Source organism: Arachis stenosperma, chromosome 3 (assembly GCF_014773155.1).
Source record: "Arachis stenosperma cultivar V10309 chromosome 3, arast.V10309.gnm1.PFL2, whole genome shotgun sequence".
Taxonomy (NCBI): Eukaryota; Viridiplantae; Streptophyta; class Magnoliopsida; order Fabales; family Fabaceae; genus Arachis; species Arachis stenosperma.
In genome coordinates, this window is record NC_080379.1 from 47,164,773 (window position 1) to 47,224,100 (window position 59,328).

A 59,328-nucleotide genomic window follows, 5' to 3' on the forward strand; every position below is an offset into this window, starting at 1 on the left:
TATGCATTTTTATTAGTGTCAGTAGTATTCAAACTGCTAAGTTTGGTGTCTTGCATGCATTGTTATTTGATTCTTGTTGCATTTTGATTATTAAAAATCCAAAAATATTTTTAATTTGTGTCTTTTCAAGTCAATAATACAGAGAATTGAAGATTCAGAACATACTGCAGAGGAATTATACAGAAAAAGCTGGGCATTCGAAAATGCCCAGTGAAGAAGGCAGACTGGCGTTTAAACGCCAGCCAGGGTACCTGGTTGGGCGTTTAACGCCCAAAAAGGGTGCATTTTGGGCGTTAAACGCCAGAATGGATACCATTCTGGGCGTTTAACGCCAGGATGGTGCTAGGGGGAAGATTTTGTTTTCAAATCAATTTTTTCAAGTTTTTCAAAATCAAATCTTTTTCAAATCAAATCTTTTCAATCAAATCTTTTTCAAAATTAATTTCTTTCCTTTTTCAAAGATACTTACTAACAATTAATGATTTGATTGAACATTTTTTGCCTTTTCTGTTGAGGAAGGTTTTATGTTTGAATCATATCTTTTCTTGTTAGGCAAGTCATTAATTTTTAAAATCATATCTTTTCAAATTGTTTTCAAATCATATCTTTTTAAAATTGTTTTCAAATCATATCTTTTTAATCACATCTTTTTCAAAATATTTTTCAATCAAATCTTTTTAACTTCTAATTTCAAAATCTTTTTCAAAAATCACTTGATTTCTTTCCCACTCTTATTTTCGAAAATCAATTAGTGTTTTTCAAAAATGTTTTCAAAATCTTCTACTTAATTTTCGAAAATCACTTCCCTTCTTCTCACATCCTTCTATTTATGGACTAACACTATCCCTTAATGCAAAATTCGAACTCCATCTTTTTCTGATAAGTTCAAATTTTCTACTTCTGTCTTCTACTCTTCTTTTCCTCTGACACTTAAAGGAATCTCTATACTGTGACATAGAGGATTCCATATTTTCTTGTTCTCTTCTCTTTCATATGAGCAGGAACAAAGACAAAGGCATTCTTGTTGAAGCTGACCCTGAACCTGAAAGGACCTTGAAGCGAAAGCTAAGAGAAGCTAAGGCACAACTCTCTGTTGAGGACCTGACCGAATTCTTCAAGGAAGAAGAACCCATGGCAGCCGAAAACAACAACAATGCCAACAATGCAAGGAAGGTGCTGGGTGACTTTACTGCACCTACTCCCGACTTCTATGGGAGAAGCATCTCTATCCCTGCCATTGGAGCAAACAACTTTGAGCTTAAGCCTCAATTAGTTTCTCTAATGCAACAGAATTGAAAGTTCCATGGACTTCCAATGGAAGATCCTCATCAGTTTTTAGCTGAGTTCTTGCAAATCTGTGACACGGTCAAGACTAATGGGGTTGACCCTGAGGTCTACAGACTGATGCTATTCCCTTTTGCAGTAAGAGACAGAGCTAGAATATGGTTGGACTCACAACCTAAGGATAGCCTGGACTCTTGGGAAAAGCTAGTCAATGCCTTCTTGGCAAAGTTCTTTCCACCACAAAGATGGAGTAAGCTTAGAGTGGAAGTCCAAACCTTCAGACAGAAGGATGGAGAATCCCTCTATGAAGCTTGGGAAAGATACAAACAATTAATCAGAAGATGTCCTTCAGACATGCTTTCTGAATGGAGCATCATAGGTATTTTCTATGATGGTCTCTCTGAACTATCCAAGATGTCTTTGGATAACTCTGCTGGAGGATCTCTTCATCTGAAGAAGACGCCTGCAGAAGCTCAAGAATTGATTGAAATGGTTGCAAATAACCAATTCATGTACACTTCTGAAAGGAATCCTGTGAACAATGGGACTAGTCAGAAGAAAGGAGTTCTTGAGATTGACACTCTGAATGCCATATTGGCTCAGAACAAGATATTGACTCAACAAGTCAATTTGATTTCTCAAAGTCTGTCTGGAATGCAAAATGCACCAAACAGTACTAAGGATGCTTCATCTGAGGAAGAAGCTTATGATCCTGAGAACCCTTCAATAGAAGAGGTGAATTACCTAGGAGAACCCTATGGAAACACCTATAATTCTTCATGGAGAAATCACCCAAATTTCTCATGGAAGAATCAAGAGAGACCTCAACAAGGTTTCAATAACAATAATGGTGGAAGAAACAGGTTTAACAATAGCAAACCCTTTCCATCATCTTCTCAGCAACAGACAGAGAATGCTAAGCAGAACCCCTCTGACTTAGCAACCATGGTCTCTGATCTAATCAAAACCACTCAAAGTTTCATGAATGAAACAAGGTCCTCCATCAGAAATTGGACAGCTGAGCAAGAAAATTACTGAACTCCCTCCTAGTACTCTCCCAAGTAATACAGAAGAAAATCCAAAAGGAGAGTGCAAAGCCATAAACATGGCCGAATATGGAGAGGAAAGAGAGGAGGTGGACGCCACTGAGGAAGACCTCAATGGGCGTGCACCAACCTCCTCTGAGTTCCCCAATGAGGAACCATGGGAATCTGAGGCTCAAAATGAGACCATAGAGATTCCATTGGACTTACTTCTGCCTTTCATGAGCTCTGATGAGTATTCTCCCTCTGAAGAGGATGAGTATGTCACTGAAGAGCAAGTTGCTAAATACCTTGGAGCAATCATGAAGCTAAATGACAAGTTATTTGTAAATGAGACTTGGGAAGATGAACCTCCCTTGCTCACCAAAGAACTGGATGACTTGTCTAGGCAGAAATTACCTCAAAAGAGACAAGATCCTGGGAAGTGCATGGATAAATCCATCATCCTTGGCAGAACCTTCCTAGCCACAGCAAAGGCTGTGATTGATGTTGATGGAGGTGAACTGATCATTCAAGTGAATGAAGAATCCTATGTGTTTAAGGCTCAAGGATATCCCTCTGTCACCATGGAGAGGAAGCTTGAAGAGCTTCCCTCAAATCAGAGACAAATAGAGCCCCCACAGTCAAACTCTAAGTTTGGTGTTGGAAGGCCACAACCAAACTCTAAGTTTGGTGTTGAACCCCCACATTCAAACTCTAAGTTTGGTGTTGGGAGGTTCCAACATTGCTCTGATCATTTATGAGGCTCCATGAGAGTCCTCTGTCAAGCTACTGACATTAAAGAAGCGCTTGTTGGGAGGCAACCCAATGTTTTATAATTAACTATTTCCTTTTGTTATTTTATCTTTTTTGTAGGTTGATGATCATAAGAAGTCACAAAATCAATGAAAAAAGCAAAAACAGAATGAAAAACAGGAGGAAAAACAGCACACCCTGGAGGAAGAACTCACTGGCGTTTAAACGCCAGTGAGGCTAGCAGTTGGGCGTTTAACGCCCAGTCTGGCACCATTCTGGGCGTTTAACGCCAGAAAGGGGCACCAGACTGGCGTTAAACGCCAGAGAAGGGCAAGAACCTGGCGTTAAACGCCAGGAATGGGCACCAGCCCGGCGTTTAACGCCAGAATTGGCTCAAAACGTGATTTTTGATGCCATTTGGTGCAGGGATGACTTTTCCTTGACACCTAAGGATCTGTGGACCCCACAGGATCCCCACAAACCCCTCACCTATCAAATCCCATCTCTCTCTTCACCACTCACCTCCATAAAACTCCACTTACCCCACCATCCAAATTCAAACCACTACTTCTTCCCCTTTTGGCCTAACCACAAAGCCATCTCCCTCTCCTCCATTTCTTCTTCTTCTACTCTCTTCTTTCTTCTTTTGCTCGAGGACGAGCAAACCTTTTAAGTTTGGTGTGGTAAAAGCATTGCTTTTTGTTTTTCCATAACCATTTATGGCATCCAAAGCCGGTTCAACTGAGAAGGCATGACCTCAAGCCCATCACCAAGAGAAAGATGGAGCAAACAAGAGACCCCTCTCATCAAGAAATCCCTAAGATACCTCAAGGGATGCACTTTCCTCCACAAGACTACTGGGAGCAAATTAACACCTCCCTAGGAAAATTAAGTTCCAACATGGGACAACTAAGGGTGGAGCACCAAGAACATGCCATCCTCCTCCATGAAATTGGAGAAGATCAAAGGATCATGAGAGAGGAGCAACAAAGACAAGGAAGAGACATTGAGGAGCTCAAGCACTCCATAGGATCTTCAAGAGAAAGAAAGAGCCGCCATCACTAAGGTGGACCCGTTCTTTAATCTCCTTGTTCTTTATTCTTCTGTTTTTCGAAAATTATGCTTATGTTTGTCCATGTTTGTGTCTTATGATCATTAGTGTCTTAGTGTCTATGCCTTAAAGCTATGAATATGAATCCATCACCTTTCTTAAATGAAAACTGTTTTTATCACAAAAGAACAAGAAGTACAGGATTTCAAATTCATCTTTAAAACTAGCTTAATTAGTTTGATGTGGTGACAATACTTTTTGTTTTCTGAATGTATGCTTAAACAGTGCATATGTCTTTTGAATTTGTGGTTCATGAATGTTAAAATTGTTGGCTCTTGAAAGAATGATGAAAAAGGAGACATGTTACTGAGGATCTGAAAAATCATAAAAATGATTCTTGAAGCAAGAAAAAGTAGTGAATACAAAAAAAAAAAAAGAAGAGAAAAAGAAGGAGAAAAACGAAAAAAAAAAGAAGGGGAGAAAGAGAAAAAGAAAGAAAAAGAAAGAAATAAAGTTGTGATCCAAGGCAATAAGAGTGTGCTTAAGAACCCTGGACACCTCTAATTGGGGACTTTAGCAAAGCTGAGTCACAATCTGAAAAGGTTCACCCAATTATGTGTCTGTGGCATGTATGTATCCGGTGGTAATACTGGAAGACAGAGTGCTTTGGGCCACGGCCAAGACTCAATAAGTAGCTGTGTTCAAGAATCATCATACTTAACTAGGAGAATCAATAACACTATCTGGATTCGGAGTTCCTAAAGAAGCCAATCATTCTGAATTTCAAAGGATAAAGTGAGATGCTAAAACTGTTCGGAGGCAAAAAGCTACTAGTCCCGCTCATCTAATTTGGAGCTAAGTTTCATTGATAATTTGGAGTCTATAGTATATTCTCTTCTTTTTATCTTATTTGATTTTCAGTTGCTTGGGGACAAGCAACAATTTAAGTTTGGTGTTGTGATGAGCGGATAATTTGTACGCTTTTTGGCATTGTTTTTAGTATGTTTTTGGTAGTTTTAGTTGAGTTCTTAGTATATTTTTATTAGTTTTTAGTTAAAATTCACTTTTCTGGACTTTACTATGAGTTTGTGTGTTTTTCTGTGATTTCAGGTATTTTCTGGCTGAAATTGAGGGATCTGAGCAAAAATCTGATCCAGAGACTCAAAAGGACTGCAGATGCTGTTGGATTCTGACCTCCCTGCACTCGAAGTGGATTTTCTGGAGCTACAGAAGCCCAATTGGCGCTCTCTCAACGGCGTTGGAAAGTAGACATCCTGGGCTTTCCAGCAATATATAATAGTCCATACTTTGCCTAAGATTTGATGGCCCAAATCGGCGTTCAAAGTCACCTACAGAAATTCCAGCGTTAAACGCCGGAACTGGCACCTAATTGGGAGTTAAACGCCCAAACTGGCATAAAAGCTGGCGTTTAACTCTAAGAAGAGTCTCTACACGAAAATGCTTCATTGCTCAGCCCAAGCACACACCAAGTGGGCCCGGAAGTGGATTTTTATGTCATTTACTCATCTATGTACTAGTTTTCTATAAGTAGGACCTTTTACTATTGTATTAAGAGAGACTTTTGGTAGCTATCTTTGGACATCTAGTTCTTAGATCATTGGGAGGCTGGCCTCACGGCCATGCCTAGACCTTGTTCTTATGTATTTTCAACGGTGGAGTTTCTACACACCATAGATTAAGGTGTGGAGCTCTGCTGTACCTCGAGTATTAATGCAATTACTATTGTTCTTCCATTCAATTCCGCTTGTTCTTGTTCTAAGATATCACTTGTTCTTCAACTTGATGAATGTGATGATCCGTGACACTCATCATCATTCTCACCTATGAACAAGGTGACTGACAACCATTCTTGTTCTACAAGCAACCAAGGCTTAGTGAATATCTCTTGGATTCTTTAATCGGAATCTTCGTGGTATAGGCAGGACCTGATGGCGGCATTCAAGAGAATCCGGAAGGTCTAAACCTTGTCTGTGGTATTCTGAGTAGGATTCAATGATTGAATGACTGTGACGTGCTTCAAACCTGTAACCTACTGGGCGTTAGTGACAGACGCAAAGAGGGATTCTATTCCGGTAGGGGAGGGAACCAAACCGGTGATTGGCAGTACTGTGACAGAGTGCGTGCATTAGCTTTCACTGCAAGGATGGGAGGTAGCCATTGACAACGGTGAAACCCTACACGAGCTTGCCATGGAAAGGAGTAAGAAGGATTGGATGAAGGCAATAGGAAAGCAGAGAGACGGAAGGGAAGGCATCTTCATACGCTTATCTGAAGTTCCTACCAATGAATTACATAAGTATCTCTATCTTTACCTTTATGTTTATTTCGTTCATCATCTATACCCATTGAGTCTGCCTGACTGAGATTTACAAGGTGACCATAGCTTGCTTCATACCAACAATCTCCGTGGGATCGACCCTTACTCGCGTAAGGTATTACTTGGACGACCCAGTGCACTTGCTGGTTAGTTGTGCGAAGTTGTAGTGATCACAATTTCGTGCACCAGGCAGCAAACTGGAAAGGACCCTACCGAGTCATTGAAGTATTGGGGAAGGGCTACTACAGACTGTCCGAGCTTGATGGACGAGAGCTTCCTCGATCATGGCACGCCTGCAACCTAAGAAGGTACTACAGTTAGAAAAGGTAAAGGATCTCACTAAATGGATGCGCTCTTTTTCCTGAAAAGGTTTTTTAATGAGGCACCATGTCGAGACCTAGATCATTCCCGACTTAAAAGAACAAGGAAATTCCCACATGTATATTGGTGCGCGAAATTGTGAACTATACTTTTTCACAACTCTCATAATCCCTGGTAATGGCTCCAAAGACTTGGTGCGCTCAATACCATGGCATTACACAACTTCGCACAACTAACCAGCAAGTGCACTGGGTCGTCCAAGTAATAAACCTTACGTGAGTAAGGGTCGATCCCACGGAGATTGTTAGTATTGAAGCAAGCTATGGTCATCTTGTAAATCTTAGTCAGGCAAACTCAGATATATATGGTGATGAACGAAAATAACATAAAAGATAAAGATAGTGATACTTATGTAATTCATTGGTAGGAACTTCAGATAAGCGCATGAAGATGCCTTCCCTTCCGTCTCTCTGCTTTCCTACTGTCTTCATCCAACCCTTCTTACTCCTTTCCATGGCAAGCTCGTATAGGGTCTCACTGTTGTCAGCAGCTACCTCCCATCCTCGCAGTGAAAGCTAATGCACACACTCTGTCACAGTGCTGCCAATCACCGGTGTGGTTCCCTCCCCTACCGGAATAGAATAACTCTTTTGCGTCTGTCACTAACGCCCAGTAGGTTACAGGTTTGAAGCACGTCACAGTCATTCAATCATTGAATCCTACTCAGAATACCACAGACAAGGTTAGACCTTCCGGATTCTCTTGAATGCTGCCATCAGTTCTTGCCTATACCACGAAGACTCTGATCTCACGGAATGGTTGGCTCGTTTGTCAGGCGAGCACTCGGTTGTCAGGCGATCAACCATGCATCGTGCAATCAGGAATCCAAGAGATATTCACCAAGCCTCAAATGCTTGTAGAACAAGAGTGGTTGTCAGTCACTTGTTCATGAGTGAGAATGGTGATGGGCGTCAATCATCACCTTCATCATGTTGAAGAACAAGTGATATCTTGGATAAAGAACAAGCGGAATTTGAATGAAGAACAATAGTAATTGCATTAATACTCGAGGTACAGCAGAGCTCCACACCTCAATCTATGGTGTGTAGAAACTCCACCGTTGAAAATACATAAGCATAAGGTCTAGGCATGGCCGAATGGCCAGCCTCCCAATGATCTAAGAACTAAAATGTCCAAAGATGATCTAGAGATCTAAAAGTGATCAAAATTTCTATACAATAGTAAAAGGTCCTACTTATAAGAAACTAGTAGCCTAGGGTGTACAGAAATGAGTAAATGACATAAAAATCCTCTTCCGGGCCCACTTGGTGTGTGCTTGGGCTGAGCAATGAAGCAATTTCGTGTAGAGACTCTTCTTGGAGTTAAACGCCAGCTTTGGTGCCAGTTTGGGCGTTTAACTCCCATTTGGGTGCCAGTTCCAGCGTTTAACGCTGGGATTCCTTGAGGTGACTTTGAACGCCGGTTTAGGCCATCAAATCTTGGGCAAAGTATGGACTATTATATATTGCTGGAAAGCCCAGGATGTCTACTTTCCAACGCCGTTAAGAGCGCGCCAATTGGGCTTCTGTAGCTCCAGAAAGTCCACTTCGAGTGCAGGGAGGTCAGAATCCAACAGCATCTGCAGTCCTTTTGAGTCTCTGGATCAGATTTTTGCTCAGATCCCTCAATTTCAGCCAGAAAATACCTGAAATCACAGAAAAACACACAAACTCATAGTAAAGTCCAGAAAAGTGAATTTTAACTAAAAACTAATAAAAATATACTAAGAACTCAACTAAAACTACCAAAAACATACTAAAAACAATGCCAAAAAGTATACAAATTATCCGCTCATCACAACACCAAACTTAAATTGTTGCTTGTCCTCAAGCAACTGAAAATCAAATAAGATAAAAAGAAGAGAATATGCAATGAATTCCAAAAATATCTGTGAAGATCAGTATTAATCAGATGAGCGGGGCTTTTAACTTTTTGCCTCCGAACAGTTTTGGCATCTCACTCTATCCTTTGAAATCCAGAATGGTTGGCTTCTTTAGGAACTTAGAATCCAGATAGTGTTAATGATTCTCTTAGTAAAGTATGATGATTCTTGAACATAGCTATTTATTGAGTCTTGGCTGTGGCCCATAGCACTCTGTCTTCCAGTATTACCACCGGATACATACATGCCACAGACACATAATTGGGTGAACCTTTTCAGATTGTGACTCAGCTTTGCTAAAGTCCCCAATTAGAGGTGTCCAGGGTTCTTAAGCACACTCTTATTGCCTTGGATCACAACTCTTATTCCTTTCTCTTTTTTTTTCGTTTTTTTTTTTCGTTTTTTTTTTTGAAATGCTTTTTCTTGCTTCAAGAATCATTTTATTGATTTTTCAGATCCTCAGTAACATGTCTCCTTTTTCATCATTCTTTCAAGAGCCAACATTCATGAACCACAAATTCAAAAGACATATGCACTGTTTAAGCATACATTCAGAGAACAAAAATATTGCCACCACATCAAAATAATTAAACTATTATAAAATTCAAAATTCATGCAATTCTTTCTTTTATCAATTAGGCACGTTTTTATTGAAGAAAGGTGATGGATTCATGGGACATTCATAACTTTAAGGCATAGACACTAAGACACTAATGATCATAAGACACAAACATGGATAAACATAAGCATTAAAATTCGAAAAACAGAAGAACAATAACAAGGAAATCAAAGAACGGGTCCACCTTAGTGATGGCGGCTCTTTCTTGCTCTTGAAGATCCTATGGAGTGCTTGAGCTCCTCAATGTCTCTTCCTTGTCTTTGTTGCTCCTCCCTCATGATTCTTTGATCTTCTCTAATTTCATGAAGGATGATGGAGTGTTCTTGATGCTCCACCCTTAGTTGTCCCATGTTGGAACTCAATTCTCCTAGGGAGGTGTTCAGTTGCTCCCAATAGTTTTGTGGAGGAAAGTGCATCCCTTGAGGTATCTCAGAGATTTCATGATGAGAGGGGTCTCTTGTGTGCTCCATCCTTTTCTTGGTGATGGGCTTGTCCTCTTGAATCTTGCTTCCATTGTGCGCCCTCTTCACATATGGTTGTGAGGGCTTGGTCCAACCTTTGATCAAAGTTGACCCTTCTAGTGTAAGGATGCTCATCTCCTTGCATCATAGGCAAGTTGAACGCCACCCTCACACTCTCCGGACTAAAATCCAAGTATTTCCCCCGAACCATAGTGAGATAATTCTTTGGATTCGGGTTCACACTTTGGTCATGGTTCTTTGTGATCCATGCGTTGGCATAGAACTCTTGAACCATCAAGATTCCGACTTGTTGAATGGGGTTGGTAAGAACTTCCCAACCTCTTCTTCGGATCTCATGGCGGATCTCCGGATATTCACCCTTTTTGAGTGAAAAAGGGACCTCGGAGATCACCTTCTTCAAGGCCACAACTTCATAGAAGTGGTCTTGATGCACCCTTGAGAGGAATCTATCCATCTCCCATGACTCGGAGGTGGAAGCTTTTGCCTTCCCTTTCCTCTTTTTAGAGGTTTCTCCGGCCTTGGATGCCATAAATGGTTATGGAAAAACGAAAAAGCAACGCTTTTACCACACCAAACTTAAAATGTTTGCTCGTCCTCGAGCAAAAGAAGAAAGAAGAGAGTAGAAGAAGAAGAAATGAAGAAGAGGGAGATGGTGGTGTATTCGGCCAAGAAGGGGGAAGAAAGGGTGTTTAGGTTGTGTGAAAATGAAGAGTTGAAGAAGGGTATTTATAGGAGAGAGAGGGGGTAAAGGTTCGGCCATTATGGGTGGGTTTGGGAGGGAAAGTGGTTTGAATTTGAAGGGTGAGGTTGGTGGGGTTTTATGAAGGATGGATGTGAGTGGTGAAGAGAAAGATGGGATTTGATAGGTGAGGGGTTTTTGGGGAAGAGGTGTTGAGGTGATTGGTGAATGGGGGAAGAAGAGAGAGAGTGATGGTAGGGTCCTGTGGGGTCCACAGATCCTGTAGTGTCAAGGAAAAGTCATCCCTGCACCAAATGTTGCTCAAAATCACGTTTTGAGCCATTTCTGGCGTTAAACGCCGGGCTGGTGCCCATTCCTGGCGTTTAACGCCAGGTTCTTACCCTTTACTGGCGTTTAACGCCAGTCTGGTGCCCCTTTCTGGCGTTAAACGCCCAGAACGGTGCCAGACTGGGCGTTAAACGCCCAACAGCTAGCATTACTGGCGTTTGAACGCCAGTTTCTTCTCCTCCAGGGTGTGCTGTTTTTCTTCCTGTTTTTCATTCTGTTTTTGCTTTTTTCATTGTTTTTGTGACTTCTTATGATCATCAACCTACAAAAAAAGATAAAATAACAAAAGAAAATAATTAATTATAAAACATTGGGTTGCCTCCCAACAAGCGCTTCTTTAATGCCATTAGCTTGACAGAGGGCTCTCATGGAGCCTCAGAAATGCTCAGAACCGTGTTGAAACCTCCCAACACCAAACTTAGAGTTTGAATGTGGGGTTTCAACACCAAACTTAGAGTTTGGTTGTAGCCTCCCAACACCAAACTTAGAGTTTGACTGTGGGGGCTCTGTTTGGCTCTGTTTTGAGAGGAGCTCTTCATGCTTCCTCTCCATGATGACAGAGGGATATCCTTGGGCCTTAAACACCAAGGATTTTTCATTCACTTGAATGATTAACTCTCCTCTGTCAACATCAATCACAGCCTTTGCTGTGGCTAGGAAGGGTCTGCCAAGGATGATGGATTCATCCATGCACTTCCCAGTCTCTAGGACTATGAAATCAGTAGGAATGTACTGGTCTTCAACTTTAACCAGAACATCCTCTACAAGTCCATGGGCTTGTTTTCTTGAGTTGTCTGCCATCTCTAATGAGATTCTTGCAGCTTGCACCTCTAAGATCCCTAATTTCTCCATTACAGAGAGGGGCATGAGGTTCACACTTGACCCTAAGTCACACAAGGCCTTCTTGAAGGTCATGGTGCCTATGGTACAAGGTATAGAAAACTTCCCAGGATCCTGCCTCTTTTGAGGTAGTTTCTGCCTAGACAAGTCATCCAGTTCTTTGGTGAGCAAGGGAGGTTCATCCTCCCAAGTCTCATTTCCAAATAACTTGTCATTTAGTTTCATGATTGCTCCAAGGTATTTAGCAACTTGCTCTTCAGTAACATACTCATCCTCTTCAGAGGAAGAATACTCATCAGAGCTCATGAATGGCAGAAGTAAGTCCAATGGAATCTCTATGGTCTCATTTTGAGCCTCAGATTCCCAAGGTTCCTCATTGAGGAACTCAGAGGAGAGTGGTGCACGCCCACTGGGGTCTTTCTCAGTGGCGTCTTCTTCCTCTCTTTCCTCTCCATATTCGGCCATGTTGATGGCCTTGCACTCTCCTTTTGGATTTTCTTCTGTATTACTTGGGAGAGTATTAGGAGGGAGTTCAGTAACTTTCTTGCTCAGCTGACCCACTTGTCCTTCCAAATTTCTGATGGAGGACCTTGTTTCATTCATGAAACTTTGAGTGGTCTTTATTAGATCAGAGACCATTGTTGCTAAGTCAGAAGTATTCTGCTTAGAACTCTCTGTCTGTTGCTGAGAAGATGATGGAAAAGGCTTGCCATTGCTAAACCTGTTTCTTCCACCATTATTGTTATTGAAACCTTGTTGAGGTCTCTCTTGATTCTTCCATGAGAGATTTGGGTGATTTCTCCATGAAGAATTGTAGGTATTTCCATAGGGTTCTCCTAGGTAATTCACCTCTTCCATGGAAGGGTTCTCAGGATCATAAGCTTCTTCCTCAGATGAAGCATCCTTAGTACTGTTTGGTGCATTTTGCATTCCAGACAGACTTTGAGAAATCAAATTGACTTGTTGAGTCAATATTTTATTTTGAGCCAATATGGCATTCAGAGTGTCAATCTCAAGAACTCCTCTCTTCTGACTAGTCCCATTGTTCACAGGATTCCTTTCAGAAGTGTACATGAATTGGTTATTTACAACCATTTCAATCAATTCTTGAGCTTCTGCAGGCGTCTTCTTCAGATGAAGAGATCCTCCAGCAGAGCTATCCAAGGACATCTTAGATAGTTCAGAGAGACCATCATAGAAAATACCTATGATGCTCCATTCAGAAAGCATGTCTGAAGGACATCTTCTGATTAATTGTTTGTATCTTTCCCAAGCTTCATAGAGGGATTCTCCATCCTTCTGTCTGAAGGTTTGGACTTCCACTCTAAGCTTACTCCATCTTTGTGGTGGAAAGAACTTTGCCAAGAAGGCATTGACTAGCTTTTCCCAAGAGTCCAGGCTTTCTTTAGGTTGAGAATCCAACCATATTCTAGCTCTGTCTCTTACAGCAAAAGGGAATAGCATCAGTCTATAGACCTCAGGGTCTACCCCATTAGTCTTGACTGTGTCACAGATTTGCAAGAATTCAGCTAAGAACTGATGAGGATCTTCCATTGGAAGTCCATGGAACTTGCAATTCTGTTGCATTAGAGAAACTAATTGAGGCTTTAGCTCAAAGTTGTTTGCTCCAATGGCAGGGATAGAGATGCTTCTCCCATAGAAATCAGGAGTAGGTGCAGTGAAGTCACCCAGCACCTTCCTTGCATTGTTGGCATTGTTGTTGTTTTCGGCTGCCATGTGTTCTTCTTCCTTGAAGAATTCGGTCAGGTCCTCTAAAGAGAGTTGTGCTTTGGCTTCTCTTAGCTTTCTCTTCAAGGTCCTTTCGGGTTCAGGATCAGCTTCAACAAGAATGCCTTTGTCTCTGCTCCTGCTCATATGAAAGAGAAGAGAAAAGAAAATGTGGAATCCTCTATGTCACAGTATAGAGATTCCTTGAAATGTCAGAGGAAAAGAGAAATAGAAAGAAGAAGGAGAAGAAGAATTCGAACTTTAATTAGATAAGGTTCGAATTGTGCATTTAGAAGGAGTGGTACTCCATAAATAGAAGGATGTGAGAAGGAGGGAAGAGGATTTTCGAAAATTCAATTAAAAGATTTTGAAAACATTTTGAAAATTTGATTGATAATTTTCGAAAATTGAAAGTGGAAGAGAAATCAAGTGATTTTTGAAAAAGATTTTGAAATTAGAAACTAAAAAGATTTGATTGAAAACTAATTTGAAAAAGATATGATAAAAAAATATGATTGAAAGGTTATTGTCTTAAAAAGATGTGATTGAGAAGATATGATTTGAAAACCATTTTAAAAGATATGTTTTGAAAATTATTTTAAAAGATTTGATTTGGAAAATTAGTGACTTGCCTAACAAGAAAAGATATGATTCAAACATAAAACCTTCCTTAACAGAAAAGGCAAAAAATGTTCAATCAAATCATTAATTGTTAGTAAGTATCTTTGAAAGGAAAGAAATTAATTTTGAAAACATTTGAGTGAAAAGATTTGATTTGAAAAAGATTTGATTTTGAAAGACTTGAAAAAAATTGATTTGAAAACAAAATCTTCCCCCTAGCACCATCCTGGCGTTAAACGCCCAGAATGGTATACATTCTGGCGTTTAACACCCAAAATGCTACCTTTTTGGGCGTTAAACGCCCAACCAGGTGCCCTGGCTGGCGTTTAAACGCCAGTCTGCCTTCTTCACTGGGCATTTTTGAATGCTCAGCTTTTTTTGTATAATTCCTCTGCAGTGTGTTCTGAATCTTCAATCCCTTGTATCATTGACTTGAAAAGACACAAATTAAAAATATTTTTGGATTTTTAATAATTAAAATGCAACAAGAATCAAATAACAATGCATGCAAGACACCAAACTTAGCAGTTTGTATACTACTGACACTAATGAACTGAAAATGCATATGAGACACACAAATACTCAAGTCAATAGAATTCAAAGATCAGAGCAAGTGAATCATCAAGAACATCTTGAAGATCACTAAGACATATGAATGCATGCAGTTGACACCAAACTTAGGATGAGACACTAGACTCAAACAAGAAATATTTTTGAATTTTATGATTTTTTAATTTTTTAATTTTTTTGTGTTTTTCGAAAATTAAGTGGAAAAAGAAGGTATCAAAATTCTTAATGAGAATTCCAGGAATCAGTGCAATGCTAGTCTAAGACTCCGGTCCAGGAATTAGACATGGCTTCACAGCCAGCCAAGCTTCCAAAGAAAGCTTCGGTCCAAAACACTAGACATGACCAAAGGTCAGCCAAGCCTTAGCAATCACTGCTCCAAAAGCAAGATTGATACGAAATCAACAAGCTCTTGTGGTGATAAGTTGAAACCTCGGTCCAATCAGATTAGACATGGCTTCTCAGCCAGCCAGATTTCAACAAATCATCATGAAACTCTAGAATTCATCTTCAAGAATTTCGAAAAAAAATACCTAATCTAAGCAACAAGATGAACCGTCAGTTGTCCAGCCTGAACAATCCCGGGCAATAACACCAAAAATTTGATGTTGTTGCCGGATCTTGGCACTGATGTTACCAAAGGCTTGCTCAAAACTAGAACAATCCCCGGCAACGGCGCCAAAAACTTGGTGCGCGAAATTGTGAACTATACTTTTTCACAACTCTCATAATCCCTGGTAATGGCTCCAAAGACTTGGTGCGCTCAATACCATGGCATTACACAACTTCGCACAACTAACCAGCAAGTGCACTGGGTCGTCCAAGTAATAAACCTTACGTGAGTAAAGGTCGATCCCACGGAGATTGTTAGTATTGAAGCAAGCTATGGTCATCTTGTAAATCTTAGTCAGGCAAACTCAGATATATATGGTGATGAACGAAAATAACATAAAAGATAAAGATAGTGATACTTATGTAATTCATTGGTAGGAACTTCAGATAAGCGCATGAAGATGCCTTCCCTTCCGTCTCTCTGCTTTCCTACTGTCTTCATCCAACCCTTCTTACTCCTTTCCATGGCAAGCTCGTATAGGGTCTCACTGTTGTCAGCAGCTACCTCCCATCCTCGCAGTGAAAGCTAATGCACACACTCTGTCACAGTGCTGCCAATCACCGGTGTGGTTCCCTCCCCTACCGGAATAGAATAACTCTTTTGCGTCTGTCACTAACGCCCAGTAGGTTACAGGTTTGAAGCACGTCACAGTCATTCAATCATTGAATCCTACTCAGAATACCACAGACAAGGTTAGACCTTCCGGATTCTCTTGAATGCTGCCATCAGTTCTTGCCTATACCACGAAGACTCTGATCTCACGGAATGGTTGGCTCGTTTGTCAGGCGAGCACTCGGTTGTCAGGCGATCAACCATGCATCGTGCAATCAGGAATCCAAGAGATATTCACCAAGCCTCAAATGCTTGTAGAACAAGAGTGGTTGTCAGTCACTTTGTTCATGAGTGAGAATGGTGATGGGCGTCAATCATCACCTTCATCATGTTGAAGAACAAGTGATATCTTGGATAAAGAACAAGCGGAATTTGAATGAAAGAACAATAGTAATTGCATTAATACTCGAGGTACAGCAGAGCTCCACACCTCAATCTATGGTGTGTAGAAACTCCACCGTTGAAAATACATAAGCATAAGGTCTAGGCATGGCCGAATGGCCAGCCTCCCAATGATCTAAGAACTAAAATGTCCAAAGATGATCTAGAGATCTAAAAGTGATCAAAAGATTTCTATACAATAGTAAAGGTCCTACTTATAAGAAACTAGTAGCCTAGGGTGTACAGAAATGAGTAAATGACATAAAAATCCTCTTCCGGGCCCACTTGGTGTGTGCTTGGGCTGAGCAATGAAGCAATTTCGTGTAGAGACTCTTCTTGGAGTTAAACGCCAGCTTTGGTGCCAGTTTGGGCGTTTAACTCCCATTTGGGTGCCAGTTCCAGCGTTTAACGCTGGGATTCCTTGAGGTGACTTTGAACGCCGGTTTGGGCCATCAAATCTTGGGCAAAGTATGGACTATTATATATTGCTGGAAAGCCCAGGATGTCTACTTTCCAAAGCCGTTGAGAGCGCGCCAATTGGGCTTCTGTAGCTCCAGAAAATCCGCTTCGAATGCAGGGAGGTCAGAATCCGACAGCATCTGCAGTCCTTTTTGGTCTCAGGATCAGATTTTTGCTCAGGTCCCTCAATTTCAGCCAGAAAATACCTGAAATCACAGAAAAACACACAAACTCATAGTAAAGTCCAGAAAAGTGAATTTTAATTAAAAACTAATAAAAATATACTAAAAACTAACTATATCATATCAAAAACATACTAAAAACAATGCCAAAAAGTATACAAATTATCCGCTCATCATATATATTTGCATTTTTTCTTTGAATAAAGTTTATTTAGATATTCTACAAGATTCCAAGACGCATTAATCTGAAGTATTCATCGTTCGATTACAAAGCAACAAGTCGGCAGAAAGTGAAAAACAAATTCACTGCGCGACCACGATAAAGACAATCGTCCGATAAAGGTGAAAACGCGATTCACCCAAAAGACGATCTAAAGACACCAACCATTTTCTACAAATCGGCAAAGATGAACACAGAATAATGTAAGAAGTTATCGAAAGCAATCCAAAAAAAAAGAACCTGACGAGGTCTTACGGATAGCTAATATAATAACTTAAAAAGACTGGCCGACGTTCAGAAGTCGGACCAAGTCAACCCAAGTTATAAGTAAACCCTGGAAAGAGGTATGGCCAACCCTATTAAAGAGGATTACTTTAACTTAGAAGGGCCTGACATAACAAAAGTCAGTCCCAAACTAAAAAGTTATATAAGTAGTCCCCGAAAGAGATCTGATAAAGATCCAAGAAAGAGGATTACACTATAACTTAAAGGAGACCGACATAACGAAGTCGGACTCCTGCTACTGACAAGATATGCAAGTAACCCCTGAAAGAGATCTGATAAAGATCCAAGAAAGAGGATTACGCTATAACTTAAAGGAGACCGACATAACGAAGTCGGACTCCTGCTACTAAAAAGTTATATAAGTAGTCCCTGAAAGAAATCTGATAAAGATCCAAGAAAGAGGATTACGCTATAACTTAAAGGAGACCGACATAACGAAGTCGGACTCCTGCTACAAAAAAGTTATATAAGTAGTCCCTGAAAGAGATCTGATCAAGATCCAAGAAAGAGGATTACGCTATAACTTAAAGGAGACCGACATAACGAAGTCGGACTCCTGCTACTGAAAAGATATGCAAGTAACCCCTGAAAGAGATCTGATAAAGATCCAAGAAAGAGGATTACGCTATAACTTAAAGGAGACCGACATAACGAAGTCGGACTCCTACTACTAAAAAGATATGCAAGTAACCCCTGAAAGAGATCTGATAAAGATCCAAGAAAGAGGATTACAGATATAACTCAGAAGAGACCGACCTAAATGAAGTCGGACTCCTACGAACAAAGTAATCCCTGAAAGAGACCTAACGAAGGTTCAGGAAAGAAGATTATAGAAATAAAAGGAATCAACACAAAGAAATCAGTTGGAGAAACACCAAAAATACCTACAAAAACGAGAAAACAAGTCGAATCCACACAAATACAGAAGGATCCAAGCTACAAACGATAAGCATGAGGCAATCCAAAAAGGTCAAAATTGCAAGGACCAACATTCTCAGAAAACAGAAGAAAATATCAAAAACCTTGATATAATCTACAAAGTTTTAAAAGCCTCGAAGGCCATCAAAAAAGGATAACGAGCTACTTTTGTTTTTCAAAAAGTTACCAGACAAAACAACCAGAAAACGTCAGCAAATAAACAAAAAGTTTTAAGAGCCCACAAGCCGGGCCAACTAACATGAGAATCCAGAAAAAGATCAGCAAACATCAGGAGCATCTTTGGCAGTATCAGGACAAGGAGAAGGAGGACGAGTCTGAATAGGCACGGCATCTACAGTTCCATCCTCCCGGTTCAGAACTTGGCAATCCGAATCAGGTGCAACCGGGGGAGCAGAGGTAGTTAACACTTTGGCAGAGGACACAGGAGGAGGATCAGCGTCATCATCACCCTCGTCATCAGGGACAATCTTGCCATCTCTGACAACATTATCTAAACTGAAAAGGGTAAGATCGGCCTCGGGAGCAATGACCCGAACTTGCTCCTTCAAGTTCTCGTAAGCAGCAGTCACGCTGCCGACAAGATGACCTTGGAGCTCAGAATAATCCTCCCGAGCAGTGTCCAACTCCCCCCTCAGATGCATCACCTCCTGATAAGTTGTAACATAATTATCTTTATGCATCAGAGCTGTGTCCTCGGCCAACCTCAAAGAAGCCGCCAATGAAAGGGAACTCGCCTTCTCATTCTCTAGATCCTTCTCTAACTTGGTCACCTTTAATTCGAGCTCCTCCTTCAGCCCCTTCATCCGGTCAAACTCTTGCTTTGCCTCCTCCATAAATGCCTTGGTGGCATGAAGAGGGAGACTTTGAGCAGTCCGGTGTATAGCGGCCGCCATAAACACCATCTGCACGTGATTCCGGGCCATAAATTCCAAATGATGGAGGATGGACACATCATCCATCGAAAGGGTACCATAGGGCCCAATTTGTTGATCTATGAACTCGATGGCATTGAAGTCAGGGGCATTAAGGTCGAAGGGCTCAACCGTCTTTTGCTTCTTACTTGGAGGGGCAGCAGATGGAACGGCAGAAGCAGGATGAGGATCCACCAAGCGGACCCGAGGTGTCGGAATCGCTTTCTTCACTATAGGGGAACTCGGCACTGATGGCTTCTCGCGCACTTGGGAGGACCCCTCCCCAGCCGCCTTGGCGGCAATATTCCTGGCAGCAGTCGCCTTCTGCGCCCTCTTAAAAGCCTTCATGGATTCGTTATTCTTCATTGCCTCTGCAAATAAAACAGAAGTCAAGCTACAAATCGAACAAAGTCGGAAATACAGCTACAAGTAAAACATAAACAGATAGCAAAGAAAACACAAGATACCCAGTTCAATTCGAAGAAGAGAATGATTGGTTAGAAATTTCTTTGTATCAAGATGGGGAGGCTGACCCCAGCGCTCTTCCAAAACAGTCACAAAGGCCCACTCAGCCTCATCCAACATGTCCCAAGAATACCTGGAGACCCTCACATCTTTTTGCCATTCCAGGGGAAAGGCAGGCTCATCATTTTCGTCCAGAAAAAAGGGCCGAGCTCCTTCAACAGCTCGGACCTTGAAAAAGTAGTTTTTAAAATCACGGAATGACTCGTCAAACATGGAAAAGACCTTCTTTCCTTGGGTAGAGCAAAAGGAGACCCAAGCTGCCTTCTTTTTTACCACTCCGGGCTTAGTCAAGACAAACAGATAGAAAAAGAGAGATTGGGAAGCAGGGATACCAAAACCATTGCACAACAATTGAAAAATCTTTATAAAACCCCAGGAATTAGGGTGAAGTTGAGAGGGGGCAATATTACAAGACCATAACAGGTCAGTTTCAAATGGAGTAAAAGGAAGAGTAATACCCAGCGGACCAAAGAAAAAGTCATAAACATAAAAGAAAGGGCGACCATCAACAACCCGAGTTGAAAAACAGACTCTCTCGTCAGAAGAAGGAGGTACAAGTTCATAGTTCTTCTCATCACCAGAATTGCTACAGACACTATGAAACTGCCTAAGCTGAGCACAAAACTCAGAATCAGCCAGCGAGACACACAGGAGAACCATAGAGTCCACCCAATCGGCCATACCCGCAGGAACCTGGGAAGGCATCTCTACAACGTTATTTCAGGAAGACATGAGGCCAACTAAATCCTACAAAAAGAAAAGAAAAGTAGATTACTTAAAAACATCTCGGACATGGGTCAAAACATCTCAAACGGACGGATTAACCAAAAAGGGAAAAACCCCAAAACTCAAGAGAAGAAGTCTTGGAGCATCCCTTGGAGGCAGTAAACAAGAAGGGTCCTCAAAATCATTTCTACAATCTACATCTCAGCACTCATCAGAATAAAGTCCAGAAAAGAAAGCGAAGGAAAAACAGCAAAAGCACAAGCTTTTCAAAATCAAGCAAAAATCATCATCCAAGACACAAACAGAAACAGCGGCAACATGCAAAAGAGAAAGATTCAAGCAAATCAAAAAGATTCGCACCGAAAAAGAGAAAAAACCATAGCATGCAACAAGTCAAGCACAATAAAAACAGAAAGATCCAAACTTTTTCCAAAAGGAAGATCAAAAGGAAAACTCCATCGCAAAATCAGAAAGTAAACAAGGAAACACGAAATGGGACTAACCTGGAGAATAGAAGAAAACCTCGAAGAAAGCTGAAGAGCAGAAGCAACAAAGCCACCCCCTCGAAAGTGGAAGAATGCAAAGATAGAAGGAGAAAATATGGAATCAGCCCTCTTCCGAAAAATGCAGTAGCAGAACAGACGAAGAAACTACAAACCCTGGGCAAGAAACAGAAAATGAGAAAGCAAAGGGAGGAGTTACGAAGAAGAAGTGAAGAAGAGAAACCGTTTTTTGATTGAGAGATTCAAAATAAAAGCCAGGAGAAAACGGGGCAATTAATACCAATTAATGAAGGTACTAAACCCTTTCACGTTCCCAAAGCAAAGCACTGATATAAAAACGCGCGCCTTTAGAGGAAAACGTTCTACATTCAAAAGATTCTACAAAAAGAAGAAATCGACAAAATGCTTGAGTTCGGCTTCATCATGAAAGGACCGAAGTCAAAAATTCGACCTCAACAGAAAGACCGAGCTCAAGCAGGGGCACTGTTCATACCCTGGGTCGAGCTGTCCGACCCGGGATGTTCGACAGACAAAGCAACCGACCTCTTCAGGACAGGACAACCCGACTTCTCCTCAAAGAGCTCGGCCAAGTCACAGGAAAGCCCAAACGAAGGGCCCAAATAGAGGAACGCGCCCCAAATCTAAGGGCAGCCCAAGCCCATAGAGGAGGTCACATCTCACCATTATAAAAACACTGGAGCACCCAGGTATAACTCATACTCTGATTCTACTCAATATCTGCTTAATACCCTTGCTAACTTAAGCATCGGAGTCTCTTGCAGGTACCCCCCACCCTCCGGGGACGAAGGATCAGCACCATCACCAAGTCCAACAAGTCGGACACACCAGCTCCGGCCGATACCCACCTGCCGGACACGTTGGTTTCGACCAACACAGACGATCTCACCCAAGATTGACCTACAGTTTCAGGTAACTCTCGGAACAGAGGTCAACCAAGATCTGGGGCCTTCCCGGCAACATCAGTACGGGGAGAAGGAGGGCAAGTCTGAATAGGCACAACATCTACAGTTCCATCATCCCGGTTTAGAATTTGGCAATCCGGATCAGACGTAACGGGTGGAACCAAGGAGGTCGACACCTTGATAGAAGGCACTGGGGGAGGTTCAACATCATCATTGGGATCATCTGGGACAATCTTGCCATCCTTTACTGTGTTATCAAGACTAACGAGAGTCAAGTCGGCATCAGGAGCAACAATCCGAAACTGGTCCATCAGGTCCTCAGAGGCAGTAGTTACGCTGCCCACAAGGTGACCCTGAAGCTCGGCATAATTAACCCGAGCAGTTTCCAAATCATCCCAGAGATGCATCAACTCCCTATAAGCTGAGACATAGCTATCCTTGTGCTTCAGTGCCATGTCCTCAGCCAACTTCAAAGAAGCAGCCAAGGCAATAGAGCTGGCCTTCTCACCCTCCAGTTCCTTCTCTACCTTCGCCAACTTTACCTCCAACTCCTCCTTCAGACCATTGATCCGATCAAATTCTGATTTGGCCTCTTCCATGAAGGATTTTGTGGCATGAATCGGGATCCCCTGAACTGTTTAGAAAATAGCCGCACCTATATGAGCCATTTTTACACTACTTTTGGTGATAAAATCCAGATGCTGAAGAAAAGACACGTCGTCCATAGAAAGCCCACCATAGGGGGAAATTTGCTGGTCAACAAACTCGATAGCATCAAAATCCGGGGCATCCAGGTTAAAGGGCTCGGATGTTTTTTTCTTTTTTAAAGGAGGAGCACCAGAAGCAACGGCAGAAGTCTGTGGAGGATCGACCTGACGAAACCGAGGAGTAGGAATTGCTTTCCTCGGCCCGGGAGAACTCGGCACAGGAGGCTTCACTGGAACCTGAGAAGATCCCTCTCCGGCCACTTTAGCCGAGATGTTCGGAGCAGCAGTTGCCTTCTTTGCCCTTTTAAAGGCCTTCATGGAGTCATTGTTCTTTGACATCTCTGCAAATACAGAATCAGCCACAGCAAAGAGTTACAGTCACAATAAGAGGAAGAAAAAATTAAGAAACAAGTGTAAAAACAAGTCAGACAAGTACCCAAAATGGCCCGAACCAAGGACGGTTCATTCAAAAACCTTTTTGTATCAAGATGGGGTGGTTCCCCCCATATATCCTCAAGAACAACAACAAAGGCACGCTCAACATCATCAAGCATCTCCCAGGTATAGCGAGACACTCTCACATTCCTCTGCCACTCTAGAAGGAAAGAAGGCTCATCATTTTCATCAAGAAAAAAGGGGCGGACCCCCTCGATAGCACGAACCTTAAAGAAGTAATTCTTGAAGTCCTTAAAGGACTCATCATACATAGCAAAAACTTTATGGCCCTGGGCGGACCTGAAAGAAACCCAGGAAGCTTTCTGTTCCGAGGGTTACCTGAAACTGTAGGTCGATCTCAGACGAGATCTTCTGTGCTGGTCGGAGCCGACGTGTCCGGCAGGTGTGTAGCGGCCGGAGCTGGTGTGTCTGACTTGTTGGACCTGGAGATGGTGCTGATCCTTCGTCCCCGGAGGGTGGGGGGTACCTGCAAGGGACTCCGATGCTTAAGTTAGCAAGGGTATTAAGCAGGTATTGAGTAGAATCAGAGTATGAGTTATACCTGGGTGCTCCAATGTATTTATAATGGTGAGATGTGGCCTTCTGTGGATAAGATAAGTTAGTTATCTTATCTTATCTTTATCTTATCTTTAAGTGAGGTCATCTTTAAGGGAACCGCCTTTATCTCTATGGGCTTTGGGCTGCCCTTGGATTTGGGACGTGTTCCTCTATTTGGGCCCTTTGTTTGGGCTTTCCTGTGACTTGGCTGAGCTCTTTGAAAAGAGGTCGGGTTGTCCTAACCTGAAGAGGTCGGTCACTTTGTCTGTAGAACATCCCGGGTCAGACAGTTCGACCCAGGGTATGAACACTTTCCTTTTTGAAGAACCGCCAGGCTTGGCGGAAACAAACAAATAAAGGAAAAGAGTCTGAGAGGGTGTTACATCTAATTCTCGGCAGAGAAGCTGAAAAATTTTAATGAAATCCCAAGAATTTGGGTGAAGCTGGGATGGGGCAATATTACACGACCACAACAGGTCGATCTCAAAAGCAGTAAAAGGAAAAGTAACGTTCAACTTACTGAAGAAGTATTCATAGGCATAAAAGAAGGGACGCTCCCTCTCAATGGAAGTCGGAAAACAAACTCTCTCATCAGAATCAGGAGCAACAAGCTCGTAATCCTCCTCACGGGCACTGTTACCACAAATCCTATGGCGCCTCCTCAGCTCTGTACAAAATTCAGCATCCACGACAGAGACACACAACAAAACAAGGGAGTCCAGCCAATCGGACATCCCCTCGGGAACTCTGGAAGACATCTCTACAATGTTATTGCGAGAAGACATGAGGCCAACTAATCCTACAAGTAAGAAAAGAAGATGGGGTTACTAAAAACATCTCGGACAAGGGAGAAAACAACTCAACACGACACAGGCAAACACACAGAAAAGGAAAATCCCAAGACTCAAACCAAAGTCCTGGGGCATCCTTTGGAGGCAATAATAAAGCAAGGTTTCTAGGAAAAATCTCCTTCTCGCATTCCAGCACCTCTCAAAACAAGAAAAGAAGGCTTCAAACAGCAAGCATTTTTATCAAAGTAAAAAAGTCATCAAAAACATTGCCTTACAGTCTAAACCAGCAAAAACCATCCCCAAACATCAAAGCACGCCAAGCAGAGACCATTAAAAATGCAACCTTTTTCAAGAGCAGACAAAAGCAACCTTCGGATAAAATGAGGAACAGATGCGGACAACAGTATCAGAACAGAAACAACAAAGAACATGCAAAGCCCTAAAAGCATCAAGCAAAAGCAAAAAGGATCATGCAGAAGATGGAGAAACTCCCATAAAGCACATTTCAACAAATCAGGGCACAATGGAAACAGAAAGATCCAAACTTTCTCAAAAAGGGAGGATCAAAATCAAAACCTCATCACAAAGCTAAAAACAAAGAAAAAGCACGAAATGGGACTAACCTGGAGACGAAAGAAGCTTCGAGAAAAGAAAACTGGAGGTGCAAGAATGAAAGTTGCCCCAAAAATCGCCAAGCGACGCCACAACGCAAGGAAGCAGAAGCACAAGCGAAAGACAGAGAGCGAAGAGAGCAGAGAAAGAAGTTGCGAAGAGGTTACAAGGAAAGCAAAAGAAGAGAAACCATTTCTAAGTTTTCAAAATTAAAAACAAAAAGAAACGGGTAATTAATGCTAGGAGTTAAACCCTCGCACGTTCCCCAAAAAAGCGCTGATATAAAAGCGCGCACTTGCAGAGGAAACGTTCTACAGTCAAAAGCTGCTACAAAGGAATCGACAAAATGCTTGAGTTTGGCTTCACCAAAGAAGGACCGAAGTCCAGGACTCGACCTCAACAAAAAGACCGAGCTCAAGCAAGGGCACTGTTCATACCCTGGGTCGAGTTGTCCGACCCAGGATATTCGACAGACAAAGCAACCGACCTGTTCAGGTCAGGACAATCCGACCTCTCCTTAAAGAGCTCGGCCAAGTCACAGGAAAGCCTAAAGAAGGACCCAAATAGAGGAGCACGCCCCAAATCCAAAGGCAGCCCAAGCCTACGGAGAGAATGGTGGTTCCCTTGAAGATAAGCTAACCCCACCCAAAAGACAAGATAAGATAATATAAAGATAACTAACTTATCTTATCTAAAGAAGGTCACTCAATGCCATTATAAATACACTGGAGCACCCAGGTATAACTCATACTCTGATTCTACTCAATACCTACTTAATACCCTTGCTAACTTAAGCATCGGAGTCCCTTGCAGGTACCCCCCATCCTCCGAGGACGAAGGATCAGCACCACCACCAAGTCCAACCAGTCGGACGCAACAGCTCTGACCAGTACAGAAGATCTCGTCCGAGATCGACCTATAGTTTCAGGTAACCCTCGGAACAGCAACTCAAGTTGCTAACTTCAATATGAAATTCAAGCTCCAGGATGACAACAAGCACGTTGGCAACTCAAGTTGCCAACTCTAATGTGAAATTCAAGCTCCAGGAGAATGAAGAGCACGTTGCTAACTTGAAAACCAAGTTGGCGACACCCTTAAAAGAAGCTTCAGCCCTGGAAGACAACATGGACGTTGCCAACTTGAAGATCATGAAGGCATGTCCACCGAAAACACCTGCGATTCTGGCAGGCTGACCTTGTCTCTTTTAATGGAGCATAACCTGAGCTACAGAGATCCAATTGAAGTGCTTTTAGTTGCGTTAGAAAGCTGACATTTAGAGCTTTCTAACGATGTATAATAGTCTATAGTGAAGCATGAAATTGAAGCTCAAACTATAGTCATTTTTAAGCCCCACAAACAAGAACAAAAGATCTTGAATCCAAGGAGTAGAAGAGCACGTTGCCAACCTGAGTTAGCAATGCCCTAACGAAGTCTCAGCCCAGGAAATTAAGACACACGTTGCTAACTTGTAAATACAAAGGCGTGTGTGCCAAAAACGTGCTCAATGGGCCAAAATTGTTGGAGCATGCTTACAAGCTCTCTGTTTTCCTGAGAGGGCTGCATTGGGAGTTGCTGAATCCAATTAAAAATGGAGCCCATTACCTCATCCGAGGATGCATAGTTGAAAGCCTTTCAAGGAGCCTAAGGACTAGTATAAATAGAAAAGAGTTTTGTACTTAGAGGGACTTTTTTTTACTACACTTTCACTTTACTTTTTTACTGCAATTTGGGAAGCATACCTGTCACCTATTTTGTTTTCTTCTAGCTTTGAATTTCAGTTTTGGAGAATTCTTCTTCTTCATTCTTCTTTACACTTAGTTTAATTTCCATTTTGCAATTGTAGTTGTAATTGGAGCCATGGTTCACTAAACCCCAACTTCACTAGGGGGAGGAGCTCTGTTTGTTCAAATGAATTGATAGCTTTTTTTTTCTTCTCAATTCAAGTGGTTTCTCCAAGAGAAAACTCTTTCTCTTCACAGATCCAATCACTACCGAGAGGGAGATTGGATCCATTTGAATTTTGTGATGAACTTGAGAAATGAGTCATAGAATTTAGTTTAGAGTTCATCCTTTCATAATTCTCTTGATTGATATACTTTGGGTTGGTATGTGAGATGTAACCACCTTGGTTGAGATCCTGAGAGTTGTGTGGCAAAAAGGATTAGCTATTGAGCTTCATCTCTTCTCATGAACAATTAGATCACGAAAGTGGCAATTGATTATGTTTAGAGAAATTGAGTCACCAAGAGATTGGGACTCAATTATTCACAATCCGCCATGGATCTATCCCCATGATTAAGAAGGAATTGATCATCATCAATTCATGAGAATTTACACCTCTGATCCCTAGTGATCTCTTCCATCAATTCTCATTTCTATTGCTCTTTAGTTATTTTGAGTACCCACTATCCAATTCCCTTTTATCTTCTAGCAATTTAACATTCTTGCCATTTACATTCTGCTCTCAATTACTTGCAATTAACTTTTCTACACTTTACAATTCTGCACTTTATTTTTGCAATTTATTTTCGATGTCATTTAAGTTTCTTGCCATTTAAGTTTCAAGTAATTTACATTTAGTTCTTTAAGTTTCTTGCAATTTACATTCAGTAAATCAATTTTTACTCAAATCATCACTTGTTAGCTTAACTAGACTTAATCCTCCAATTCCTGTGGGATTGACCTCATTCCAGTGAGTTTTACTACTTGATGCGACCCAGTATACTTGCCGGTTAGTTTGTTTGGAATCGATTTTCACTCATCAAAATCCTCAAGGTAAAATCTTTATTACTCGCCATGTTTTGTTTAATGAAACTATTTTTTTTCTTACAGTTCAATGTTTGCAACGCACACTCCTTCAGCTACCAAGACCTTATCACTCTCTCAACTTTGTCCACACTAGTTATTTCTTCCATAGCACCTTTATTGTCTCATTCTCTTATGAATTAAATAATTCATCATTCCTCAATGCCTCAAATTACACCCTTAACTTAAAAAACTCAAAATTCTAAAAATACCTAAACCCAAATTACAACCTCCACTTCAGAGCCCCCTTCTATTAGGACTACACCTATTATATTTCAAGGGATTGAGATAGTTCTTCTCCCATTATCTTCCAATCCCGCTACCAACCTTCCTCCAATGGTTACAAGATCTAAAATAGGAGCTTTAAAGCATAAGGCACTGACTACTAGTGTCAAACCCCCTCCTGATTTGATAAATAAAATTTCAACCAGTGTTAAATTGGCCCTTACAACATCACATTGGACCAAGGCCATGGAAGAAGAAATCGCATTGAATCATACTTGGACAATTGTTGATCCCCCAGAAAATAGCATTGTCATAGGGTGTCGTTGGGTGTTTACCATCAAGAGACATCTAAATGGCACTATTCTTAAGTATAAAGCAAGATTGGTTGCTAAAAGATTTTATTAAAGAGAAGGCATCAATTATGATAAAGTCTTTAGCCCTATGGATAAACTAGCAACTGTCAGCATTATACTCACCATTGCTATCTCAAAATCATGGCCAATTCGACAATATGACTTTAATAACGCATTCTTCAACAGTGAGCTTCAAGAAAACGTATTTATGCAACAACCGCCTTCCTTTCCTCAAGAACAAGCAACTCAAGTTTGAAAGCTTCACAAATCCATTTATGGATTGAAACAAGCTCTAAGAGCTTGGTTACCAAGCTTTCTACAACTCTTTCTCATTTTGATTTCAAAAATACAAGGTCAGACCCTTCTCTCTTTATTTGAATAACATCCAAAATAACAATGTACATTCTCGTATATGTAAATGATATCTTAGTAACTTGCAATTATGAAAATGAAATTGTTGTGCTCATGAATCAGTTACACTTTTTTGTTTCTTTAAAAGACCTAAGTGAATTTAACTATTTCTTAGGCATTGAAGCTTTCAAAATTGAAACTGGATCATATATTTTATCCCAGACAAAGTATATAAAAGACCTATTAATTAGAGCACATGCACATATACATGACTTTCAACGAATGCTTACTCCTATCATTACTAACACTAAACTCTCAGCTTATGCAGGGGAAGTCTTTGATAAACCCACTTTTATAGATCTGTCATACGTGCTTTACAATATGCCACCCTTACTCATTTGGATATAGTATATGTAGTAAATAAAGTTTCACAATATATGCACAATCCCCTCTTAACACACTGGAAGTGTGTTAAATGAATTCTAAGATACTTAGTTAGTAGCAAAGATCAAGGGATCTTTGCATGATCTAGAATTTTACAAATAAGTTCTCCTTGCAAGTATAGTTTTAAACCAACAAAAATCCTTTCATACAAACACTTGGTTGTCACAAGTAACAAACCCCTAATAAAATTGATAACCGAAGTATGTAAACCTCAGGTCGTCTCTCAAGGAATTGCAGGGAGGTGTTCTTATTATTGGTTATGAGTTGTGTAAATTGGTGTTTTGGATTGAGAAATAAGAAGAGAAAATTCCAAAGAAAATAAATTAAAAACAATAAAAAGCCTTGACTAGGAGAAGATTAATCGGATGTTCTATCCTTGTTGAACGTTCCCAAGATCAGTTGATAATTGATTGTTGTCCCTACTTAGTTATCCCTTACCGAATAAAGGAAAGTCAAGTAGTGAGCCAACTTCTATTCACAAGTCCTAATTCTCTCCCTTTGAAAGAGCGTTAGTGACTAGAGTGCTAGCCAACAACTTCCAATTACTAATTAATTCTTGAGTATTCCAACTCAAGGGTCTCCTCTTAATCAACTCCCAAGTCATGTTAGGAGTTACTCTATCAACATGAATACCATCTTCCTTATTATGAAAAAGGAGTAGAAAAGAGACATGATAATTGGAATAAAATTGGAAGCAATTAAATAAATAATAAAATTAAATTCATAAAAGCAATCCAATTATAACTCTGAACAAGGATTAAGAATATGGAAGAGTAAGTGACAAGTAAGGAAACAAACTAGAATGATGAAGTCCTCAGTGGAGGTAGTGACTCTGTAAATATCCAATCCAATAGCATAAAACTAGGAATCCTAAATCCTAGAGAGAGGAGAGAGCCTCTCTCTTTAGAAACTACATCTAAAACCTAAAATTATGTGAATGTGATGTATGAATGTCCCTCCTCATTCTGCCTCACTCCCAGCCTCTAATCTGTGTTTTCTGAGCTTGGAACTGGGCCAAAAAGAGTCTAGAAATTGTCCCCAGCGATTTCTGATACGTCCAGCACATGCGCATGTCACGCGTACACGTCGTCCACGCGTACGCGTCGTCCACGCGTACGCATGGATTGAACTTTCGCCAGGTCATGCGTATGCATAATCTATGCGTGCACGTTGCTCAACAGATAGGCAACTATAAAAAATTATATATCGTTGCGAAGTTCCAGACGTTAGCTTTCCAACGCAACCAAAACTGCCTCATTTGGACCTCTTTAGCTCAAGTTATGATTAATTGAGTGAAAAGAGGTCAGGGTTGACAGCATTAGCAATTCCTTCAATTTCTTGTATTCTTTCTACTTTTGCATGCTTCCTTTCCATCCTCTAAGCCATTCCTGCCCTGTAATCTCTGAAAACACTTAACACACATATCAAGGCATTGAATGGTAATAAGAGATGATTTAAAATTAGCTAAATTAAGACCAAAGAAACATGTTTCCAATCATAGCACAAAATCAGGAAGGAAAATGTAAAACATGCGATTTCTATGAATAAGTGTGAGATTAGTGGATAAAATCTACTCAATTAAGCACAAGATGTACCACAAAATAGTGGTGCATCAATCTTCTTTCAACCCTGTACTGAATTTAGAGTATTTTCTTATGAAAATTCGGATTAGGGCTCGGACATAGAAGATAGAAGATCAACCATAAGTTTTTGTGTCAATTTAGGACCCAATCTGGTCTCATGGGGAGGTAAGAAGTAATATTCAGTCAGCAAATCCAATGCAGACGCTGAATTCAGGAGCACTGCAGCTGTAGAAACAAATGTTCATTGGATTCTTAACCTATTTACAAAACTTCAGATCAAATACACTTATGTTCCAGTAATTTACAATAACAACATTAGTACTGTAATGCTCGTTGCCAATCTTGTTCTACACAATAAAACTAAGCACTTTGATTTGGATCTTCATTCTACTAGAGAAACGTCAATCAAAAACAACTTATTGTAGTGCATATTCTAGTAATTGACCAAGTAGCAGACTTCTTTACTAAACCTCTATCCCTTTATAGCTTTGAGAAATTCAAAATCAAACTCAGGGTCCTATCCAAAAAGACCATGAGTTTGACGGGGGTGTCAAGTATGAAAGAGTATAGTTAAGGGGACAAGAATCGGGCTGGTGCCCAGCACCAGCAGACCGATGCCCAGTGCTTGCATACCAGCACCTAGCGTCCAACACCATCCGCCGCCTAGCGCCCAGCGTCTGCAGTGACATAGTCAACAAGAACGTTTCTTTCAATAATAAGTAAGTATTATTATGAAACTTTAGACAAATGTTTTAGAGACATCTTGAGGTACTCAGATCAAATAAAGCTCAATGTGATTTAGAGGAAAAGTTGTCCTAGGAAGAAAGTTTAGGCAAAATTTTACCTGTGATTCCAAAAGGTTCAAGGCATGATATAGTTTAGTCTTTTATTAATTCTTCATATTTATGACATAACTGTAAGTTCTAAAACTTACAAAAATATAAGACTGTCACTAGCTGAAAGCAGTAGCATACAAGAACACAAATGTTTTGTAGGGTGATGATGCGTGAGCATCCTTTCTATTTTTTTCTAGTGAATTTGCATTCAAATTGTTGAGTTTAATCAAGATTTATTTATGTTAAGCCAATATGAATGCTACTTTGAGTTGTTTGCAATTTTTTTTAATTTTAGGTAGCATTCGGATGGATTTGACGGAGTTTTGTAGCAGAAAAGGAAGAAAGCAAATGATGCTATCAACCCTAACCTTCTTTCACTCAAACAGAAATAACTTAAGCTACAAAGGTCCAATTGACGTTATTCTAGCGGCATTGAAAAGCTAACTTCTAGAGCTTTCCAATGATATATAATAGTATGATCTTTTCTTCCATTTCGTATGACCTTCTCCATACTGAACTTGAGCTTTCTCAAGTTCGGTGTCAACTCAACGCACCAAAGGAAGTTACGCGCACTACTCCACGCTGAACTTGGGTTAATCCAAGTTTAGCGTGGACTCAAGAAAAGCAAAAGAGTAGCCACTGCCTCCTCCACGCTGAACTTGGGAATTTCCAAGTTCAGCGTGGACCTGAATGAATCACGTGGTCCCCACGCTCCACTTGAAGGCCTGCAAAGATCATTATTTGTTCTGATTAAGCTTTAAAATTATTTTTAAAATAGGAAAAGATATTATTTAGTTTAAAAAATTATAATTTACATTAATTAGGATTAGATATAAAAGGGAAAGAGAATCAGCCATTCGGGCTCCTCTCTTCTCTTCTATCTCATTTCGTAATTTACAGCTTTTCAGAATCCTAGTTTTTTCTCTGAACCATGAGCAACTAAACATCCACTGTTAAGGTTAGGAGCTCTGTCTATTTTATAGATTAATACTATTATTTTTGTATTTTAATTCATGTACTGATTTATATTCAAGAATTGTTTTCGTTCTTTATCCTATGAATTTGGGTGGAACAGAAGTATGACCCTTGTTCTAATTGAGTTCTTGTATAATTTGGAAAAGCTCTTTACTTGAACAATAGCTTAAAAATAATTTCTCTTAAATTTCTAATTATCTGGACTTAATGGGATATGTGACATATAATCCTCTTATATTTGGGTAGGTGACTATTAAAAATTGGTAGATGGTTTAGTTGGTGATACAACGGATGATGAATCCATTGTTCAAATACCATCTCATATTTTGGTAAGGAATTTTGAGACAACTTTGGATGACATCATTGATTTTGTAAATATGTTATTCAATTTATCTATTGAAAATTATTTCAAGAATAGAGCGATTCTTATGCCAAATCTGGAATGTGTCACTAATGTCAACAATAATATCATTGCAAGGTTATCTTGAGAAGAAAGAGTTTATTTAAGTTTTGACTTTGTGTATGCTGAGGACGGGAATATGGAATTCAAGTTAGATGCTTTCTCACCAGAAATTTTAAATAGAATTAATTGTTCAGGCACCAAAAATCAATTCTAAAGGAAGGTGCTCCTGTTGTGTTGCTACAGAATATAGACCAAACTACTAGTTTATGCAATGGAACAAGATTACAAGTTAGGAGAATGAAAAATCATGTGATAGAATGCAAAACTTTAACATGTAATTAAGTTGGATGTATTGTTCTTATCGCAATACTGAATCTAATTCCAAATAACAAAATATTACTGGTCAGGTTCCAAAGAAGGCAATTTTCAATTATTATGTCATTTGTAATGACAATAAATAAGTCTCAAGGACAAACTCTATCAAAAGTTGGAATATATTGCGATTAGTTTTTACCCGTTCGACTACATGTTGCCTTATCAAGAGTAAAAAATAAAGATGGTTTGTGACTACTATTGTAAAATCATGAACATTTGAATAATAACTGTACGATGAATGTGGTGTATAAAGAGATTTTTGAGAATTTATGATGAAAAGAGATTTTTTTTAATCTTAGTTAATTTTTTTAATTTTTAAAATTTATAAATGCTATGTATTAATTGTTAATTTATTCTTGATAAACTATTCTCAATTTACATCAGTCATAAAATTTTATATACTAATATTAAGGCATTATTGTTTAAGGTGCATATTTTGAAGTAACTAGGCTAGATGTATACTAAAATCAATCACTAATATAGAATACATATTAAAATATAAAATATACATTAAAAATTAATTAAACTATACATGTATCTATATAAAAAATATATAATAACTAATTTTGGTGTACAAATAACATTTTTGGTTTTGAATACATCAAATGACGATGGTGATGAGCTATTTTTTAGTAATTTTAAATTATTTATTATTTATTTTACAAAAATTATACAACAAAATTTTTAATAATTTTATATTATTGCATATCATTATAGTAGTATTTAATTACAAAAACTAAACTATTATTTTGACAACACATTACAGACATGTTATTTACAATTGTTTGTTTAGAGTTGACATTGATATATTTCTTTTTAAAAGTAAAATAACATGTAAACATTTGATTATCAATTTAAGTGTTATTCAAGGATTTAATTTGACAATGGGTATATATGTTTAACTTATTGAATAAAGTAGATTAATAACTATACTCGAATTAGTATGTTTAATACTAGATTAAAAAGATACATCATGTAATCTTATTATTAATCAAATATTTGTATATTATAAATTTTTTTATATTTAAAAAGTTACAATTATTGTAATTAATATTAATTTTAACAAATAACTTAAAATTAAAATTTCAAACTTATTCCGTGTATGGTACGATGTGAACATATTTTGATTGTATTTAATATTGTATTTAAAATTAATTCATAAAATTTAACTAAATTAAAATTGATAAGTCCCAATTAAATTATATAAACCAATTTCCAATACCGTTTAGAAGTATCTATGACAACTAGCTGTTGCAATGTGATGATAACATTTAACTATTCACTTAAGTAGTAATATTTTAACACACATGGAAAATTGTAGTGGAAAATTGTCGGCCATTTTCTGAACCGCTGCTAATTGGCAGGATACCAGCAATTTTGTTAGCAGTTCTGAGCTCTGTTACAAATCGATCAAAATAACGGTAGTTTGATATCCCAACCGCCGTAAATAGAATTTTATTGATCTGAATAAAAGACCATCGCCTTCAACATTCGGGAGCTAGTTTTCTCATTTTCATGTGAACCCAAAGAGAGCAAAGGCGCGAATCACACACCTGAATTCTTACCGTCGTGTAGCTCCCCTCCATCAGTTCCAGCTGCTACGTCCTTCCCTGTCACTAATCTGTTCTTTCCGTTGTGTAACTTATGCGTGCGAAAGGGAACTGGAAGGGCATGAAACCATTGCTCTTCCCTCTACTGTACACATCCGTGTCGTTGTGGAGTCGTGTGGCTGCACATCCGTCTTGGTGTCATTGTCGTTATCGTCGTCGGCCTTCCCCCTTGTCCTGTTGCGTGCTACTCGATCGCACCCTCTCCCCTCTCACTGGTTCGTTCTTTCTCTTACCCTGTTGTTTTTTATTTCATCCCTTTATCTTTTGCCTTTTCTTCGAATTCATCCTGATCATTTAGTATTTTGTTTCAATCCTTATTCTTGGTCTAGAAACATCGATTATATTCCAACCTAGTCCTCTGTTCGTGCAATATCTCAGTGTCAGTTTCTGTTATTGTGATTTCTTTTGTCCATTTTTTGTTAGCAGTTATTGATCTTTGTCTTGTGATTCGGGTTTGTTTGCATTAGGTTGAGAACCTAGAAGAAAATCCAGGTCCTATTGTGTATAGTACATACCAATATCCAAATTTTGATGTTATCCAGGTCTCTATTTGCCTTTCTTTTGGTATACTGGTGGATAAGCCTATAGAGTTTAGGTGATCTTTTGAATGCTATCCTCACTTTTCTACACCTAACCATAAAATTAGGGCTTCTTTTGCTTGCTCACTAATTTCTTAGACTATGAAGATATATTCGATTTTAACTCATGTACCATTCTCTTGGCATGCAGGTTGCAAGTATATTTGTTCGTATAGTTGTTTCTTTGGCATTATTGACATTTTTTCTCGGTAAGGTCATCAAGTTAACTAGTTTTTTTATGTTAATAAGTGTTAATTCAGTGGTATGGTAGCTTATCCCTATGTTTCTATAAGAATGTTGATTGATTATCCGTAGGTATGTTGTTGGATCTGTTGGAGCTCATCCTGAGGAATGGCTGTCAGAAAACAGAAATCACTTTGTTTTTGCTCTAATGTTCTCAATAGCTATTGTATTGACAATGTTTTGCTACATTTTGGCATTAGTAAGTGTAGTTGTGAAAGTTTGATTCCTATTCAATACTTTAACTTATTGATACTTTTCCACGAGTGGAATTCCACACTCTTTGATATTCAAGATGTGATGTTTTATACAAACATGATATATGCCATGTTTGTGCAAGATTATTTTCACCTTTGAGGCATATTATAACTAAGGTTTTGTTGTTGTAATGTGATTTGTGCATGATAATTGTAAATTCCACGTTTGGTAACTTCATGGTTGGTTTAACTAACTATTTTGTTCTTGGCCTTATTATGACTTACACTTGCTAATCCTTTTTTGCAGTTGTCTTTGATGGTTCACCCTAATAAACGTAAGCATCCACAAGTAAAGGAGGCTTTTGGAGGTAATATGAATAGTCAGAAGAGTTCCAGAAAGAGCTCAAAATCAAGGTTCGTTAACTATTAACTGAACAAGAATGGAGGAGAAGAAAAATACAAATGAGGGTATGCTCTATCTACTTGTCATTATCCGTAAGATGTTGTTTATCTAGGAAAATTTAACCTGAAAGTAATTATATACATAAAAGGCATTCTTGTTTCTTACCATGTATGTTCTTCAATATTATGTAGATATCAGAGGAGGAAGACAGATTAAAAAAGGATGAAGAGTAACAAAAAGAGATGTGGAACATGAAGCGTGAACATGAGGAAGAGTGGGAAGGAACAAGAGAACAGAGGGTTAGTTTTCTATGATTTTGTCTTTAACTTTCATTATACATTCAACTGTAATTTGTTTTATTATCTTCCATAAAACACTAATCTTAGTCTCACTTTTCTAAATTTTTCCTATGAAATATACAATAATATGTATATGTATATTGTTCTTGATTATGGCCCAAACCCCAATATGTTTTTTAGGTCGACATGTACTTCCCTTCTTTCTGTAATAAAGTTGAGTAACAGTGTAATAGTAGTATATAAGTAGATATTAAAGTAACAAGATAAACATTATTAAAGAAAATAATGAAGGTAAGGCTGCATATAACTATCCATCCTTAGACCGAAAAATGGTGGAAGCTAGCCTTGGGCTTTGGTGCACGAAATTGTGATCATCAATGGCGCCATCAACATGGTACGCTCAATTGCAATCTCAACTTTTCATCACAACTTCGCACAACTAACCAGCAAGTGCACTGGGTCGTCCAAGTAATAAACCTTACGCGAGTAAGGGTCGATCCCACGGAGATTGTTGGTATGAAGCAAGCTATGGTCATCTTGTAAATCTCAGTCAGGCAGATTCAAATGGTTATGGATGATTTATGAATAAAGCATAAAATAAAGATAGAGATACTTATGTAATTCATTGGTGAGAATTTCAGATAAGCGTATGGAGATGCTTTGTCCCTTCCATCTCTCTGCTTTCCTACTGTCTTCATCCAATCCTTCTTACTCCTTTCTATGGCAAGCTGTATGTTGGGCATCACCGTTGTAAATGGCTACAGTCCCGTCCTCTCAGTGAAAATGTTCAACGCGCTCTGTCACAGCACAGCTAATCATCTGTCAGTTCTCAATCAGGTTGGAATAGAATCGAGTGATTCTTTTGCGTCTGTCACTAACGCCCAGCCTTCAGGAGTTTGAAGCTCATCACAGTCATTCAATCCTTGAATCCTACTCAGAATACCACAGACAAGGTTTAGACCTTCCGGATTCTCTTGAATGCCGCCATCAATTCTAGCTTATACCACGAAGATTCCAAATAAGGAATCCAAGAGATAAACATCCAAGCCTTGTTTGCTTGTAGAACGGGAGTGGTTGTCAGGCACGCGTTCATAAGTGAGAATGATGATGAGCGTCACATAATCATCACATTCATCAAGTTCTTGAGTACAAATGAATATCTTGGAATAAGAATAAGCTGAATTGAATATAAGAACAATAGTAATTGCATTAATACTCGAGGTACAGCAGAGCTCCACACCTTAATCTATGGTGTGTAGAAACTCCACCGTTGAAAATACATAAGAACAAGGTCTAGGCATGGCCGTGAGGCCAGCCCCCATAATCTAAGAACTAGACGTCCAAAGATGATCAAAATATCTAAAAATGATCCAAAGATATGAAATACAATAGCAAAAGGTCCTATTTGTAGAGAACTAGTAGCCTAGGGTTTACAAAGATTAGTAAATGACATAAAAATCCACTTCCGGGCCCACTTGGTGTGTGCTTGGACTGAGCATTGAAGCTTTCATGTGTAGAGACTTTTCTTGGGGTTAAACGCCAGCTTTTGTGCCAGTTTGGGCGTTTAACTCCCATTCTTGTGCTAGTTCCGGCGTTTAACGCCAGAATTCTTGAGCTGACTTGGAACGCCTGTTTGGACCATCAAATTGCGGGCAAAGTATGGACTATTATACATTGCTGGAAAGCCCAGGATGTCTACTTTCCAACGCAATTAAGAGCACGCCAATTGGGCTTCTGTAGCTCCAGAAAATCCACTTCGAGTGCAGGGAGGTCAGAATCCAACAGCATCTGCAGTCCTTTTCAGCCTCTGAATCAGATTTTTGCTTAGGTCCCTCAATTTCAGCCAGAAAATACCTGAAATCACAGAAAAACACAAAAACTCATAGTAAAGTCCAGAAAAGTGAATTTTAACTAAAAACTAATAAAAATATAATAAAAACTAACTAAAACATACTAAAAACAATGCTAAAAAGCGTATAAATTATCTGCTCATTGGAAAATAGCAACCTACAGAAAGCATAAAATAACAAAGGAAAATAGATAAATATAACATTGGGTTGCCTCCCAACAAGCACTTCTTTAATTTCAGTAGCTTGACAGTGGGCTCTCATGGAGCCTCACAGATACTCAGAGCAATGTTGGAACCTCCCAACACCAAACTTAGAGTTTGAATGTTGGGGTTCAACACCAAACTTAGAAGTTGGTTGTGGCATCCCAACACCAAACTTAGAGTTTGACTGTGGGGGCTCTGTTTGACTCTGTTTTGAGAGAAGCTCTTCATGCTTCCTCTCCATGGTAACAGAGGGATATCCTTGAGCCTTAAACACAAAGGATTCTTCATTCACTTGAATGATCAATTCTCCTCTGTCAACATCAATCACAGCCTTTGCTGTGGCTAGGAAGGGTCTGCCAAGGATGATGGATTCATCCATGCACTTCTCAGTCTCTAGGACTATGAAATCAGCAGGGATGTAATGGTCTTCAACCTTTACCAGAACATCCTCTACAAGTCCATAAGCTTGTTTTCTTGAATTGTCTGTCATCTTTAGTGAGATTCTTGCAGCTTGCACCTCAAAGATCCATAGCTTCTCCATTACAGAGAGAGGCATGAGGTTTATGCTTGACCCTAGGTCACACAGAGCCTTCTCAAAGGTCATGGTGCCTATGGTACAAGGTATTGAGAACTTCCCAGGGTCCTGTCTCTTTTGTGAGCAAAGGGGGTTCATCCTCCCAAGTCTCATTACCAAATAACTTGTCATTTAGCTTCATGATTGCTCCAAGGTACTTAGCAACTTGCTCTTCAGTGACATCTTCGTCCTCTTCTGAGGAAGAATACTCATCAGAGCTCATGAATGGCAGAAGTAAATCTAATGGAATCTCTATGGTCTCAGTGTGAGCCTCAGATTCCCATGGTTCCTCATTAGGGAACTCATTGGAGGCCAGTGGACGTCCATTGAGGTCTTCTTCAGTGGCGATCACTGCCTCTTTCTCCTCTCCAAATTCGGCCATGTTGATGGCCTTACACTCTCCTTTTGGATTCTCTTCTGTATTGCTTGGAAGAGTACTAGGAGGGAGTTCAGTAACTTTCTTACTCAGCTGACTCACTTATGCCTCCAAGTTTCTAATGGAGGACCTTGTTTCAGTCATGAAACTTTGAGTGGTTTTGATTAGATCAGAGACCATGGTTGCTAAGTCAGAGTGGCTCTGCTTAGAATTCTCTGTCTATTGCTGAGAAGATGATGGAAAAAGCTTGCCATTGCCAAACCTGTTTCTTCCACCATTATTGTTGTTGAAACCTTATTGAGGTCTCTGTTGATCCTTCCATGAGATATTTGGATGATTTCTCCATGAAGGATTATAGGTGTTTCCATAGGGTTCTCCCATGTAATTCACTTCTTCCATTGAAGGGTTCTCAGGATCATAAGCTTCTCCTTCAGATGAAGCGTCCTTAGTACTGCCTGGTGCAGCTTGCATTCCAGACAGACTTTGAGAAATCATATTGACTTGCTGAGTCAATATTTTGTTCTGAGCTAGTATGGCATTCAGAGTATCAATCTCAAGAACTCCTTTCTTCTTATTCGTCCCATTATTCACAGGATTCCTTTCAGAAGTGTACATGAATTGGTTATTTGCAACCATTTCAATGAGTTCTTGAGCTTCTGCAGGCGTCTTCTTCAGATGAAGAGATCCTCCAGTAGAGCTGTCCAATGACATCTTGGACAGTTCAGACAGACCATCATAGAAGATACATATGATGCTCCATTCAGAAAGTATGTCAGAAGGACACTTTCTGATCAACTATTTGTATCTTTCCCAAGCTTCATAGAGGGATTCTCCTTCCTTCTGTCTGAAATTTTGGACTTTCACTCTAAGCTTACTCAATTTTTGAGGTGGAAAGAACTTTGCCAAGAAGGCATTGACTAGCTTTTCCCAAGAGTTCAGGCTTTCTTTAGGTTGTGAGTCCAACCATATCCTAGCTCTGTCTCTTACAGCAAAAGGGAATAGCATAAGTCTGTAGACCTCAGGGTCAACCCCATTGGTCTTGACAGTGTCACAGATTTGCAAGAACTCAGCTAAAAACTGATGAGGATCTTCCAATGGAAGTCCATGGAACTTGCAATCCTATTGCATTAGAGAAACTAATTGAGGCTTAAGCTCAAAGTTGTTTGCTCCAATGGCAGGGATAGAGATGCTTCTCCCATAGAAGTCGGGAGTAGGTGCAGTAAAGTCACCCAACACCTTCCTTGCATTGTTGGCATTGTTGTTGTTTTTGGCTGCCATGGCTTCTTCTTGTTTGAAGATTTCTGTTAGGTCCTCTACAGAGAGTAGTACTTTAGCTTCTCTTAGCTTTCGCTTCAAGGTCCTTTCAGGTTCAAGGTCAGCCTCAACAAGAATGCTTTTGTCTTTGCTCCTGCTCATATGAAAGAGAAGAGAATAAGAAAGTATGGAATCCTCTATGTCACAGTATAGAGATTCCTTGAGGTGTCAGAGGAAAAGAAGAAGGAGAGGGTTGATGACAAGTCATCATATACCTATTTTTCTATGCTTTTTCATACAAGAAATTGATGATTTGTGCTTAAATATTGAATGCTTTTGTGCTTAAATGATATATTTTCTTGATCTTTTAATTTTATAAATCTTGTAGGAAATAAGAAGAAAAATAAGCAAAGAAGCACAAAATAAGCTAAAAAGGAGAAAAAAAAGAGCTTTGGGGTACACTTTGAAGTTGGGGTACACTTTGGAGCCTTAGGCCACGCTTTTAAAAGCGTGGCCCATGACCAAATCAAAGGAGGAAGCAACCAGCACGCACATTGCCCTGCTCTTGCCAAGGGCAGGGCAATATCGTGATGAAGCAAAGTGAGGTTGAAGCAAATTTTCGCAGTTAAATTTGGGGCGCTCACAGCATGACCATGCCTACTTCAAATGGCTATAACTTGAGCTACAGACGTCCAATTGATGTGCTTTCAGTTGCGTTGAAAAGCTGACATTCAGAGCTTTCCAACGATATATAGAAATCCATATTTGGCGTACAATTGAGGCATGAGTGAAAGGCATCTTTAAGGGCCAAAAATAAACCAAAGTGCTTCCACCAAGGTTCGAAGCTAGAGCCTCACTCCAAAGCAAAGTAGCGCTCATTATTCTGCTCTGCCCTCTTAGAGAGCAGGGCAATGTCGTGCTCTCTTCATGAAAAATAAAGGAAAATTGCTCCCCCAAATGCTTTCACAAGGGTTTGAACTTGGGAACTCTCCTTGGCGCACACAAGCATGAGTGCATGACACGGCCTGGGACTTGTTGCACACATCACAGCACGGGCAGAGGCAAGGCGCGCACCATGACGACACTGCCCTGCTCTCCACAAGGGCAGGGCAGCATCCTGATGCCCCTCCCACACTTGGCACGCAACATGCTTCCTCACACAACTTCCCTGCTCTGCCCTCCACAAGAGCAGGGCAGCCTCCTGGGAGCAACATATGGGCCAAAATCAACCAAAATTCAATTTAATTCAATTCATCACCAAATTGAATCAAGGCCAACCAAACCCATTTCTCCTCAAATCCAAAGCAAGCAAAGCCCACTCAACATGACTCAAAGGCACACAGAGAAGCTAGATTAGGAATTTCATTTTGTGAATTTGTTTTTAATTTCAATTTCATTTTATTTTCATTTTGTAAAAAGCCTATATAAAGGCATCACTCTCATTTCAAAAAAGGAAGCTCAATTAGAAGGAGGCTAGCTCCACTAGGGAGCATTAGGATTTGAGAGCTCTTTCTCTTAGTTTTCATTTCTGTTTTGAATCTTGGATTGAGATTGGAAGGAATTCTATTTTCATTCTCTATCTGCAATCTCTCTTGTTCTTCTTCTGCAAACTTTCAAGTGAATTGTGATTTGAATCAAAGTTTTCTTTATTGCTTTCATCTTTAATTTTTCTGCATCTTGTTTGCTGTTGGATCAAGGAAGGGATTGAGATCTAGACTTGTTTTCTAGTCTCTTCCAGCCCTGAGATCTTCAACTTTCCTTTAGCTATTGGAATTGAGCTGCATTTTACTTTCTGTTTCATTCCTCTTCAATTTCCTTTCTGTTTTGATCTTGAGAGCAAGTGAGCTCTTGGCTTCCTTTCTGTTTTTACTATTTCATTGAAATTGTTAGTTTCACTTTGAGATTTGAGAAATGATCTATGTCTCTTTGTTGCATCTCATTGCTCCCAATTTAATTTCCTGCACTTGTGTTCTTCTGCAATTTACATTTAAGCTACTGTGACCTTGAATTTACTTTTCCTGCAATTTAATTTTCTTGCAATTGTTCTAAGCTTTGATCTACTGCTTTCATTTAATTTCCCTGCACCCACTCCCTTTTACATTTCCTGCAATTTACATTTCTTGTCATTTAACATTCCGTTAATTTACATTTCTTGCTCTTTAAGTTTCTATCCATTTTTACTTTCTGCACTTTAAATTCATTGCAATTTTACTTTCTGATGATCAACTTCACACAATTCACTTAAATGTTAGCTTGACTAAACTAATCACCCACTAAAGTTGCTTGATCCATCAATCCCTGTGGGATCGACCTCACTCTTGTGAGTTATTACTACTTGATGCAACCCGGTATACTTGCCGGTTGGATTTGTGTGTTGGAAATTCGTTTTTCCGCAAAAACACCATCAAGGGTAGAAGAAGAATCCGAACTTATCTAGAAAGATAGAATTCGAATTGTTCATTGAGGAGGAGTGTTAGTCCATAAATAGAAGGATGTGAGAAGAGGGGAAGAAATTTTTGAAAATAAATTAAAAAGATTTTAAAAACATTTTGAAAAATTGAAGAATGATTTTCGAAAAATATGATTGGGAAAGAAATAAAGTGATTTTTGAAAAAGACTTTGAATTTAGAAATCAAAAAGATATGATTGAAAACTATTTTGAAAAAGATGTGATTAATAAGATATGATTGAAAAGTTGTGGTTTTAAAAAGATATGATTGAAAAACAATTTAAAAAGATTTGATTTTGAAAATTAATGACTTGGCTAACAAGAAATTTAAAAGATATGATTCAGACATTAAACCTTTCTCAACAGAAAAGGCAACATAATTGAAATATTGAATCAAATCATTAATTGTTAGCAAGTATTTTTGAAAATGGAAAGAAATTGATTTTGAAAATATATGATTGAAAAGATATGATTTGAAAAAGATTTGATTTTGAAAAATTATGAAAACTTGAAAAAAAATTTGAATTAAAAACAGAATCTTCCCTCTTGTGCCATCCTCGCGTTAAACGCCCAGAATGGTATTCATTCTGGCGTTTAACGCCCAAAATGCTACCCTTTTGGGCGTTAAACGCCTAGCCAGGTACCCTGGTTGGCGTTTAAACGCCAGTTTTCCTTCCTCTCTGGGCGTTTTGAACGCCCAGCTTTTTCTATATAATTCCTCTGCTGTATGTTCTGAATCTTCAATTCTCTGTATTATTGACTTGAAAAGACACAAATTAAAAATCTTTTTTTTGAATTTTTAATGATGAGGAATAATCAAAATGCAACTAAAGTCAAATAAACAATGCATGCAAGACACCAAACTTAGAGGTTTGTATACTATTGACACTAACAAATTGAGAATGCATATGAGAAACAACAAAACACTCAAGACAAGAGAATTTAAAGATCAGAGTAAGGAAATCATCAAGAATAACTTGAAGATCAATGAAGACACATGATTGAATTCGAAAAAATGCAAGAAGAATAGAAACATGCAATTGACACCAAACTTAAAATGAGACACTAGACTCAAACAAGAAACATAAAAATATTTTTTATTTTAAGATTTTATAATTTTTTTTGGAAATTGAGTGGAAAAGAAAATAAGGATATCAAAATTCTTAATGAGAATTCCAGGAATCATGCAATGTTAGTCTAAAGCTTTAGTTTAAAGAAATTAGACATGGCTAGCCAAGCTTCAGCAGGACATTACATTCAAGAGCTAAATTGATGAGAATCAATCAACTTTGGTGATGATAAGGACATCACCTTGAAACACTAGAATTCATTCTTAAAAACTCTGAAGAAAAATACCTAAGCTAAGCAACAAGATGAACCGTCAGTTGTCCAAACTCAAACAATCCCCGGCAACAGCGCCAAAAACTTGGTGCACGAAATTGTGATCATCAATGGCGCCATCAACATGGTACGCTCAATTGCAATCTCAACTCTTTATCACAACTTCGAACAACTAACCAGCAAGTGCACTGGGTCGTCCAAGTAATAAACCTTACGCGAGTAAGGGTCAATCCCACGGAGATTGTTGGTATGAAGCAAGCTATGGTCATCTTGTAAATCTCAGTCAGGCAGATTCAAATGGTTATGGATGATTTATGAATAAAGCATAAAATAAAGATAGAGATACTTATGTAATTCATTGGTGAGAATTTCAGATAAGCGTATGGAGATGCTTTGTCCCATCCGTCTCTCTGCTTTCCTACTGTCTTCATCCAATCCTTCTTACTCCTTTCCATGGCAAGCTGTATGTTGGGCATCACCGTTGTAAATGGCTACAGTCCCGTCCTCTCAGTGAAAATGTTCAACGTGCTCTGTCACAGCACGGCTAATCATCTGTCGGTTCTCAATCTGGTTGGAATAGAATCTAGTGATTCTTTTGCGTCTGTCACTAACACCCAGCCTTCAGGAGTTTGAAGCTCGTCACTGTCATTCAATCCTTGAATCCTACTCAGAATACCACAGACAAGGTTTAGACCTTCCGGATTCTCTTGAATGCCGCCATCAATTCTAGCTTATACCACGAAGATTCCGAATAAGGAATCCAAGAGATAAACATTCAAGCCTTGTTTGCTTGTAGAATGGGAGTGGTTGTCAGGCACGCGTTCATAAGTGAGAATGATGATGAGCATCACATAATCATCACATTCATCAAGTTCTTGAGTGCGAATGAATATCTTGGAATAAGAATAAGCTGAATTGAATAGAAGAACAATAGTAATTGCATTAATACTCGAGGTACAGCAGAGCTCCACATCTTAATCTATGGTGTGTAGAAACTCCACCGTTGAAAATACATAAGAACAAGGTCTAGGCATGGCCGTGAGGCCAGCCCCCATAATCTAAGAACTAGACGTCCAAAGATGATCAAAAGATCTAAAAATGATCCAAAGATATGAAATACAATAGCAAAAGGTCCTATTTGTAGAGAACTAGTAGCCTAGGGTTTACAAAGATGAGTAAATGACATAAAAATCCACTTCCGGGCCCACTTGGTGTGTGCTTGGGCTGAGCATTGAAGCTTTCATGTGTAGAGACTTTTCTTGGAGTTAAATGCCAGCTTTTGTGCCAGTTTGGGCGTTTAACTCCCATTCTTGTGCCAGTTCCGGTGTTTAACGCCAGAATTCTTGAGCTAACTTGGAACTCCTGTTTGGGCCATCAAATCTCGGGCAAAATATGAACTATTATACATTGCTGGAAAGCGCAGGATGTCTACTTTCCAACGCAATTGAGAGCGCGCCAATTGGGCTTCTGTAGCTCCAGAAAATCCACTTCGAGTGCAGGGAGGTCAGAATCCAACAGCATCTGTAGTCCTTTTCAGTCTCTGAATCAGATTTTTGCTCAGGTGCCTCAATTTCAGCTAGAAAATACCTGAAATCACAGAAAAACACATAAACTTATAGTAAAGTCCAGAAAAGTAAATTTTAACTAAAAACTAATAAAAATATAATAAAACATACTAAAAACATACTAAAAATAATGCCAAAAAGCGTATAAATTATCCGCTCATCAGGCTTGTGGCCACCATTTTTCAATTCTTGTTGCATGTGAGTTGTTTATGAGTCTATGAATCACACCCTAGAGCATTGTTTGTTTATATGGATACATTCTCCTCTACCTCACCCGATCATTGCCAAATGGCAATTATGAAACTTACTTCGCATTTTTATTTATTTCATTTAATACCATCAATTCTTTATTTAACTTGTTTCTGAATTCAAAAACAATACTTGGCTATTGTTTTTCTGTTATTTTCTAATTAGTGCTCTTTTAGATTGTCAGTAACAAATTTCTGTTCAGATGGCTACACAAGTTGTTAATACGGGTTCATTGGTTGTAATAAATTTAATCAATTTATACATTATATAGTCAAAGAAACCATCATGCATGCCACTTCCTTAGTTTTGAGTGTTGATGATTCATTTTGTGTAGGAACTTGAAATTTATTCTAATTAAAATATCAATGCAGATTTTTTATTGCTTTTCTTTAGAGAAAGATTTAACATTGTACAAAATGTGGATAACATTACTACTATGGATTTTTTTATTAGGTGTCTAGTTGGAGAGATTTTATGAAAGGTGAAAAGAGGAGTGATGTTTTTGATCAAACAGAAGGAAGGAAAGTGTAGTGGACAGATGTTTGTGGCAGTGAACTTGTCGAAATACAGGAATTTGAGCCCAGGTATTTGAATCTTTTATTTTCTTTATCAACCATTTCTGTTTCTTGCTAATGTATTCTTGGTTGGTTCTTGATATCCATGTTCAATTATAAGAATTAGAAGGTCTTTTATGATGTGTATTAGACTTTTCCATTAGAAATTCCTAAAGCTTAGGAGTTTTTAACAAAGTTACATCTTCCTAATTATTTACAAATTGCTATTGAGTATCTCACTACAAATTATCATAGCCATCTTAAATTCTTTTTGTCAAGTGTTGTATAAGCTGGTGCAATGGAAGTTTCTAATCTTCTTTTCTTGTATGTATAAGATCACATGATAGATTTAGTAGTATCTATAGTTTGTTTATGAAATTCACTTTCTAGTATTGCATGTTCCTTAACCCAAATGGTTTTACTAGCAAAACTTTATATTTTGTGGCCTGAAGGTTATAGATTGCTTCAGTAAATTAGTTGGGCTAAATGTTTGTGAAAGTAGTCCTTTGCTGGCATTTTATTTTTTCTCAGGTGTCTTGTTCGAGTTTGGTGTCTCCCAATATAAGGGATGCCTTACATCAAACATACCACCTAATGTAAAATCATCACTGTGATCAAGATTATGTTCATTTTAAGGAAGAGGTGCTTGTCCTATTGTGTTCTCTGTTTCTTATTTATTACAACCAAATTATTTTCTTCTATTGGTGTTATGAATTAGGTTTTTTTTTCAATTATACAAAATTATAGTTTTATCTATTTAATCCTCTTTTATACATGTATCTTAACTTTAATTAATTATGATTTAAAGAAAATAATTTATAGTAAAGAAAAATGGTACAATATATTGTAGTCCAGCAATGATTTCTTTTAAATATTATGTAAAAGATTGCGGCGGGTTGAAAATTGCTGCATTTTTTTTAAAAAAAAACCTATCAGAATTGCGCGGTTTATAACCGCCGCAATTTTTTAAAAAACTAGTAAAAGAAATAGCAGCGATTTAAAACCGATGATATATATTAATTTTGCGGCGATTGTGCCAGAGGTTCGTAAGAACCGCCGCAAAATCAAATGGCCACACCCTAAATTGCAACAGTTATAGAACTGCTAGTGTGTCGTTTTGCGGCGGTTTTAAACCGCCGTAATTCTCCAAAAAATTGTCACTATTTTTCGATTCCCTTGTAGTGTACACTAATGATTAGGAAATATAAGTGTCTACAACTAATGAGGCTTGTAACGACCCTCAGTTTTAAAAATATAAATATAAATAAATTATAATTTATTTTATAAATTAAAATTTTCTATTTTTAGAAATTATTTTATTATCAGTAATTGAACTAATTTTATAACTATTTGAATTCAATCAAATTCATATTCTTATTATATATATATATATATATATATATATATATATATATATATATATGAAATATTTTACATAGTTAAAACTATAATTCTAGTAATTTATAAGTAATGAAACTTATATGTATATCCTAATTTGAAGTAATTGATATTTTAATTTAAAGATAGAGTTTAGTTAATAATGTTATTATCGAGTTCGATATCCGCCGATAAGAGTAAATATCGGTACTTTTTAGTGAGCTTAGCTTTGCTAATGCTTCACTAAATATCTTTCATCCTTAAGTTACTAATATCATTTATATTAATAACTTATATACATTTAACTTTATATATTATTATTATTATTATTATTATGCATGTACGCATATATATATATATATATATATATATATATATATATATATATATATATATATATATATGCTGCCATTTACTTAATGGAAAGCCATTGTATACGTATACACATATGTAATATCTAGTTTTGAGTATCATTAGCCTTATTATATCATTAGCTTTATATATAATAGTATCATCAGAAGAAATAAGTAACATTTACTTTATTATCATTATTATACTTGCGCCGCCAAATATATATATAGCGGTGAATTCTATGGTGTCTATAACTTGATATCTAATTTTTGTCTAACTTATTTTTTATGGTAACTTTTGAATATCTAATAATTATTTATTTTTATATTTTTAAAATTAAATATTGATTTTTAACCCTTTTTAATAAGTTAGGCAAATACTTTTAAATACCATAGCAATCACCATATATAGTATATGAAAGAATGAGTGGCGAGAGGGAAGACTGACCGAGAGAGAGAAGTGTGAGAACGTAAACCTCCTCCAACTTTTTGGCTTTAATTTCTAGCAATCCGTAACTCTAATAAAAAATCTAATCCGGTAAAAGTATTCGTATCCTCCTCCTCTACACGTTGGCACCACTTTTGGTCAGTGGAAGTTGACGGTGACGTAACTTCTCTACCCCTTGAGTTCGGCCAACAGGAGTAGTATTCATGCCTGTTCGAAACGCAAATCATAGTATTCATTCTTATGTGAATGGGAATGAAAAACAAGAAATACTCTTTCTCGAACCCTGGACCGACACACTAGGAGGCACAGACGATTCTGGACATTTTCTTCTTCGATAGCTCAGTCAGAAAGCTTTACCGGAGCTTTGAATATTTTGATTCCGTACGAAGGTATGGTTTTGGTTTCTCGTAGTTAATGTTTAATGTCACGTGAAAACTTAGGCTAGAAAACCTTAAGATAGGAATGGACTGAATGAATAATTGATGATTTGTGTATATGGTATAAAATGTGTGGTTTAGTTGTTGCTAATAATTTGCCATTGGAATTGGTTGGTTTTGGAAAAAGACTTAATATTGGTATTTGTTTGACTTTGAGATAATTTGTTACTGGAACTGATTTGAATGATTGAGAGGTGTTTGGTTTGATAGTTGGGATCCTTGAAGGGTGGCAGAAATTCGAGTTTTAGAGGAGATACTACCAAAATTTAGATAAGGATTGGAGTTTTGATTTGAAGTGTTATTTTAAAAGGGAAAGAGATTATTATGTGGCTTGTGTATTTGAGACTATTTGTTGACCTTCTATCGCAAGATGTGACCGGGCACTTTAACTCCCCCGATTCCCCCATGGGCATGCATATATATATATATATATATATGAATATTGAATATTATATTTGAGCTTGGAGTTTGACTCTATGGAATACTATATTATTGAGCTTGGAGTTTAACTCTATGGAATACTATATTATTGAGGTTGGAGTTTAACTCCATGAAATACTATATTATTGAGCTTGGAATGTGACTCCATGGAATATTATTGAGCTTGGGGATGCGCACACAGAGGGACTGTCTAATGGTTAAATACCAGGATATGTCGGGATGGCTGTATAACCGACAGATGAGACTCATCAGCTATAGGACAGGCATACATCATACGCATTTGTTTGCTTTGTTTGAGTGTGCATTGTTTTAATTTGCTTAGCTGTTTAATTCTGCTTGGCTGCTACTTGTTCTACCTGCTGTAAATGCTTCGTTATCTGTGTTTTCCTTCTTGAATTGTATGTGTATGTTTTCTGAGAAACCCCTCTTGGCAGAGGTGTGGAGGGGTTGTTCCACCAATGATTTGGAGGATTGGAGGAGATAGAACGTGAATTATTAGGTTAAAGTTAGATTCAGACCTAGAATACCTTAGACAACTTACCAAATTTCTCATTTAGTTGAATTCTTAAGCTGAAATCTGAGTGTCAAAGTTCTAGGACTGCCTCTGTCTCTTACGGGACCTTTTATATTAACTATGCGGGCACCTTTACCATACTGAGAACATCCGGTTCTCATTCCGTACTATGTTGTTATTTTTCAGATGCAAGTTGAGAGGTATCCCATTAGGCGTTTGGACACCTGAAGCGAAGTGGTTACTAGGTTATTTTGTTGTGCAGTGATGTATATACATGTACTTAGCTTTCTCTCCGCATAACTTATTCTTTTTGATCCTCTTAGAGGTTTATGGAGAGGCAGGATTTTGTTTATGTACATTTTGAATTTTGGATATGTGTGTGTGTGTGTGTGTCTATATATATATATATATATATATATATTCTCTGGCCAGGCTTGACTTCGCGGGTTGAGTTAGGAGCTTGTTATTTTATACCTTTGGCTTTTTATTCCTACTTTTATTATCTTATGTTTGATAGTTATAGTTTTCTTCACACGCAAGTTGTTCCATTTCCGGAGCATGGCGCTTTTCATTTCGCGATTTTTTTTATCCATTTTTCAAGGCTCCTAGTCTATTATATTCTTTCTAGTATTATAAAAATGTATTTTAATTTTTAAAAGTTGTAATACCTCGCCACCTCTATTTTACATCCTAGGTGTAAAGTTTTGGGTGGTAGGGTGTTACATTGTGGTATCAGAGCAGTTCGTTCTTGTAGAGCCTGAGGGATTGACTGATTATGCTTCTGGGCATACTCTAGGTGTGTGTATGTGCTATTAGGATATCTTATTGGTATTTGTGGCATAAATGTTCATGAGTATGCATTTGGAACTTGAAGTATTAGACTTACGATATTGAGACTGATCAACTTGATATCACTTGTTTGGTGTGAACAGGGACCAAATGTCGTCTCGTGGATCCGAACGAAGTATTCGGAGAGGAAATCTCGTGGTTGAACCAATGCAAGAACGTCGAGGTGGAAACTCTAGTGCTAGTACAAGTAACGTAAATCGATACTATAGGTCTATGACCCTTACTGACTTCCTCAAGAGTGGTCCACCTCGGTTTAACGGAAACGCCAATGCCCTGGAGGTTGATCAATGGTTCCAAGAAGTGGAAAAGTTTTTGTACACTCAGCACGTTCCTGAAGTACAGTCAGTGGAGATAGTGACTCATATGTTGGAGGGAGATGCTCAGAATTGGTGGCAATAGTTGTGTCATACCTTGTAGGTGAAGTTAACGGATGTCCCTTGGAATAGATTCAAGACAGAGTTTTACGGGAGATATTTCTTGCATGCATTTCACACTGCAAAGGAATTGGAGTTAATGCAGCTGAAGCAAAAGGATATGTCCGTTGCTGACTATACCCGTGAATTCGACAACCTGTGCCGTTTCTCAAAAACTTGTCAAGAAAATCCAGCCGATTACGAGGAATGGAAGTGTGCTCAGTATGAGAAAGGACTAAGGAGAGATATCTTTAATTACGTGTATCCACAAAAGCTAAAAAATTTTACTGAGTTGGTTAAGAAGAGCCAGCTCGCAGAGGATTGCTCCATGAAGTGGACACTGCTACAAGAAAGTTTTGGTGAGATTACTCCAGAGGATCCGCACAGGGCCGGACTGGAAATGTGCTTTCGATGTGGAGCATCGGGACACATGTCTAGGGATTGTCCACGTGGGAGAGCCGCAGATGCGGGTTGGCCACGACAAGATTGAGGTAAGTATGATACCAGATGCCTAGAACGAATTTGTTCTGTGTAGAGCTAGGACCCCGCTTTTGTTTAGGTTACATAATCGAATTGGGAAGTTTAGGACTGGAAAGACTGGACGTAGTTTTGGACTTGGATACGGACTAGGAGTTTAGGCCGATAGAAATATCTCTTTGATAACCGGTTAGGTGTTGAGAGAAAGTAAGTTGTGATAGATTCAGTGTCAAAGGCTGAACCAGTTTCGATAGTATTACGTAGGATGACACCATTAGAATCGACATAACTTAGGAGCTAGACGAAGCGAGTATTAGGGACGATAAACCCATTGTTCTAATACCATCCTGCCTTATAACCCTTCTGCATGGACCCTATCTTGTATCTTCCTCTTTGCGCAGACTTCTAAGCTATAAGAATATCCTAGATTTGCAAACTAAACATGTCAAATCTTTCTGTTTTTCTTTGACATGTTTAAGAAGGAAAGTTACGTTAGTATGAATCTTTTCCATTTTATATCAATTTTTTAGGGCAAAAATTTTTGTAAGGTGGGTAGAATGTAGTAACCCTCAGTTTTAAAAATATAAATATAAATAAGTTATAATTTATTTCATAAATTAAAATTTTCTATTTTTAGAAATTATTTTATTATCAGTAATTGAACTAATTTTATAACTATTTGAATTCAATCAAATTCATATTCTTTTATATATATATATATATATATATATATATATATATATATATATATAATATTTTACATAGTTAAAACTATAATTCTAGTAATTTATAAGTAATAAAATTTATATGTATATCTTAATTTGAAGTAATTGATATTTTAATTTAAAGATAAAGTTTAGTTAATAATGTTATTATCGAGTTCGATATCCGTCGATATGAGTAAATATTGGTACTCTTTGATGAGCTTAACTTTGCTAATACTTCACTAAATATCTTTCATCCTTAAATTACTAATATCATTTATACTAATAACTTATATACATTCAACTTTATATATTATTATTATTATTATTATTATTATTATTATTATTATTATTATGCATGTACGCATATATATAAGGCGGCAACCATTTACTTAATGGAAAGCCATTATATACGTATACACATATATGTAATATCTAGTTATGAGTATCATTAGCCTTATTATATCATTAGCTTTATATATAATAATATCATCTGAAGAAATAAGTAACATTTACTTATATATATATATATATATATATATATATATATATATATATATATATATATATATATATATACTTCCTCCAACTTTTTGGCTTTAATTTCTTGTAATCCGTAATCCCAATCAAAAATCTAATTTGGTAAAAGTATTTGTATCCTCCTCATCTACACGTTGGCACCATTTTTGGTCAATGAAAGTTGATAGTGACATAACTTTTCTACTCCGTGAATTCGGCCAACAGGAGTTCTAGGAGGCACAGACGATTCTAGACGTTTTCTTCTTTGATAGCTCGGTCAGAAAGCTTTACCAGAGTTTTGAATATTTTGATTCCGTACGAAGGTATGGTTTTGGTTTCTCATAATTAATGTTTAATGTCACGTGAAAACTTTGGCTAGAAAACCTTAAGATAGGAATGAACTGAATGAATAATTGATGATTTGTGTATATGGTATAAAATGTATGGTTTAGTTATTGTTAATAATTTGCCGTTGGAATTGGTTGGTTTTGAAAAAAGACTTAATATTGGTATTTGTTTGACTTTGAGATAATTTGTTACTGGAACTGATTTGAATGATTGAAAGGTATTTGGTTTGATAGTTGGGACCCTTGAAGGGTGGCTGATGAGCGGATAATTTGTACGCTTTTTGGCATTATTTTTAGTATGTTTTAGTTAGTTTTTAGTATATCTTTATTAGTTTTTAGTTAAAATTCACTTTTCTGGACTTTACTATGAGTTTGTGTATTTTTCTGTGATTTCAGGTATTTTCTGGCTGAAATTGAGGGACCTGAGCAAAAATCTGATTCAGAGACTGAAAAGGACTGCAGATGCTGTTGGATTCTGACCTCCTTACACTCGAAGTGGATTTTCTGGAGCTACAGAAGCCCAATTGGCGCGCTCTCAACGGAGTTGGAAAGTAGACATCTTGGGCTTTCTAGCAATGTATAATAGTCCATACTTTGCCCAAGATTTGATGGCCCAAACCGGCGTTCCAAATTAGCTCAAGAATGCCCGGCGTTAAACGCCGGAACTGGCACAAGAATGGGAGTTAAATGTCCAAACTGGCACAAAAGGTGGCGTTTAACTCCAAGAGAAGTCTCTACACGAAAATGCTTCAATGCTCAGCCCAAGCACACACCAAGTGGGCCCGGAAGTGAATTTTTATGTCCTTTACTCATTTCTGTAAACCCTAGGCTACTAGTTCTCTACAAATAGGACCTTTTACTATTGTATTTTCATCTTTAGATCTTTGAATCTTTGGATCCTTGATCATTTTGAGTCTTTTGATCATGTATTGGGAGGCTGGCCATTCGGCCATGCCTAGACCTTGTTCTTATGTATTTTCAACGGTGGAGTTTCTACACACCATAGATTAAGGTGTGGAGCTCTGTTGTACCTCGAGTATTAATGCAATTACTATTGTTCTTCTATTCAATTCAGCTTGTTCTTATTCCAAGATATTCATTCGCACTCAAGAACTTGATGAATGTGATGATTATGTGACGCTCATCATCATTCTCACTTATGAACGCGTGCCTGACAACCACCTCCGTTCTACAAGCAAACAAGGCTTGAATGTTTATCTCTTGGATTCTTTAATCGGAATCTTCGTGGTATAAGCTAGAATTGATGGCGGCATTCAAGAGAATCCGGAAGGTCTAAACCTTGTCTGTGGTATTCTGAGTAGGATTCAATGATTGAATGACTGTGACGAGCTTCAAACTCCTGAAGGCTGGGCGTTAGTGACAGACGCAAAAGAATCAATGGATTCTACTCCAACCTGATTGAGAACCGACAGATGATTAGCCGTGCCGTAACAGGGTGCGTTGAACATTTTCACTGAGAGGACGGGACTGTAGCCACTGACAACGGTGATGCCCAACATACAGCTTGCCATGGAAAGGAGTAAGAAGGATTGGATGAAGACAGTAGGAAAGCAGAGAGACGGAAGGGACAAAGCATCTCCATTCGCTTATCTGAAGTTCTCACCAATGAATTACATAAGTATCTCTATCTTTACTTTATGCTTTATTCATATATCATTCATAACCATTTGAATCTGCCTGACTGAGATTTACAAGGTGACCATAGCTTGCTTCATACCAACAATCTCCGTGGGATCGACCCTTACTCGCGTAAGGTTTATTACTTGGACGACCCAGTGCACTTGTTGGTTAGTTGTGCGAAGTTGTGAAATTATGTTTAGACCATGGTATTGAGCACCAAGTTTTTGGAGCCATTACCGGGGATTGTTTGAGTTATAAAAAGTAGTGATCACAATTTCGTGCACCAGTGGCAGAAATTCGAGTTTTAGAGGAGATACTGCCAAAATTTCTATAAGGATTGGAGTTTTGATTTGAAGTGTTATTTTAAAAAGGAAAGAGATTATTATGTGGCTTGTGTATTTGAGACTATTTGTTGACCTTCTGTCGCAAGATGTGATCGGGCACTTTAACTCCCCGGATTCCCCCATGGGCATGCATATATATATGAATATTGAATATTATATTTGAGCTTGGAGTTTGACTCCATTGAATACTATATTATTGAACTTGGAGTTTAACTCCATGGAATACTATATTATTGAGCTTGGAGTATGATTCCATGGAATATTATTGAGCTTGGGGATGCGCGCACAGAAGGACTGTCCAATGGTTAACTACCAGGACATGTCGGGTTGGCTGTATAACCGACAGATGAGACTCATCAGCCATAGGACAAGTATACATCATACGCATTTGTTTGCTTTGTTTGAGTGTGCATTGTTTTAGTTTGCTTAGCTGTTTAATTCTGCTTAGCTGCTACTTGTTCTACCTGTTGTAAATGCTTCTCTATCTGTGTTTTTCTTACTTGAATTGTATGTGTATATTTTCTGAGAAACCCCTCTTGGCAGAGGTGTGGAGGGGGTTGTTCCACCAATGATTCGGAGGATTGGAGGAGACAGAACGTGAATTATTAGGTTAAAGTTAGATTCAGAACTAGAATATCTTAGACAACTTACCTAATTTCTGGTTTAGTTGAATTCTTATGCTGAAATCTGTGTGTTGAAGTTCTAGGAATGCCTCTGGCTCTTTCGGGACCTTTTATATTAACTTTGCGGGCACCTTTACCATACTGCGAACCTCCTGTTCTCATTCCGGACTATGTTGTTATTTTTCAGATGCAAGTCGAGTGGTATCTCATTAGGCATTTGGACACCTGAAGCGAAGTGGTTACTGGGTTATTTTGTTGTGCAGTGATGTACATACATGTACTTAGCTTTTTCTCCGCATAACTTATTCTTTTTTATCCTCTTTGAGGTTTATGGAGAGGCAGGATTTTGTTTATGTACATTTTGGGTTTTGGGATATATATATATATATATATATATATATATATATATATATATATATATATATATATATATATTCTCCGGCCATCCTTGACTTCACGGGCTGAGTTAGGAGCTTGTTATTTTGTACCTTTGACTTTCTATTCCTACTTTTATTATCTTACGTTTGATAGTTATAGTTTTCTTCACACGCAAGTTGTTCCGTTTTCGAAGCGTGGCGCTTTTCATTTCGCGATTTTGTTTTACCTATTTTTCAAGACTCCTAGTCTATTATATTCTTTCTATTATTATAAGTATGTATTTTAATTTTTAAAAGTCGTAATATCTCGCCATCTCTATTTTACATTATAGGTGTAAAACTTTGAGTGGTAGAGTGTTACAAGGCTCATATTTTATTTAAAGTGAGGAATTTTGTTGATCATTTTAAAAAATTAAAAATCAAACCGACTTGTTTGTTTAATTTTATAAACCAACATAAATATTACCTCAAAATAAATATTATGATTTTATTTCTGCTTATTTTTTTAATTTGATCTATTTTTCTCACTTTTTTTCTTTATAACTACTTCGTTTTATATAATTATTTTCATATTTTCTTGTTAAAAATAATACTCTTTTATTTTTTTCCCTTCAATTTTGTTTAAATATTTTCACATTTTTTAAAACTGTTATCACCTTTTTTTGAGAAATTAAGATTTTTTTTTCTCAAAAAATGCAAAAATAGCAACGTGAAAAGAAAAAATATATCAAGTCAGTTTTCAAAATATTTTTGGTCAAACAATTTAACTTTTAACAAATTTTAGTCACTAAATTAGCCTCTAATTTTATATTTTTTTAGATATATCTTCCAAATTTTGGTAAAAAAATTTGTAAACTAATCATTGACGTCTTTTAATAAAAATATAGTAGTTTTTAACAAATTTTAAAATTTTCATACCAATATTTTTATATAGATGAATAACTTAATCTAAAAGCTAATTTATCCAACGAAATAAAATTTAAAAACTTATTTGATAAATAAAATTTATTAGGAATTAAAATATCTTACTAAAAAAGTTTGAAGGATTGATTTGGAGTATTAAAAAAAAGTAATGGATAGTGCCAGCCGGCAGCATGTAGTTTGTACATATACACGAATCTCAGTTTGACCCCTTGGATATGAGACGGGGGGTTTTTCGTTCTAGACTAGGTGCACTACCCTTCTTGTATTGTTGTATGTGAATCTTGGTCTGTCAGATAGTACGAGTAAAAATTATGTGACGAATAAAGTTATAAAGTATAAAGTTATGGAGATCAGAGCAGAAAAACTCTATAGTCATTATTACTTATATTATAAAAACTTGACTGAAAACTTTTAAATTACAAAGAAAATCTAATTGAAAATCGAGGGAACGAATCTATAAGAATTTCAAGAGTAATTAACCAATAAACAAAGATAACATGTCAGACTTTTGCTAATAAAATTTAAGATCAATTTAACAAACATTGTGATTATTGTTAGAAGGGTTTAACAAGGTGGTAACTAAGACGTCCTTGTTATAGAAAAAGCTGAACTCTAATATGCATGCATTGAATAATTCAAATAAGGACCATATCTTTCGAAAGATTCTGCAGTGTTTGTGTTGTCAATTCCCATGAGCTACGAGCCATATAGTGTTACAAAATTTTCTGAGTCCCCATGGCAATTCTTCTTCTAATGGTAAGAGGGTGACAAGTGAAGAATCTCCCTCCTTGTACCAAGAAAAAACAAATCTCTGACGATATGACATAACAGATTTATGGATAGATCGAATACGATAGTGGCGTTGTCTTTTTATTTTTTATTTTTATTGTTTTTTGCTGGGGATCTTATCAATCACGGATATGGAAATACAACTACTTGGCCTTTGTGATAATAATATGTATATTGATCGTGTGCTAAATTTTGGAGAAAGAATTTGTAAGAGATCCAAATAGATCCAAGTGGAAGGTACAGGGGATCGTAAATGTGATTCATATTACAAATTTTTACGAATTTATAATATATGGTGATTCGAATCACCATATAATTTAGGAGTACTATACAAATTTGTAATATATGGTTGACTTAGGTCATTATAGAAATACTCTACATAGTCAATAATAATTAGATCTTAAAGAAAAAATATTTTTATCATGTATTTACCTAAATCACTAGAATATTACAAACTTTTATAGTACTCATAACATTTTTAAGTCATTTTTTAAAAATTTTTTTGTATTAGAATAAAATATATTTTTTAATTGTTTTGTATAGAATAAAATATTTTCTTTCATTTCTAAATTATTATTGACTATGTAGAGTATTTTATTTAAAATTTTGAGTACATGGATGTATTTACCTAAGTTATTAGAACATTACAAATTTATATAGTACTCATAACATTTTTTAAGCC

The 59,328-nt window shown here is 38.0% G+C and overlaps 3 non-coding genes across 3 annotated transcripts; 2 read left to right on the forward strand and 1 right to left on the reverse strand.

Annotated features, from left to right (window-relative positions):
- Nucleotides 1-1,536: 1,536 nt before the first annotated feature.
- Nucleotides 1,537-1,644, reverse strand: LOC130971818 (small nucleolar RNA R71). Its single transcript, XR_009083026.1, has one exon. It is a non-coding gene; the product is annotated as a small nucleolar RNA R71 (small nucleolar RNA).
- An 11,262-nt stretch (nt 1,645-12,906) lies between these two features.
- On the forward strand, nt 12,907-13,014 carry LOC130971819 (small nucleolar RNA R71). The gene has a single exon (XR_009083027.1). It is a non-coding gene; the product is annotated as a small nucleolar RNA R71 (small nucleolar RNA).
- Nucleotides 13,015-40,429: 27,415 nt separating this feature from the next.
- On the forward strand, nt 40,430-40,533 carry LOC130971707 (small nucleolar RNA R71). Its single transcript, XR_009082920.1, has one exon. It is a non-coding gene; the product is annotated as a small nucleolar RNA R71 (small nucleolar RNA).
- Nucleotides 40,534-59,328: the final 18,795 nt, after the last annotated feature.